This window comes from Gadus macrocephalus, chromosome 9 (assembly GCF_031168955.1).
Source record: "Gadus macrocephalus chromosome 9, ASM3116895v1".
NCBI lineage: Eukaryota > Metazoa > Chordata > Actinopteri > Gadiformes > Gadidae > Gadus > Gadus macrocephalus.
Genome location: NC_082390.1, coordinates 22,256,120 through 22,322,032, shown reverse-complemented (window position 1 = coordinate 22,322,032; position 65,913 = coordinate 22,256,120). Strand labels below are relative to the sequence as shown.

Here is a 65,913-nt window from a genome sequence, read left to right as displayed (position 1 = left end):
TTTTGTTAATAAATAACACCTTTTGGAAGTGTATAATGCGTCCACTCTCACTGATTGATTTTAACTCATTGCATGGCTTAAGGTATGTGGAAAATAGTTGCACAGTTGGAGTCAGGCTTTTAGCTAGGATTTTTTGTACAGCACTTGATAGTTTTTAGGTAATATTACAATTACACTGATTTATTTATATGTTTAGTAATTTAATACATAATAACAGTGAGTGTAACTGAAACTAGGCAACAAGGTACAAAATTCAAGTAACAACTTTAACAAAAAGAAACAACTTTCTACACAACTTTAAAGTGTATGATGTATATTGTATTGTATTGAATTTAGATTAACTAAGACCACCACCTTAACACACAAACTCTTGTTGAACTCATAAAGTAGTAGGTTCAGTGACGTGCGGTGAGACAGCTGTCTTCTGTAGCTTCTGCGAGCCCGTGAATCAATGTTTCGTTGGAATCATGATATAACGTTGTTGTAGCGGGAATACAGCAATGCTATTTTCTAATTGGCAGGGCATATGTATGATTCTAGACTTCGCTAGGGCACTGAAGCGACTGAAACGGTGAACTTTGATCACATTCAGCCAAGTTAACAGGTAAAACGGGAGAAAAATAGGGCGTCTTTAGGCCGTCCTGCCTAAAAGTAGGGCGTCCCATTTCTTCTTATTTTTTAGTAGACTATAGGGCAGACGCCCTGCTAGCTAAAAGCCTGGTTGGTGTAGACATTCAAGAGACCAAAAAGACTGAAAAGGTGTGTTATCGAATTTAGTGGGCCGGACTGGTTCAAAATGCCCGGGCCGATTTTTTGTCCCAGTCCGCCCCTGTCATCCTCCTTGACCTCAGTGCTGCCTTTGACACGATCAATCACTCCATTCTCCTCTCCCGTCTCCAATCCACCCTTGGCATCACTGGCACCGCCCTCTCCTGGCTCGGATCCTATCTCTCCGACAGACATCAATTCATAGCCATCAACAACTGTCAATCAGCCACTACTCCTCTCATCCACGGTGTCCCCCAGGGTTCTGTGCTTGGTCCACTCCTCTTCATTCTGTACATGCTTCCTCTTGGTCAGATCCATGGACTCCGGTTCCACTGTTACGCCGATGACACACAGCTTTACCTTCCCTCCAAAACCATCAGTCCTTCCACCCTCTCAACCCTCTCCAACTGTTTGACTGACATCAAGACCTGGATGCAAAACAGCTTTCTCAAACTGAACTCCAACAAATCCGAAATCCTCATCATTGGTCCTGACACCCTCACTCACTCCACTCAGAACTTCACCCTTAACATTGACGGCTCCACCATCACCCCCTCCACCAAAATCCGTAACCTTGGAGTTATGCTGGACCCCACTCTCTCCTTCCTCCCCCATGTTAACCATATTACCAAAACTGCCTTTTTCCACCTCCGAAAAATCGCCCGCCTCTGCCCCAACCTGTCAACTACCGCTGCTGCGACACTCATCCACGCTTTCATTTCATCCAGGCTTGACTACTGCAATGGTCTTCTCTACGGCACCTCCAACAAAGTCCTCAAAAAACGTCAATATGTCCAGAACTCAGCTGCACGCCTCCTCGCTGGTACCTGCTCCAGAGAACACATCACACCTGTCCTCCGTGAACTCCTTTGGCTTCCAATTAAACACCGAATCAACTTCAAAATCTTACTCATCACCTACAAGGCCCTCAACAGCCAACCCCCCCCCCCAGTGTTGCCAACTTAGCGATTTTGTCGCTATATTTAGCGACTTTTCAGCTCCCTTTGGCAATTTTTTTTTTTAAAGCGACAAATCTAGCTTGTTTTTCTGGTTTTAGTGACTTTTGGCGACTTTTTGAGGTGAAAGCACGTATCGCTATTATCTCTTCACAACGAGCAGCGGTTGCCTGCACGGCCCCTCCCCCTCTCAAAGCACTTACAGGCGGCCCAGTCCTCGTGCAGCAGTCCCTCCCAGCTGCTCTGTTAGCAGGAGCTAACAGGAGACGTTCACGCCTCGGCCTACGGGCTGCATATGAATCCGCGTCCCGGCCAGCAAGCCGCCGCCGACTGATCCCGCCCCCTGACGTACAGTCAGGGCAGGATAATGGCATATTTTCTTTGTTTAAATAAAATAATAAATCACTGCACTAAATAAATCACTGTGTTACAGTTTGACTCACACTGGCTCAGTCACTTACTCACCTCACCTCGTCCACTGTGTGTGTGTGCAATTCTGTGACAAATAGGCTACACAAACTGTCTTTACCATGTCGCAGTCAAAACTGTACCAACACAAATATAGAAAAGAGTGGGAAGCAAGCTTTTAAGGGCTGGTTAAAGCCGTTTATTGGAGACGATACACAAGCATACTGTCACTATTGCAAGGTAGATTTCTGTGCCATAAACTATGTTTTGCAAACTGTGTCATGTACAGGGCCTTATATCAAGTCTTATAAGTCTCCCTTAGATGGTGATGAAATTAGGGCTAATAATGTTTTATAATGGCTATGCTATGGAGAAAATGAATGGGATTTTTACTTCCAGTTATGCAAATTATGCGATGACGTCATCTAGCGACTTCTAGCGACTTTTAGGAGAGCCAAAAGCTACTTTTCTTACTGAAGAGTTGGCAACACTGCCCCCCCCCTACCTTGCCGACCTCCTCCATCACCACGCCCCCTCCCGATTCCTCAGGTCCATCTCTGCCAACCTGCTACAAGTTCCACGGACTGAGCGACGGACTTGGGGTGATCGGGTCTTCTCAGTTGCTGCCCCCACCCTTTGGAATTCACTCCCCTCCCACATCAAAGTCCCTCCAACCCTCTCTTCTTTCAAATCTGCACTCAAAACATACCTTTTTACACTAGCCTTCCCCACCTAACTCCCACCTTATTCTTCATGTTTAACCTCTGTTTTTATTTTATTCCTAGTCTGTTTTACATAGTTTTGATAGGGCAATATGTAAAGCGTCTTAGAGTACCATATTAAGCGCTATATAAATTCCATTTATTATTATTTATTAACAAAGAATGGGAGAAGCTCAAAGAGACACTTACCAGAGAACCAGTGCTTACCTTCTTTGATCCCTCTTGAAAAACAAAAGTCTCCACAGATGCATCCAAAGACGGATTGGGCGCAGTGCTGCTCCAAGCTGACAACGATGGCCACTGGAGACTGGTGGCGTATGCATCAAGATCAATGACGGAGTCGGAAACGAGGTATGCCCAAATTGAAAAAGAGACTCTAGGTTTAGTGTTTGGATGCGAGAAGTTTCATGGATACATATATGGGCTGCTTACTTTCACACAGAAACAGATCACCAACCACTCATCTCTATTTACAAAAAGAACCTGACTGACATGTCTCTCAGGATTCAACGTATAATGATGAGGTTACAAAGATATGATATGTATCTAATCTACACGCCAGGGAAATACATAGTCCTGGCTGATGCACTGTCTCGAGCACCCGCGCCGCCCCAAGCAGCTGTGCAATCAAGAGAGGCACAAACAAAATCGTCAAAAGAGATTGAACGGCATGTAAACTTAATTGTCTCTTCTCTCCCAGTGTCAGACACGGTGCTCAAGAAGATTGCACAGGAAACTGAACAAGATGAGACACTGCAGGCAGTGGCAGCGAAACTCCAAAAAGGGTGGACAAAATGCACACTCCCACAATACTATTCCATCAGGGCAGAACTGAGTGTGGCAAACGGCCTACTGCTGAGACAAAATAGGATCATCATCCCAGCATCTATACGGAAAGATATGCTCAGCAGAATCCACGAGGGGCACCTTGGCGTAGAAAAATGCAGAGCAAGGGCATGGGAAGCGGTCTACTGGCCAGGTATAAACAGAGACATTGAGACACTGATTAGTTAGTGTGATACATGCCAAAGACAGATACAAGCAAGCCAATGAGCCAATGTTGATCCCAGAAATGCCGACTGAGCCATGGCAAAAAGTTGGAACAGATCTCTTTCATGTAAATGGAAAGGACTTTCTCTTAGTGATTGATATCACTCAAACTATCCTGAAGTAGCACAACTGAACCGCACATCTGCCAGTGCTGTTATAACTCACATGAAAAGCATCTTTGGCAGACTTGGCATTCCCCAGATAGTCCAAAGTGACAATAGTCTGCAGTACAGCAGCCAAGAGTTTCAAATGTTTGCAGAGGAGTATGGGTTCCAACACACTACATCGAGCCCTCTCTATCCAAAGGCAAATGGTAAGGCAGAGAAAGGAGTGGAAATCGTCAAAAGACTTCTAAAAAAGGCTGCAGAGACAAAATCAGACCCTTACCTTGCACTGTTGACCTATCGGTCCTCTCCTCTGGGATCTGGAGCATCACCCTCAGAGCTCCTCATGAACCGAAAACTGCGCAACACATTACCACACATGCCAAGAAAGAAGAAAAAACAGAGTACTCACACAAAAGCACATGCAGCTGAAGTGGGCACAGAAAAAGCATCATGACAAGACGGCCAGGAGTCTCACACCTCTCTCAGAACACGACGTGGTCAGAATCGAAGAGCCCCACACATGGAACAGAAAAGCAGTGCTGCTCAAAGAGGTCGGTCCGAGGTCGTACACAGTCAGAACGGAGGATGGACATGTATTCCGGAGGAACCGCAGATGCCTGCTCAGGACTCGAGAGACATTTAGAAAGCAGTCACACGCAGAAGTGAAACCCTCCTGACGCACACCAGGATGTGCAGCCCACAGAGCATCAGACACCAACATCAGAGACAGGGGCACCTGTCTGCCGTAAGTCTAGCAGAGTTAGAAGATCAAGAGTGATGATGGGCTTGTGAGAGTATTTGTGTTTTACATATGTGAGTGTTGCTTAACCTGAGAATAGTCTTAAATTAAAGGGTTATGGTAACATTGAAAAAAAAAAAAAAAAAGAATACTGTTTATTGCCTTGGTTTCCTGAAATAAGAGGATATCCTGTTTATTGCTACTGTTGCATATCTGTTACTTACTTTATTACCTACCGTTACTTACTGGTGTTACCTGAAAGAAGTGGTTTTACTGTTCATTACCACTGTTACCTGTAAGAAAAATAGTACAGTTAATTTACACAGTACAGTCAATTAAGGTTACTTTCTAAAACCTCTTATCTGAAAGAAGGGATTAATTGTTTACCTTGTTTACCTGTAAGAAAAGCTTTAGGTGTGGTAGCCCTTACTGTGTTTAATGTGTTTAGGTGTAGCTTCCAGGTCTAGTCTTGATATAGTCTTGGGCCTACTATTATTTGACTTTTAAACTCAGAGAAAGGAGGATGTAATGATATGTATGTTCTGTATATATGTTATATGTTATGACCACTAGGTGGCAGTGTTGATTACTAGATCAGATGGAGCTAGACTTGAGAACGACAGAACAAGTGTAACGAGAGAACCATGAAGGCTGGTAAAATAAAGACACCTAGGGTGTGTTCGACCTACTTGCTTACTGCTTACTACCTACTCAATACTTGGCTTACTTCTCGAATCCTTAAATAATGATTGAGTAATCCATTTTGAGTAATCGACGTTCGGAAGACCGTTCTTACTTAACCACCTCAGATGACGTGAATCAAATGACGTGTCAATAACCTACCGGCCGGGCGCCGTTAATAAATATTATAAATAAATATATAATCGTCACATTTAATGTCACAGTACATCTTCAACCTAAGGATTTGCGGTGATATGTTAAAAACAATTATTAAACAATTATTAAAAGCACTGCTGCTGCGGCTCCCCGTTTAGCGCCATTGCTTCCATTGTTCTTTTGAATAGACGCAGTGCATTCTGGGGCAGTTGAGTACGTCTAGTAAGCTAGCGATGCTAAAGGCTTGATTCCACCGGAGGCGTACGCGCCGCGGGACGGCTGCGCCGCGGTCACCGCTGCTGATCGATTCCACTCTAATCAATGAGACCATTTCCACCGGGCGCGCCGCGGAACGTTTCAGCAGCGTCCCAGGAGCGGCGTGCTGCGCCGCGGCGCAATCTTTCCGTCCAATTCTATTTTTGCCGCGAGCCGCTGCTAAACCGCGTCAATTTCGACAGAGCAGGTCGAGCCGGGCAGGAAGTGAAAAGTAAAAGCCATAGAGCATCCGGTCAATTTTCAAAATAAAACACAATACATTATTACGTCATGACCGGTGGCACCAGAGCCCTGTACCACGAAGCTCGCTTAGAGGGTTAGCGAGGTATGTTGAGCTCCAAGCCTGGGTTAGTTGTACCACGAAAGTCGATCTCTTTTAGCGTCGCTGTATCACCATGGTGACTTATGCTCGCAACCAAACCTGGTCGGGAGCAGTTTTTCGGCTTAGTCTAGCCGGAGATCGGCTACTTAAATCGGCGTGCGCAGCTTCCTAGCCCCTCCTCTGACAATGGCGTCACCATTTGTGGGTGTTCCCGTGGACCCCGGCGCACTTCTCGTACAGGCGTCTCTCCGGAGACAGAGGTTTTACGGGACAGAACCGATCCCTTGGCATTGTCTGACGATATTCAGATTTCAGACTTTATTGTCATTGTGCAAACAACGAAATTGGGGTTCTTCATGAGAGATACAGATTCTCATCAGAGGGTGTTCGTTATTTGATCGTCCTTTTGGACCTTATGTAGACAATGATTACTGTTGCGCATTGTATCTCCGTGACAGTGTGCTAGAGTGGAGGTAGCGCGTCAGTCTTGAATTTCTGCGCGGGGGGTTCGACTCCCAAGTGATGCAAATTTATGTGAAGCATAAAAAGTCCTAATTCTCATGCATATGGAATACTTATTCACTAAAGCTTATGGAATTATATTTTTGTGCTTATTTCGAACTTGAACCCATATTTTCAAGGCCGTGCTGGCACCACATGGGGGTAAAATGCATGATGATAGACCGGCGAATTTGAACCCCGGTCGCTGGCGTTCGGGTCTTATACTAATCCACTACGCTACCTCTCAGCGGTCGAAAACATGCTATACATTTCTTAAATAGGGTGTATTTAAAGTGAATTCCCTAAATGATAGAATAAGGCAGGATGGACGTTGCTTATGCATTTAAATCATCATCATTCTATTTGGATTAATGGCGAACAATTCTGCATTTGGCATAGTTATTTTACAGACAATATGCAGAATCTTTTCACTTAAACTCATATAGACTGCTTGATCTATCGTAAAGGTGAGAAAAATGACGCAAAAAACGCCCCTTTCACGTGAACGCGCACTGAACCTAAAGCGGAAAACCTGGTTCTACTAATTGAATCTAAAGTAAGCTTCGTGGTACCATTTAACTCTGATTGCGAGTTGCGGGTCTGTCGAGCCAGGTTTTCCCAAGAAAGCCTGGGTATGTTCAGCGAGCTTCGTGGTATAGGGCACTGGTCAGCAGTCAATCAATCAAAGGGTCTCAGAGGGTCGGCAACATGGACGACGAGAGATTCATTGTCGAAGTTCAGCAACATGAAGTCATTTATGTACCAAATCCTCCTTTTTATAAGGAAAATGTCAGAAAGGACAAAGCGTGGCATTTAATTGCAATAGTTTTGGGAGTGGAAGGTGAGTACATTAGGTTTAGGATTATCGCGTGATCTCGTGATCTCGCGTGAATGCGGCTGTCTCGCAAGGCAGCGCTACGCTGCCGTTACGCGCCCGGTAGGAATGGACGCAGGGCAGAGGACGCAGCCGTTCCGCGGCGCGTACGCGTCCGGTGGGATCCCGGTGTTACACAAAATCTTTCCGGAAGTAGAAGACATTCGGATACTACTCGCTTACCTAAAACTCGCTTACTACGTTCTGCTTACTCAATTTGACGTCATAGTTAGTAAGAGTAGTAATGGTGCGTTTGAATATCCATCCGTCTCGGAGGTCCGAGGACGTTGCCTAGCGACACGCACAAACACGCCCCTTTTCCTCGGACGGCGATCTCGCCATCTCGGTTGAACTCAGTGGTGACCGAGCGAAATTCCGAGACAGAATTCAAGATGGCTGCGCCCATTGTGACTTGAAGTATGAACTGTTTTCATTGTGCTTGGACCACTTTGGTGGTTTAAATGGTAATTTCAATCACTCGTATTGCTGCAATACCTTACTGCGTCCGTATCTCTGCCTATGTACACAAATATATTGTATTTGTGTACAGCACTTTGGTCAACCACTGTTGTTTTAAATGTGCTATATAAATAAACTTGACTTGACTTGACTATGGCCTATAGCCTACTTATATTGGATCGCCTGGTCCTCTGCCGATGCTACCGCGACAACAGCTTTCCGGGTGGCGTCCATGTTTTCCTCCAACGACCGAGCGAAATAATAAAACGCTTGAAGTGTGGGCGTGGCATCAGATCCGAGATCCGAGTCGGTTCGCAGAGAATACTCGAACGCACCATAAGCAAGTAGGTGGTTTCGAACACACCCCTACTTAGAAATATCCAAAGTTGTTTATTTATAATAACATAACTTTACAACAACCAATCTGATAATCTTGGCCAAACATAGAAACTGATCGGGAAGCATTAATTCGGCTGCATAAAAGTAACATCACGGCCAATAATTTTTAGATTTTCAAGCAAAGTGCAATGTTCTTCAAGAGAACCAATCATAACTGAAGAGCTGTCGGACACTGTCAATTCATCGGTCAAAGGACTACCCATTTTCCAGTTGAACATTTGTTGCATTTGGTGTTTATTATAAGGTTTTGGAAATATTCACAAAATTGAAAAATATTTAGTCATCTTATAGTTGGTATTTATTCCTTCAAACATATTCCTCCCCGTTTCAAATTCCCCCATCAGACTTTGGACAGTCATGTCATTAGAAGGTAGTGTTAGAAGGTATTGTGACACTTAAGTAAAGATACAGTTTTCTCTTGCAACCTATCCAGTGCCCTGCTGAGTAGCTCTTTAGTGCATGTAATATTTCTTTGCACATCAATGAGGGTGGAATTAGAAGATGAATATATTTTTGCAGCAAATTCTGCCGCGCATTGTTGATAGTTTTAAGTGCTGTCTAGTGAAAGGTCCTCATCAGTCTCATGAGTCTCATCAACTGAATTAGAGCACAGTGGTGAAAAGTCCAGTGATATGTCAATAAAATTTGTATTTGTGTTTACAGAATTAGGTACACCCTGGGGATGGTTTCTCTTGAGGTGCCTAACGTAGGAGTTGAAGTTTTGGTATGTTCGTTGGCAAAAGTTCTGACTGCAAACAGTTGTATACTCTTGTCCATCAGAGAGCGCATGACAGGTTTTAAAAAGTCTTAAAAGCATTGAATTTATGAATTTGGAAATAATACCTTAAAAAGACTTGAAAAAGTCTTGAATTTTGATATCTGTGTCTTAAAAAATCTGCAGTATAACTTCTCCGTATCGCATTCTCCTCAAAAGTTTCATTTCGTCTGTTACGGGGCAAGACGGGGTGAACCCAAACGCACGGCACAAATGACGACAGGAAGAGGTTGGTAGCAATTAACCAGTTTATTGCTACACAGAGCAGAGGAGAATGTCTGTGGCGATCCGGAGATGGTTGGTCGGGTGGATTGCCGGACAGGTAGTCACCCTCGACGGTTCGGAGGAACTGGTATTCCTGCAGGAGAGGAGAGTCGAGTGGTGAACGAGAATACTAGGAAAAGGCTAGAGAGGTCGGAGGATAACTTAACTAGGTAAGTGTAGTTGACGATCTGGCGACGAAAGGTTGAATGACTGGGGAAGATATACAGGTGGGCGTGATTGGTGATGATGGTCAGGTGCGGGTGATCACCGTGGCTGGGTTGGGGAGTTCAGCAGGCCACGCCCCCGTACATGAAACAGAACATGACAGACAGACAAGACAAACAGAGAAAACTAGCGGCAGCTAGGATCCGGTGGGAGAGACCGTGACAGAACCCCCCCCTCTACGAACGCCTCCTGGCGGACGTCTGGCAGTAGGATGCGCTTTATGGAAATCCGAAATCAATGTATCATCCATGATCATATTCCGTGACAGCCATTGCCGGTGTTCTGGTCCGTAACCCTCCCAATCCACCAGGTACTGGAAACCACGCCCCCTAGGACGTATGTCCAGCAACTGCCGGACCGTCCACGCCGGGTGATTGTCAATGATGCGCGGTGGAGGTGGCGCAGGCGTAGCGACCGCCAGAGGGCTGGAGGAGACAGGCTTGATCAATGACACATGAAACGTGGGGTGAACCCGAAGAGAGGGAGGAAGCCGGAGACGTACAGCACAAGGGTTTATGATGGCCTCGATTTCAAAAGGTCCAATGAACCGGGGCGCGAGTTTCCGAGAGGCTACCTTCAAATGGAGATCCTTAGTTGAGAGCCAGACCTTCTGGCCGGGGACGTAACGAGGTGCCGGTGTCCGGTGGCGATTGGCCTGCCGCTGGGAGCGGGTGGAAGCCCGAAGCAGCGCAGCCCGAGCTTTGTTCCATGTTCGTTGGCAGCGTAGGATGTGGGACCGAACTGAAGGAACAGCAATCTCTGCCTCCTGCGAGGGAAACAGCGGGGGCTGGTAGCCCAGGGAGCAGAGAAAGGGAGACATTCCGGTAGTGTCATTTCTGTGTGTGTTGTGTGCGTACTCAACCCAAGGAAGATGAAGGCTCCATGAAGCGGGATTGGCGGCTGTGACGCAGCGTAGCATGCCCTCCAGTTCCTGGTTTGCCCGCTCCGCCTGGCCGTTGGTCTGAGGGTGATATCCAGAGGAGAGACTGGCTGTGGTTCCCAGGGCCAAACAAAAGGCTTGCCACACCTGGGAGATAAATTGGGGGCCCCGGTCCGACACGATGTCCGCAGGGATGCCGTGTATTCGGAAAACCTGAGAAACCATCAGCTCTGCAGTCTCTCTCGCAGAGGGAAGTCCGGGTAGAGCGATGAAGTGGGCTGCCTTCGAAAAACGATCAATTATGGTGAGTATGGTGTTGTTACCTCTGGATGGAGGGAGACCGGTAACGAAATCCAGGGCGATGTTGGACCACGGACGACTGGGGATGGGGAGCGGGCGAAGCAGTCCCGACCGGGGTTTGTTGGTTGTCTTGTTGCGCGCACAGGTGGTACATGCGGCGATGAAAGACCGGGTGTCTCGGTCCATGGTAGGCCACCAGAACCGGCGTTGCAGGAAAGCCAGAGTCCGGTTGATCCCGGGATGACAAGCCAGCCTCGACGAGTGACCCCACTGTAACACGTCTGAACGGACTGCATCCGGAACAAACAACCGACCGGGAGGGCCCGTGCCCGGATCGGCCTGATGAGCCTGGGCCTGGGTAACCAAGGACTCAATCCTCCAGACCACTGAGCCCACCACACAAGTGGGTGGTAGAATGGAGTCCAAAACAGAACACTCCCCGTCCACGGAGTGCAAACGGGACAATGCGTCCGGCTTGGTGTTGCGGTAACCCGGGCGAAAGGAAAGGGAGAATTTAAAGCGACCAAAAAATAGCGCCCACCTTGCCTGGCGGGAGTTGAGACGTTTTGCAGACTGGATACAACTCAGATTCTTGTGGTCCGTCCACACGACGAACGGCAGTTCCGCCCCCTCCAGCCAGTGACGCCACTCCTCGAGCGCGAGCTTGACGGACATGCAGCTTGTGTTCTGCGAGGGACCGGGAGAAAATCAGGATATCATCAATGTACACGAACACAAACTGATGGAGCATGTCTCTCAATACGTCATTGACCAGGGCCTGAAATACTGCAGGGGCATTTGTAAGACCAAAAGGCATCATCAGGTACTCGAAATGACCTAATTGGGTAGTGAAGCCTGTCTTCCACTCGTCCCCTTCTCGGATGCGGACCAAGTGGTAGGCGTTACGGAGGTCCAGCTTGGTAAAAACTGTAGCACCCCGCAGGGGAACAAAGGCAGAGTCTATGAGGGGCAACGAGTACTTGTTCTTAATCGTAATGTCGTTGAGTCCCCAATAATCAATGCAGGGGCGAAGGGACTTATCCTTCTTGGAAACCAAAAAAAACCCTGCTCCTACCGGTGAAGATGAGGGCCGAATAATCCCTGCGGCAAGAGAGTCCCGGATATACCCCTCCATGGCCTCTCGTTCTGGAAGTGAGAGGTTAAACAGGCGGCTGCTAGGGAGAGGGGAACCAGGAAGTAAATCAATGGCACAATCATAAGGGCGATGTGGTGGCAGAGATAGTGCGTGTTGTTTACTGAATACAGATCCTAAATCATGATAGTCCAGGGGCACCAACGTAAGGTCCGGGGACTCCGGAACCGTCGGTGGGGAGACTGCCGTAGGTGCTGAGGCGGAGCGTAAACAGTTCAATAGGCAATGGGTACTCCAAGCAGTGATCCTACCAGAAACCCACTCCAAACTGGGGTTATGGAGACGAAGCCAGGGATGGCCCAGGACCACAGGAGTCTGGGGTGAGTCAATGAGGTGAAAGGAAATCTTTTCCTGATGGTTACCGGAGAGCAGCAAGGACATGGGAGCGGTCTTGTGCTCAATTCTGTCCAGGTGCAATCCGTTGAGCGCACTCACCTCCATAAGCACGTCGAGTGGGATGAGGTCTACTCCCAGCTGTCGAGCCACCCTTCGGTCCAAAAAACTCTCGTCTGCTCCGGAATCAACGAGGGCGGAGAGGGGCAAGGAGCGGTTCTGCCAAGACAGAGTGGCCTTCAGCAGAGTACGGGAGTTAGAATAGTTAGGGACACAACTCGATCGATAAACTCCCATTACGACCGAGCCGGACCGTTTCCCGGGCGCCGGGGACAGTGAAGGAGGATATGGCCCGTCCTCCCACAATACATGCAAGCGCCCGTCCGTCGGCACTGGTCGCGTTCCTCCATGGTTAGGTGGACGCGCCCCAGCTGCATGGGCTCTGGCTCGGGAAGGCTCGGAGGCTCACGAAAGGCCTCGGTAATCCGCGGCGGAGGTCTCACTGTCGTGTGCTGGGAAGGAAACGATGACGGGGTCCGGACGACACTCTCCCTCCTTCGCTCCCGAATGCGGTTGTCCAATTGCATGGCGAGAGTAATGAGTGCCTCCAAGTCGGACGGCTCGTCCCGCAACGCGATCTCATCCCGTTGATGATCAGCCAGGGAGCGCTGAAAAACGTCTCTCAGAGCGTCGTCACGCCAGCCGCTCTCTGCTGCGTAGATACGGAAGTCAATCACCAGCTCCGCCACGCTGCGACTGCCCTGGCGTAAATCCAAAAGTCTCTGGGCAGCCTCTCGGCCCCGAACTGGATGATCGAACGTCCGTCGCAGCTCCGTAGTAAAGGCTAAATAGTTCGAGGCCTCGGGACCCCCGCGGTCCATCTCAGCCGAAGCCCAGGTAAGCGCCACCCCTCGAAGGCAGGCGACGAGGTAGGCGATGCGGGAGGTCTCGGTGGCGTAAGTGAGTGGCTGCTGCTGGAAAACTCCTCCCACCTGGAGAAGGAACCCATGACAGGCTCCAGGATCGCCCCCATATGGTGCCGGGGTTGGGACGTAGGGCTCCCGACGAACGATAGGGACCGTAGCGGGGGGATCCGCGGACGAACCAGAGGGAGGGGTCGAGAGTGTCAGCCGGGACTCGAGGGACGACAATGCCGTAGCAAATCGGGCTAGGCTTGCGGAAGCCTCCCTCAGGTTCCGGGAATGTTCTACCCCGAGGCCGCCTTGGCGGCGTACCTCCTGGGTTAAATTCGCTAAGCGAGCGGACAAGGAATCGGCTGCGTCATTTGTGTCGGCTGGGTCCATCTTTTGGCCAGATGGTACTGTTACGGGGCAAGACGGGGTGAACCCAAACGCACGGCACAAATGACGACAGGAAGAGGTTGGTAGCAATTAACCAGTTTATTGCTACACAGAGCAGAGGAGAATGTCTGTGGCGATCCGGAGATGGTTGGTCGGGTGGATTGCCGGACAGGTAGTCACCCTCGACGGTTCGGAGGAACTGGTATTCCTGCAGGAGAGGAGAGTCGAGTGGTGAACGAGAACAACGAGAATACTAGGAAAAGGCTAGAGAGGTCGGAGGATAACTTAACTAGGTAAGTGTAGTTGACGATCTGGCGACGAAAGGTTGAATGACTGGGGAAGATATACAGGTGGGCGTGATTGGTGATGATGGTCAGGTGCGGGTGATCACCGTGGCTGGGTTGGGGAGTTCAGCAGGCCACGCCCCCGTACATGAAACAGAACATGACAGACAGACAAGACAAACAGAGAAAACTAGCGGCAGCTAGGATCCGGTGGGAGAGACCGTGACATCGTCAACCACTATTATTCTGATTAAATAACGTAGCCTAAAGGCTCGATTCCACCGGAGGCGTACGCGCCGCGGGACGGCTGCGCCGCGGTCACCGCGGCTGATCGCTTCCACTATAATCAATGAGACCATTTCCACCGGGCGCGCCGCGGAACGTTTCAGCAGCGTCCCAGGAGCGGCGTGCCGCGCCGTGGCGCTATCTTTCCGTCCAATTCTATTTTTGCCGCGAGCCGCTGCTAAACCGCGTCAATTTCGACAGAGCAGGTCGAGCCGGGCAGGAAGTGAAAAGTAAAAGCCATAGAGCATCCGGTCAATTTTCAAAATAAAACACAATACTCAGCTCATGTAACTTCACATCAACATTATTATGTCATGACCGGTGGGTCTCAGAGGGTCGGCAACATGGACGACGAGAGACTCATTGTCGAAGTTCAGCAACATGAAGTCATTTATGTACCAAATCATCCTTTTTATAAGGAAAATGTCAGAAAGGACAAAGCGTGGCATTTAATTGCAATAGTTTTGGGAGTGGAAGGTGAGTACATTAGGTTTAGGATTATCGCGTGATCTCGTGATCTCGCGTGAATACGGCTGGCTCGCAAGGCAGCGCTACGCTGCCGTTACACGCCCGGTAGGAATAGACGCAGGGCAGAGGACGCGGCCGTTCCGCGGCGCGTACGCGTCCGGTGGGATCCCGGTGTTAATGAGTTGCGCGGCGTGGGTGTCGGATTGACTCGGCTGCCAGATGATTGACCCGGGCCGTGTTCCAATACCCGTACTGTCCGTACTGCGTACTCAAAATTTGAGTACGCAGTACGTTCCAATTCAGATCCGGATGCCGTACTCAAAATGGGCTAATCGTGAAGTGTGGATCGAAGGACACTCTCCGTACTCAACGGCAGCCATCTTAGCTACGTAGCGGAAGAGGCGGAGCCAGGCTGAGCCAAAGTCGGCGCATTTTCCACATAGCCTGCATTAATAGAGTAATTTTGTAGTTTTTATAGTTTCTATAGCTTTTTATAGCTGCTAGGCGTAAAGAGTTCACCGTTCAAAGCGGGATGTTTATTGCGGGGGAGGAGCCGCGGCGGCAGTCGTGATCGTAATTTCCGGTAAGTGCACCACGGAGTACTCGATTTGGAACAGCACTCACATCTGAAAAATTACCGTACTCAAGTGAGTACGGATAGTGCAGATAGTGTACTTCCTTTAAGTATACTCATGGAAGTATGGTGCCGTGTTCCAATGCCCGGATACTCAGCTCATGTAATTTCACATCAACATTATTACGTCATGACCGGTGGGTCTCAGAGGGTCGGCAACATGGACGACGAGAGACTCATTGTCGAAGTTCAGCAACATGAAGTCATTTATGTACCAAATCATCCTTTTTATAAGGAAAATGTCAGAAAGGACAAAGCGTGGCATTTAATTGCAATAGTTTTGGGAGTGGAAGGTGAGTACATTAGGTTTAGGATTATCGCGTGATCTCGCGTGAATACGGCTGGCTCGCAAGGCAGCGCTACGCTGCCGTTACGCGCCCGGTAGGAATGGACGCAGGGCAGAGGACGCGGCCGTTCCGCTGTTGAGTACGGAGAGTGTCCTTCGATCCACACTTCACGATTAGCCCATTTTGAGTACGGCATCCGGGTCCTTGAAGTATACTTCTTTTCGCCGGATCTGAATTGGAACGTACTGCATACTCAAATTTTGAGTACGCAGTACGGACAGTACGGGTATTGGAACACGGCCCGGGTGCGAGTTTATTTTTTGCAGGGTGGTAGTGGGAAGCTCGTGAATATTCATGAGGGAACTCATCCCTCATTGGCTGGGACTTGGCTCGCTGGGACTTTGTCAGAGGGCTTGTGAAAACAGAGGGCTTGTGAAAATCACGAACGCAAATAAATGAAACGTTGTTATAAATCAACACAAATCATTGTATCAATAGTGTGACATGTTATACAGTAGTTGTTTTTAGACGAGTTAGTGTGGTAGAAATTAACCTTACATTCTATGTTAAACTATGATTATTATTAGGCCTACATATCATATATATACTTTAATGGTGGAGAAGAGCTGATCACCTTTAACCTAGATGTTGTGTGCCATGTGACACCAGTGAGTAAGTCCAGTTCATTCCCATCTGATGGGCCATGTGGCACATCAGTCAGAGAGTCCAGTCTACTCCCATTTTGATGTACTCTCTGAAGACAATGCTTATGTAAGGTTGTTAATTAGACAGGCCACCATGTGGCGCTGTTTACCGCGATTTGAATATTGTGTCTCTTGCGGGCCAACGTAGTTCGTGTGTGCACCATCTTGTTTCATGTTTGACCCTAATGGTTCCAAGGTGAGCAAGTTCCAAGACGACAAATGAGGAATTTCCACTGTTGGGGAATAAATTGCCAAGCGTCTTCCACAATCCCGAACAACTGTGTCCCGTGGTCCTTCTCTACCCATCATACAAACAATCCAACACAACGCAGAGTCCAAGGGTCATAGAGAGGCAGCGGGACATTTGGGTTACATCTTTGGTGCCGTGACCCGGATTGTGGTGCTCCGAGACCGCAAAGAAACTGACCACCGGCAACATCCCTCACTTTACTAAGGTATTGAACTGTTTTGCCATTTCTGAGTGGACACGGTGTTGGACCAAGCGACTATCGCCTGTGAAGCTGTGTTGGCAGGATACCAGCCTTCTGCAATATATCCTTCAAAGGCTGTTACGAACCTTGGTTTACTGTGTTCATTTGAGTATTTTTCTGTTTTTCCTTTTTCTTTTACCAAGACACGTAAATTGTGATTCTGTGTGAACGTTCTGTGACTGATATTAAGCTGTTGTTGTTGGTTTATTTCATTGTTATTGGGATAGAGCTGTGTTCTTGAGTTAATTGACTTGAGGTTTATTCCGGGTTGATAATTGTGTCACGCAGTGTATATATACATATATATATTATTATTTATTTTTTTTCCTTTCCTTTACAACATACTACAAACGGGATTTTGACTAACGATAACACATTAATACACAAGAATGTGGAGTGTTAATGTAGATTCCGCATCAGAGCTCGAGGGCCCCTCTGCTGTGGCAACAGGTCTCCAACATTCCCCAGTGCCTGAAACAAGCCACGACTATGGTCCTCCAACCCCCCTTTTGAGTCAGGGTGCGACAGCCTTCGGGAACACAGTAAACCATCACCAATCAGTGAGGCCGGAGACAACTAACCGATCCATCAGGTTTGCAAATGCTCCTCTACAGTCTGACACTCAAGACCATCAGACCAGCTGGAACCCCACAGATGCAGGCGCAGGCTCACAGCCTACCCCACAACCTCCAATTCTATCACCTTATACCGATCCCCGTAGTACTCCCGCTCATAGGTACACATCACCAGGCTCTGGAGCCTCAATGCAGGTACCCCCACTCTGCCTTGACAACAGCCCTGGTGCGAGACCAAGTTACCAGACCAACAGGTCAGAATACAGCCTGTCCAGTGTAACCTCTCTAGTGCCCCAGGCCGCGGTCCAGTCACCGATGGTCTCTGCCCCCCTGCCTCAAGCCAGCGTGCTTGATTCCACAACCATGCTGCCACCTCAAAGCTTCTCACGCCCCCGCTTCCCGGAGATGCAAGCTGTACTGCAGCCCACTAATCATCCAATTACCCCCCCTTATCCAATCCATACTGTTCAGCCTAACACCCTGGCCTACACCAGTTATGCATATCCCACCCCAGCACCCCAAGTACCCGTGCCAAGCTTTCAACCACCCCAAGTAATGAACATTACGAGTAATCCCCATGTTGCTGGGCATACCCTCCAACAGACAGATTATGGACCTAACCCCCAAATGCATATGTCACAATCTACAGTTCAAATTCCACTGGATGTAACTTATGCAGCTTTTGACCACACAGCTCCTACCCATGCCCCTGCCCCAGCCTATCTACCAACATATGCATCATACCCTCAAGCCGGCATGTATCCCAATGCCTTCCCCCAGCCCACGCCCTTTCATCCATCATCCATCCCACATATGCACCCCAGTCTTTCTGAGCCACTACAAAGACCACCTAGCAGAGCTCTCACCAACCCGGGCCTTCCACCGGCTGCCTATGGTGGTTTCATGCAAACTCACCAGGTGAAAAATGTCCAAGTCTTCACTGGTAATGCAGACAGCAAGATTCTGGTAGAGGACTGGGTCCGTGACATGCAGTATCTCCTGGAGGCAGTTGAGCTCCCCATGCACCTTCGCATCTCTACTGTTGTGCGGCACCTGAGTGGTGAGGCCAGGAAGCTGGTTTTGAATCTACATCCCAACGACCAAACCCCTGAGAAAGCATTTAGGGAAATGAAGGCGGAGTATGGGGACTCACACAGCTCCATAGATCCACTAGCTGACTTCTACGAGCGTAGCCAGAGGACAGGAGAGTCGCCCTGCTCTTATGCTATTGCACTGGAGGCAAAGCTGCGGGCTGTGGAAGAAAGTCAAATAGGGGTGAGACCTTTCCCAGACCGCGATAGTAAACTCACCCGACAGTTTTTAAGAGGGCTTAATGATGAGGAGGTCTATCTAAGGATCGCACCGATGAAGCCCAGGCTTTGGAGTTTCCGAGAGCTACGAGATGAGCTCAGAAACCTAGCAAAAGAGACAAAAAAGTTCCAGTCACAACAAAAGCCAAAGAAAACATATGCACAGGTGCATGTTACACCAGAGGGTGGCACAAATGTGAGGACAGAAAGGACAAAACATAACACAGAGTGGTCAGAGTTGACAGAGATGGTCAAGAGATTGGCTGCTAACCAAGAGGAGCAGATGGCCAAGCTGTCTCGCCTGGAATCAAAAATTGAGGCCCCACCCACTGTTCCCCCATTAAGAGTCCAGGCACCTGCTGGCACTGCAAACCAGAACTCAAGTTTTGCATGCTACCGGTGTGGGAAGCAAGGTCATACAGCCCGTGTCTGCAGAGCGGTGCTCCCTGATCCAAATCTATCCTGGACTCACCAACCACAGCCTACGACACTTGCAGAGGAGAACACACCCAATTCAGCTCAGCATTTAAATGCCTAGAGCCTGTGGTCGCAGGGGAAACCATGGGCGAGCAGCAAGACCCCCAACAGCAGAGTAAGGAAACTGTCGGTGAGGACACCCCATTGGTGGGTCCTAGGAACGAGGGGGAGGTAGAGGTCAATGGGATGAAGTGCAAAGCCCTCATTGACTCTGGCTCTCAGATAACCAGTATTACTCATGGATATTGGTGCAACCACCCAATCCTTAAGAACCAAAAGCTGCAGCCTTCTAAAATACCCATAGAGGGTGCAGCAGGTCAGAGTGTGCCCTACTATGGTGTCCTGCACATTAATTTGAAAGCACTGGGGAAAGAGTTCAAGACTGTGCCTGCCTTTGTTGTCCCTGATTCTGAGTACCGCTCCACTGTTCCTTTGCTCATGGGAACAAATGTCATCCGTGCCTCCAGGAGGCACCTCAGAGCAGCCTACGGCCAGCAGTTTCTTCATAGGGCAAAGGAAATCCACCCAGAGTGGTACACCGCTCTACTGGAGATTGACAGCACTGACTGTGGTGCAACGGATGACATGGTGGGCCCTGCTGTGTATACTGGCCGTAAGATACGGATTCCTGCAGGGAAAGAAAGAGACTTAAGGTGTGAGATAAAAGCTGGTCCACGGCGAAAGACATATACTGCCCTGATTGAAAGCAACTCCTCCCTACAGCTTCCCCCGAATCTCCTGGTTGCTAAAGTCTGTGCTGATGTAAAGAGAGGCTGTGCCCCTGTCAGGCTGATGAACCTGTCCCAGCATGCTATTGTGATAAGGCCATACACACATCTGGCCAATGCATTCCTGGTGGACCATGTTGTGGAATTTTCAGACGACAAGCAGAGTAGCTGTCATAGCAATGGTAGTAAGGAGGCATGCCTGAGTCTGGACCAAGTAGTGGCAAATTGTAAGGTGGATGTAAGTGAAGCAGCGGTCGAAAATGAACACCAGCGCTCCCTCCTTAACCAGCTAGTGGAGAGGAATGTAGGTGTTTTCTCTCAGCATCCCCTGGACTATGGCCACACAAAAACAGTGCAACATGACATACCCTTGGTTGACCCTAAGCCTTTTCGACTGCCGTACCGCAAGATTCCGCCTGCACAGTGGCAAGACGTGAGGAAACTGTTGACAGAGATGGAGGCAACAGGAGTCATCAGGCCTAGTAAGAGTCCATATGCTTCCCCTGTAGTGATTGTCACTAAGAAAGATGGCTCACTAAGGTTGTGCGTAGACTACAGGAAGCTAAACTCCTACAGCACGAGAGATGCATTCCCCTTGCCCAGAATAGAGGAGGCTCTGGAAGCTCTGGGCCAAGCAAAGTACTTCTCCACACTTGACCTCACATCTGGTTACTGGCGGAGGTGGAGGTGGCAGAGCATGACAAGCACAAGACAGCATTCAGCACTCCCATGGGGCTGTTTGAGGCCAACAGAATGCCCTTTGGGCTGCAGAATGCTCCGTCCACCTTCCAGAGACTCATGACCTGCTGCTTTGGGGATTTGAACTTCACCCACCTTCTGATCTATCTCGACGACCTCATAATTTTCTCCAAAACGTTTGAAGAACACCTGGAGAGATTGCAGCTAGTTTTCGACAGGCTTCAGGAACATGGCTTGAAGTTGAAGCCCTCCAAGTGCCATCTTGTGAGGAAAGAGGTGCAGTACTTGGGTCACTTGGTGTCTGCAGAGGGGATCAAGACAGACCCAGAGAAGATCAGCAGGGTAAAGGACTGGGAGAGGCCAACTAATCGGAAGGAAGTACTGCAGTTCTTGGGGTTCGCTGGATATTACAGGCGGTACGTTGAAGGCTACTCAAGTATAGCTGCTCCTTTATACCGCCTCACATCCGGTGATCCCAGAAAGAAAATAAGGGGAAAGAAGAGATTGGGTCCCGAACCACCCTTTCTGTGGACTACAGAGTGTGAAAAGGCCTTTCAGTCCCTAAGACAAAAGTTGACCACTGCTCCAGTGCTGGCCTATCCAGATTACAGCCAGCCTTTTGTGCTTCAGACTGATGCATCGGGAGAGGGGCTTGGTGCGGTCTTGGCTCAATTCCAGGGTGGAACCGAGAGGGTCGTAGCCTATGCGAGCAGAGGCTTGAGCCCAGCTGAGTCAAGGTATCCTGCGCATAAACTAGAGTTTCTTGCTCTGAAGTGGGCCGTGACAGACAAGTTTTATGACCATCTATATGGGCGTCCATTCTCTGTCCAAACGGACAACAACCCACTTAAATATGTGATGTCCTCTGCAAAGCTGGATGCAACAGGCCAGCGGTGGGTGTCTCGGCTTTCTGCGTTCGACTTTGACGTTCAGTATCGAAGGGGACGGAGTAATGCAAATGCTGACGCCCTCTCCCGTATGTCCAGCCAGGAGGTCACGCAGGTCCTACGAACCTGTCCTCAGCGGGTAACTACCGGTGAGAATGAGCGCATAGAGGCACAGCCCACCCAAGAACCAGGCGGCTCCCCTGGAAAGACCACTGAAGACCCTCAACCACCAAACCCTCAACGGCCAACGTCTAGTGAGCCCTATAAAGAAGTGGGGACAGAATCACTGCCTGCCATGACAAAACAGGAGATCCGTGTGGGGCAGAAGGAGGACCCTGTCATTGGCCCTGTCTTGCACTTTAAATCTTTAAACCACAAACCAAACCGCAGCGAGAGATTAAGTGGTGGTGGGCAAGTGTGCCTTCTCTTAAAAGAGTGGAGGAGAGTGGTAGTAAGGGACGGTATCATGTACCGCCGCATCCAATACGGCCAAAGGGGAGTAGTGGAGCAGTTGGTGTTGCCAGAGAAGCTACGTGCAATGGTCAAGACTGCTCTCCACGATGACTCAGGCCATCTAGGATTTGAGAGGACGTTGCAGATGATAAGAGAGAGATTTTACTGGCCAAGAATGTTCCAGGACATCAAGGCTTGGTGTGAGCAGTGTGAAAGGTGCTGTCTCAGGAAGACTCCAACTGCAGGCCTCAGGGCTCCCCTGGTCAGTATCCACAGCAGTGCCCCCATGGAGCTTGTGTGTGTGGACTTTTTGTGCCTGGAGAAGTCGAAGGGTGGCATTGAAAATGTTCTTGTGGTTACAGACCACTTTTCCCGCTATGCACAGGCCTACCCGACAAAAGATCAAAAGGCCTGCACAGTGGCTAAAGTTCTGTGGAGAAACTTCTTCTGCCGGTTTGGTTTCCCCCAAAAGCTTCATGCAGACCAAGGGCGCAACTTTGAAAGTGCTATTGTTAAGGAGCTGTGCAAGTGTACTGGCATCACTAAGACCCATACAACCCCCTACCACCCCCAGGGCAATGGGACCACTGAAAGGTTCAATCGTACCCTCATGAACATGCTGGGGACGTTGGAGCCTCACTTAAAGCCCCGCTGGCATGAGCATGTCGACGCAATGACACATGCCTATAACTGCACACAACACGATTCCACTGGGTACACACCATACTACCTGATGTTCGGTAGACATCCCAGGCTCCCAGTCGACCTGGTCTTCGGGCTTTCTACATCCAATGAGCCATGCGAATACAGTGAGTATGTGCAAACTCTGCATGACAGTCTCTCACAGGCCTACGCCCAGGCTAATCAGACTTCTCGGAATGCTAAGGCACAACAGAAAATGCACTATGACAAAAAGACAAAGGGTCAAGACTTCAGACCAGGGGATAGAGTCCTCATCAAAGTGTGTCATGTGGAGGGCCGGCAGAAACTCGGAGACAAATGGGAGTCACGTCCATACATCGTGGTGAAGAAACAGCCCAGCACGCCTGTGTATGTGGTGCGATCAGAAGATGGTGAAAGGGAGAGAGTGCTACACCGCAATCTCCTTACACAGTGTATGTTCCTTCCAGTGGAACAGGCTGGTGAAGTGACAGGAGAGGAGGTTGAGTCGGATACAGCAGAGGATGAGGAGATGTACAATACAGAGGAAGTTGTGGAGACCGTTCTACCTTGGACAACAGACAGTCAGGTGGATGGACACACAGTAATGTAGGAAGAGGATTTGGATGATGGACAAATGGATCAAGGAGAGGAGGAAAAGACAAGTGCTAGGAGAAACCCACAGAGGACCCGACGTCCCCCGAAAAAGTTATCTTGCGAGTCACAAGTCTTGATGTCAGAGGACGGCCGGAGAAAGAGAGAAAGGGGATGGGAGTTATGGCAAAGGGCCAAGGCAAGAAGAGCAGCAGGGCTTACGTAAAACAATGAAGCCATATCCCCCAAGGGCGCTTGGTGCACACACATTCTCAATGCAGGACACATAGTCATCACGGGTTTTGTTTGTTTTCAGTGACTGCTGTTTAACTGACTGTTCTGTGCATAGCAATCAGTGTTCTGTTTTGCTTATCCTGATGACTGGGACGCCATCAAGTAAAGAAGGGGTAGATGTAAGGTTGTTAATTAGACAGGCCACCATGTGGCGCTGTTTACCGCGATTTGAATATTGTGTCTCTTGCGGGCCAACGTAGTTCGTGTGTGCACCATCTTGTTTCATGTTTGACCCTAATGGTTCCAAGGTGAGCAAGTTCCAAGACGACAGATGAGGAATTTCCACTGTTGGGGAATAAATTGCCAAGCGTCTTCCACAATCCCGAACAACTGTGTCCCGTGGTCCTTCTCTACCCATCATACAAACAATCCAACACAACGCAGAGTCCAAGGGTCATAGAGAGGCAGCGGGACATTTGGGTTACACTTACATTCACACGTGTGCATCATCTCTGTTTGTATAAGGATAATATATGTTCTAAGGTCACATTGGGATTCAGAAGACATAGGAGTATGCTGACATCCACACAGTATGACACTGATGGGAAATTCTATATTTGATGAAAGTCCAACTTTGTATGGTGTAAGAATCGGGGATATAAGGAGCTGTCCGGGATTCATTCAGTAGTGTGTATTCGAGGATACCATTCGGCTTTGTTGTCTCTCGTTTGCGGGTGGCAATAAACTCTCCATCTATACTTGACCTGGACTCCCCGATTTCTCTTGCTTATAGCTAGTTGAAGTGAATTAGATAAATTGTTATTATTAATGCTACAACATTTGGCGTCACGAACAAGACTGAGGAACAGAGACAGCCCGGCTGCTGGACTGACGGACGGGGCACGAGCGGATCACACAACCCGAGAGCTCGTCAAATTATTGGTAAGTTGACTTACCACAAATTAATACGGTTGTTTGATCTGTTCCTGTCCCGTCTGGAAGCTCTGCTGCAGGTAAAGCGTCTCTTCAGTCCAACGAATCAAATCATTAAAGAGAGATTGGGGAGCTCCGGTGTATGGAAGCATATACAGGTCCTTCTCAAAAAATTAGCATATTGTGATAAAGTTCATTATTTTCCATAATGTAATGATAAAAATTTAACTTTCAGATATTTTAGATTCATTGCACACCAACTGAAATATTTCAGGTCTTTTATTGTTTTAATTCTGATGATTTTGGCATACAGCTCATGAAAACCCAAAATTCCTATCTCAAAAAATTAGCATATCATGAAAAGGTTCTCTAAACGAGCTATTAACCTAATCATCTGAATCAACGAATTAACTCTAAACACCTGCAAAAGATTCCTGAGGCTTTTAAAAACTCCCAGCCTGGTTCATTACTCAAAACCGCAATCATGGGTAAGACTGCCAACCTGACTGCTGTCCAGAAGGCCATCATTGACACCCTCAAGCAAGAGGGTAAGACACAGAAAGAAATTTCTGAACGAATAGGCTGTTCCCAGAGTGCCGTATCAAGGCACCTCAGTGGGAAGTCTGTGGGAAGGAAAAAGTGTGGCAGAAAACGCTGCACGACGAGAAGAGGTGACCGGACCCTGAGGAAGATTGTGGAGAAGGGCCGATTCCAGACCTTGGGGGACCTGCGGAAGCAGTGGACTGAGTCTGGAGTAGAAACATCCAGAGCCACCGTGCACAGGCGTGTGCAGGAAATGGGCTACAGGTGCCGCATTCCCCAGGTCAAGCCACTTTTGAACCAGAAACAGCGGCAGAAGCGCCTGACCTGGGCTACAGAGAAGCAGCACTGGACTGTTGCTCAGTGGTCCAAAGTACTTTTTTCGGATGAAAGCAAATTTTGCATGTCATTCGGAAATCAAGGTGCCAGAGTCTGGAGGAAGACTGGGGAGAAGGAAATGCCAAAATGCCTGAAGTCCAGTGTCAAATACCCACAGTCAGTGATGGTCTGGGGTGCCATGTCAGCTGCTGGTGTTGGTCCACTGTGTTTTATCAAGGGCAGGGTCAATGCAGCTAGCTACCAGGAGATTTTGGAGCACTTCATGCTTCCATCTGCTGAAAAGCTTTATGGAGATGAAGATTTCATTTTTCAGCACGACCTGGCACCTGCTCACAGTGCCAAAACCACTGGTAAATGGTTTACTGACCATGGTATTACTGTGCTCAATTGGCCTGCCAACTCTCCTGACCTGAACCCCGTAGAGAATCTGTGGGATATTGTGAAGAGAAAGTTGAGAGACGCAAGACCCAACACTCTGGATGAGCTTAAGGCCGCTATCGAAGCATCCTAGGCCTCCATAAGACCTCAGCAGTGCCACAGGCTGATTGCCTCCATGCCACGCCGCATTGAAGCAGTCATTTCTGCAAAAGGATTCCCGACTAAGTATTGAGTGCATAACTGAACATAATTATTTGAAGGTTGACTTTTTTTGTATTAAAAACACTTTTCTTTTATTGGTCGGATGAAATATGCCAATTTTTTGAGACAGGAATTTTGGGTTTTCATGGGCTGTATGCCAAAATCATCAGTATTAAAACAATAAAAGACCTGAAATATTTCAGTTGGTGTGCAATGAATCTAAAATATATGAAAGTTAAATTTTTATCATTACATTATGGAAAAGAATGAACTTTATCACAATATGCTAATTTTTTGAGAAGGACCTGTATGTAGCAAAATTCAAATGGCAATGCAATTTGGAATTACATTATGCATTTGACAATGCATTATGCAATTTTATAATGTAATTTGTAAATACGTTATTCAAAGTGTATTTTAAAATGCAAAGTGACAATGCAATCCTCAATTAAATTTGCAAAAGTTCTAACAATACAAATAGAATAACATTTTGTCAAATTCTTTGAGTTCCTTTATACAAATTGAAAAGCTATAGCGTCCCCGTGATTGCAATCCACTTCGCCACGCTCCGTGTGTTGCGATATTCAAATGACATTTCAATCCGCAAAACGGAATCCAAAACGGAATCCAAAGAGGAATCCAAAAAGTCAATATGCAAAGTGGCAAACGTATCAGCCAATCAGCGTCTGGGCGGGAACTACGTCACTTGCTCGTAATTTCCTTGTTCACTTCTAGTTCGTATGTGTCAGGTCCATGGTCACCAATGGAGATTATTGATACGCTCCGAAGTTTGGCCGATGATGTGGAGAACAATCGTGTTGAAGACACAGATGCAGTAGATAGAGTGCGTGTTCTGGGAGATAGGATAGACGACTTATCCTCACGGGTACGTTTTGACGCCAGTGTGGTAAACACAAAGATTTCCAAAGTGCTACAGGCACTGGGTGCGAAACATAGGGTCGGGAGACCCACCGTCTCCACCCACTCCTCACCTACAAAGCTCTCCAGAACCTAGCCCCCAGTTACCTCTGGGACCTCCTCCAAGAATACACTCCCTCCCGCTCCCTCCGGTCAACCTCTGCTGGACAACTGTATCCCCACATTACGACTCATTACGAATGGGTGCCCGGTCATTCAGCTGTTCTGCACCCAGGCTCTGGAACTCCCTCCCCCCACACATAAAACAGTCTGACACAATAGAAAGTGACGTAGTTCCCGCTGGTGGCTGATACGTTTGCCACTTTGCATATTGACTTTTTGGATTCCTCTTTGGATTTCCTCTTTGGATTCCGTTTTGGATTCCGTTTTGCGGATTGAAATGTCATTTGAATATCGCAACACACGGAGCGTGGCGAAGTGGATTGCAATCACGGGGACGCTATAGCCTTTCAATTTGAATAAAGGAACTCAAAGAATTTGACAAAATGTTATTGTATTTTTATTGTTATAACTTTTGCAAATGTAATTGAGGATTGCATTGTCACTTTGCATATTAAAATACACTTTGAATAACGTATTTACAAATTACATTATGAAATTGCATAATGCATTGTCAATTGCATAACGTAATTACTTATTGAATTGCAAATTGCAAATTGCATTGCCATTTGAATTTTGCTACATATGCTTCCATACCGGTGAGAGATAGAGTGTGCGCGCGCACAGCCATAGACGCTCTGTTGTTATGGTTAACTAACAGGCGGTTTGTGGTTCTAAATTTATACAAAATTGTTATTATTATTTTTTGATAAGTGGGCCTACGATAAAGTCCTGTGGCTGTGTTCTAGGGCAGTGGTTTTCAAACTGTGGGGCGCGTGAGAAAATAAACCCGAAAAAAAACCTGAAAGTCGATGATTCAAATCATCGGCCGTACTTCAACTGTAGAAGTAACATAACTAAATCAATTTTCAACCGTTTATCTTCGTGCAAACCATTTAACAAATCTACACACTTGTATCTTCAATAATATCGAAACAGAATTTCGATATCATTTAAAATTTCTTCAGAATCACAGTTTTAGTTTAATCCCTCTTCGTTTTCAGCTGTTTTCATTGAGGACGTCAGCCCATTCTGATACACCTACTTCTAGACATCGTAACTCATTCCTTTTTCAACCGTTTACCGTCGTTCAAACCATTAAGCAAATCTACACACTTGTATCTTCAATTCTATCGAAACGGAATTTTGATAGCATTTATACTTTTTTCAGAATCACAGTTTTAGTTTCAAACCGGCATCGTTTTCAGTTGCTTATAATAATTTAGGTCACCATAGCAACGCCGGTAAACAAACCCCGCCGATAGTAGAATCTCTGGACTGAAAAGGCAGATCTGATTCGACTGGCAGTTTACACAGATTCAGGGCCTGTGTCCACCAAAAGCGTTTTTAAAAGACGGAGCGCTCCGTGCACTGCTTTCAACGCGTTTGTGCGCGCCGCTCAAAAAAGACGCACGAAGCGTTTTTCGTTTACGTCATTAAATACATCATCGCTTGTATCCATAGATACACAGCTTTTATCTATTGGCTCCATCATATGGCATCTGACACCTGAACGTCCTGGTTACTCCTACAATTTGCGAAATGAATCCGAGAGTGATAGCGCTTCTTGCCGTGGCAGCGGAGGTTGCGGACGATCCCCCTGCGCCTGTCGTGGTTGCCCGGAGGAGAGTGTGGGTCCACAGTATTAATCGTGGCAGGGGGCAGTACGGGGAATATCACCGGCTGTGCCAAGAGCTCCGCCTGGACGAGGATCGCTTCAAGGTCTATTTTAGACTCAACCGGCAGCAGTTTGAAGGAGTGTTAACGTTTATTGGGCCGACCATCGCCAAGATGAAGACCAATTATAGGGAGAGCATCAGTCCCGCCCAACGGCTTTGCATTTGCTATTTTTCATCTCTGCCTGGTCGAGTGACTTGGCAGGATGGAATTTAGTTTATAATTTTTGTATATATTTAAATCAAAAAAGGCAAAAAACCAAAACTAATAATAAAATTTCTTAAATCAATCTAACATTCATGTTGTATGCTGGATTACTTCTGAAGACAAAAACACACCTTTAACACCTTCATCATCATCAGAGCATTCATTATGTATCTACTACCTAATGTAATGAAAACAAAACAACATTGTCTTAGCATTAAAATGTTTAATTAACTGATTCATTAGAAAATGATTCCAAGATATTATGTACACATTTGAAACATTTCTTATAGCTTGTACTAAATCTAAATAGAAAATGATTCCAAGATATTATGTACACATTTGAAACATTTCTTATAGCTTGTACTAAATCTAAATAGAAAATGATTCCAAGATATTATGTACACATTTGAAACATTTCTTATAGCTTGTACTAAATCTAAATAGAAAATGATTCCAAGATATTATGTACACATTTGAAACATTTCTTATAGCTTGTACTAAATCTAAATAGAAAATGATTCCAAGATATTATGTACACATTTGAAACATTTCTTATAGCTTGTACTAAATCTAAATAGAAACTGATTACAAATGTTATTTACACATTTAAAAAAATCTTAAAGCTTAAACTAAATCTAAATAGAAACTGATTACAAATTTTATTTACACATTTAAAAAAATCTTAAAGCTTAAACTAAATCTAAATAGAAACTGATTACAAATTTTATTTACACATTTAAAAAAATCTTAAATCTTAAAACTAAATCTAAATAGAAAAGGATTACAAATGAATTACTCTCCAAACTCCACATCGTAAAGGACCTGCTGCATCCTCATGCGCGCCTGGGCCCTTTTTTGGTTCGACAGCCTCCTCAATGATGGGACGAGGCTGAGCATAAAATGCTCATCCTCGTCCAGAGCCAGTGTATTCTCCTTTTCTTTTTGGAGGGAGGACAGGATAGATTGCTGGAACACAGACAGCGGCTGCTCCAGCTGTCTCCTGCGTGGTGGTGGAGGTACAGGACGCGAGGTAGTGGGAGGAGATGGAGGAGAGGTGTCCACAGCGGACTCTGATAGGCTGGGAGAGGGAGGAGATATCTCCTCTTCACTTTGAGCCACCACCTGTGAAAGAAAGCATACATTTGTTTGTTTAAAATGTGCAAATTAAAATGGTGAATTCTTAAAAAAAATAAAATAATATCTCTGCATCTGGCTTCACCCAACAAAAACCTTAAGAACACTAGTATGTTAGGGTATGTTTTTAGCATATGTTTTAGGCTACTAGCTTTTGTTATAGGCCTACCTCTCGTTGGGGAGACATACTGGGCGCTAGCAGGGCCAAGATCTCCGGTGCTATTTCCTGGCTATAATCTCCCTGCTCCATATTGCTTGACGATACCCTCTCCTTCACATGGCGCTCCAGAAAGCCCATGATCGCCATGTACTTCCACCTCTTGAAAGAGGTGGCACCGGCCCCACTTTTCTTCCTGTCCCTCTCTGCCTTCCTCTCCCTCAAATATTTATCCCGCAAGTACTTCCATTTCTTCCGGGACACTTCAGCTGTTGATACAAGATTATGTCTCTACAATTAGCAATTCACACAACCTACAAGGTTAATATCAAGCCTACCTATCAGTAATGTTAATACTAACTGCCAAGTTAACGTTAATACTAACTGCCATGTAAACGTTAATACTAACTGCCAAGTACGGATGGCAGTTTGTACCTAACGGCTAATCGTTAAATGCGATAATATCATTAATAAACATGATAATAATATAAATAATTAATTAATAATTCTCACCTGTAACGCCCAGCATAGCTGAAATGTCTCGCCAGGCCTGGTTGCGTTTTGTTAAGTCGTGATACGCCTTCAACGTGAGGTCGTACAGGACCGGACACTCGCTCACAGCTGTTATCAAGCTTTCGTCCGACATGTTTCAGTTTGTTTCAGTTTGAGTTCCGTTTATACTTTAAGCCTTGCCTCATCCTCGATTTTGATTGGTCGTTCAAAAAAAGCGCCGATGACGTGAAGCGCTTTTCTTCAAAAGTTCAACTTTTTTCAACGGGGGCGCGCGTCTAAAAGCGTGAGGCGCCCGGAGCGTTTAAACGCTCCGGGCGGCTTTTTAAAAGGCGCGCTGCTTGCGCGTCCTGCCATAGAGAATGCATTGCAGACCGACGCTCCGTCTTTTAAAAACGCTTTTGGTGGACACGGGCCCTAAGATGTTCAAATGTATTTAAAAAAGGTTAAGCTAAAACATGCTTAGATAAAGTTGTTAAATTGTGTTAAGAAATGTGTTTAAAAACGCACAAAGATGTAATGTTTCAGAATAACGTTTAAAAATATGTTTCAAATGTTTCAAAAATATGTTTCAAATGTTTTAAAATTATGATCAGAGATGTTTTAAATGTGTAAATGTGTGTGTGGGGGGGGGGGCTCAGCTGAATTTTTTTCTCTGAGGGGGGGCTCACTCTCTCACACTTTGAAAACCCCTGTTCTAGGGGAACAAATTAGTGTCAAAAGTTCCAATAGAACAGCGCAGGTCCGCGGGTCGAATGAGGACTTGTTGGACCTTTTGAAATCCCATCTGGAGTTGGGTTATGAGTTAGAATTCATTACTGTGGATTAACTCGGTTTTTATTTAGAGAAGAGCTTCCTTGGAGTGCCGACTAGTGAATTTTCAATTCAAGTCTTGGAGCCGTTGAGCTGCAGATCCCGCACCAGTTGATAATAATAATAAATAATAATACATTTAATTTAGAGGCGCCTTTCAAGACACCCAAGGTCACCTTACAGAGCATATAGTCATCATTCAAAACTATGTAAAACAGACTAGGAATAAAAGGAAAACAGAGGTTAAACATGAAGAATAATAATAATTAATAACACTCAAAGACGCCTAAAGTGAAGGGGGGACCTCACTAACCACCACCAATATGTAGCACCCACTTGGGTGATGCACGGCAGCCAATCGGTGCCAGAACGCTCACTACACACCAGCTTGAGGTGGAGAGTTAGGGATGAGGTGGAGAGTGAGGGAAAAGAACATAATTAAACACTATCGATCACATGTAAACACTATCGACCACACTTAAACACTATCGACCATATTCAAACACTATGGACCACATGTAAACCCTATCGACCACATGTAAACACTATCGCCCACATTTAAACACTATCACCCACATTTAAACACTATGGACCACACGTAAACCCTATCGACCACATTTAAACACTATCGCCCACATTTAAACACTATCGCCCACATTTAAACACTATGGACCACATTTAAACACTATGGACCACATGTAAACCCTATCGCCCACATGTAAACCCTATCGACCATATATAAACACTATCGACCACATTTAAACATGTAAACCCTATCGACCACAATTAAACACTATCGACCACAATTAAACACTATCGACCACATTTAAACATGTAAACACTATCGACCACATCCAAACACCATCGACCACATTTAAACACTCTCGCCCACACCTACACACTATCGACCACATTTAAACACTATCGACCACATGTAAACACTAGCGACCACACTCAAACACTATCGACCACATTTAAACATGTGAACCCTATCAACCACATTTAAACATGTAAACCCCTCTCGACCACATTTAAACCCTATCGACCACATTTAAACCCTATCGACCAATTGATGGTGAATTTCTAATTCCGATCTTGGCATTTTGAGGAAACAGGCTTCTCGCACTTTTGAATAGATAAGTCTTTTGGTTGGGGTACCGTTTGAGTTGGTATTCTGAGAAATTTCTTGTTTGTTCGTGATCTGGTCGAGTGTTTGTGTGTTCAACCATTATTTTGAAAGAATAGGCTTGTTGTTCGGGGTACCGTTTGAATAAATTTTAAGCACTAACCTTGAGCCAAATGAGCTGCAGAACTTGTACCTGGAGAGGGTGCCAATCTTTTATTCCGTTCTTGGTGTTGTTAGACAATAGGTTCTTGTTCAGAATTCTGGTTGAATGATTATATATCCGACAGTTCATGTTTTAAAAGGCCAGCTTCAGCGTTTGGCCAATCTTTTATTTTGCATTTAAAGACGAGTGAGTGAGTTCCAGTCAGTATCTTGTGCAAACAAATTCGGCCGTTTTTTTCGATACACTATTGAACGTGGTATAAACAGTTTTCTTCTGTATTTAAGTTGTGTAGGATTAAGTTACCTCGGAGGCTTTTACAATCCGTTTTGTTTTTAGTTTATCCTGTCATTAAGACAGTCAGATAAATAAATAACTTGTCTGGAACAAGTGGGCGAAACTTTATCTAGGGGTGTGTTCTCTTAGCCTGTGGCCAGAAAGGGTGGGGGCCTAGGAGCAGAGTACATCTAGAAACAGCTGGGACGCAGATCCCAATCGAGAGAGAGAGAGAGAGAGCAACGCACGGGGGAAGTGCACATTTGTGGTTTTAGAGATAATAAAATAAATTGTCTAACGAGTTGAATAAACTCAAATAAATTGTATTAAAAATAGTGTTTACACACCTAGAGAGAATATGAATATAGTACAGACGGCTGCGGAGATTTTGAGTAGAGACCGTCTATTGCTCAAAGGTGAGATGAAAAAGATCTCTGAGAAATGGAGGAAAGAAAAGGGAACAGCTGGAAAAATAACAAATAAAGATGTGAAAACTGAGCCATTATCCCGAAGGCTCAGTCTCCACCGTATAACACAGGATTGTATCCACTGGTAACAGGCACGGTAGATATTAAAGGGGAGGTCGAAGTGAATGCAGAAAATAAGGGGGAGAGTTTCTGGGACAGACACAAGGGGGGGGGGGGCAAAGTCCAGCAGCATTAAATCATTACAGAGCCCCCTAAACGCTCGAGTTACATGAGAAGCATGGTAGATCGCATGAGGAGAGAAGAGCACCCAACACGTCATCGGGAAATTATCTTATTCTAGTTAAACAACAACGGGCATTCTCTCCTCCAGTACAATGGCCTTAGAGCCAATGGTCACCTACTCCACCTGTCATAAATATACATATACATCATTGTGGGAACCTAACGAATGGAAATAGGCAGAATCAGTATAAGGGACCCAAGGATAGTAGAAAAACAATCAACAGCAGGACAACCTAGAGGTCCTTTAATATGTTTTGGGTGCAGGCAGGAAGGACATATTAGAAAAATTGTATGTGGTTGCTAGTGTGTCCTAAAAATGAATCCTGACGGGACAGGTCATTCGATTTGGATGAATTTGTCATGCGTTTCAACTCCAAGGGTGACAATCTGAGAATTCTTATTTTCAGAGTGAGTGAGTGAGTGAGTGAGTGAGTGAGAAAGAGGGAGAGAGAGAGAGAGAGAGAGAGAGAGAGAGAGAGAGAGAGAGAGAGAGAGAGAGAGAGAGAGAGAGAGAGAGAGAGAGAGAGAGAGAGAGAGAGAGAGAGAGAGAGAGAGAGAGAGAGAGAATGGATTTGCATTGTGCTGAATAGATTACATTTGTGATTGGATGTACTCTGTACTACTTGGTCCTTCGATATAACTTGTGGCCCCTTAATGGCCCCTGTTTTAGGAAAATCATAAAACCACCACTGGGATCGGTGACTCTGTGGTTCTGTGTGTCGCGACAACCTTTGAGACTCTCCATAGCGTCGTGGTACCTTGTGATATGAATCAATAGATCTTGGTACACAGAACAATTGGTGAAACACTGTGTTGGTTCAGAGGGATACAGCATGTTGGGTAAGGGAGAGGATTGAGAGGATTCTGGATGTGATGAGTTTAATGTAAAGGACACAGAGAGAGATGGTAGGGCCCAACCCAGAGGTGATAAATCAATGGAGAGCCCAGTATCGAAGTATTAGAGCTATATGGTAATCGCAGGTTTTAATGGTAATTATCTAGACTCCATAAAATGAACAATTAGCGTTTAATGTTGTCAATAAAATGCACACCGCTCGTCCACAGGAGTCCAGGGGGCTACCAGCGCTGGGGATTCTTATTAAAAGAATTCAGGGTAAACACAGTTGCACTCCTCAAAAGAGGAGCTCAGCTTACCCAAACCTTGGACTCCGCAGTGGTAGGTGGATAGGTGGATGTTGTTTTGGTGTTTGGACCTGACGAGGTCTAGGCGCCAAGATAACAACACAAATAAAATGTTTCCTAAGGAATTACGATAATATCAGACATTTATTAAAAGTGGTCGTACAATCTAGAAATAATAATTGGCAATACTTGAAAATTAGAATAGATGAGTACGATAAAATATTAATCAAATTTATGAATTCATTTTATCCACAATGACAAATGTCATTTAAAATTAAATAAGTAAAATACAATAAAAAAGGGTGTGTGTTTGAGCCTGCTCTCGTGTGTGTGTTAGGGCCACAGAGGCAGGGGAGAATGCTCTCCTACTTAGTGTGATGGAATATACGAAGGGGTACCAAAAGCTTACTTCAGACAAAACAACAGGTAGAATAAAATAAGATTAGATCGCCCAATTTAAATAGTGAGTATAGGACAATCGGGTGGAATAATAAAGGGAATTATGATTATGAGTAACGGTTAACACAGAAGTGAATCGCCTAATATTGAAAATGCAAGTTTTAATATTGTGATTTTTTGTTTTATTTCACATCTCCTTAGTTAAGGACAATAGGTGGATTAACGCTACATCTGCTGGGAAGGGATCCTACATGCTAGGTCTCAATTTACATTCAGAAGTGGTGGGTTTACCTTTCAAATGCCACGACTGCTGCTGCAACACTTTTATAGGATATTAACATTTGATAATATGATATTTTTAACTCTGATAAAATACCCTTAGATTCACCCCATCATATACCCCCCGCACACACAGGGTCAAATTTTAGTTGTTGTTGTAGCTGCTCTGGTGTGTCCATTACAGCCTTGGCTGCATGGGCAATTGTGATTGAAGACTCTGTCTCCATCCCTCCACTTTGCGGTCAAAACCACCTTATGGGTGGGGATTGATTGTATCCCAGGCACGGCATCCTGCACTAAGCCAGTATGGAAGGCTGGTTAGCCAACGACGGGTAAGATCCCACCTTGAAGCCCGGGACAACCTAAAACAGGCACAGTCACGATTACTTGGCAGTCACTGTGAGCACTGGCTCACTTGATCATGAAGTGACAAACTGCAACCATCATAGGAAGAGCCGGAGGGTCAAAGGTGGAGGGGGAACAGGGGTCAGATATGGCAGCCCCAGCAGCAGAGGTGGTGGTATTGGGACAGGCATGTTACGTTTTATTTGCCCGTTGAGGTGTGAAGGCCTATTGCTGCATGAAATCTTTTCGGTTTAGTGCATGACTTGGTAACGGCGTGGTTTCAAGGCGGCTGATGGTAAACCCACCAATATCAACCTTTGGTTTTGGATATGCTGGCTTCGATTTCCCTTCCCAATAGATTGGTTTTAGTTTATGGATGGTTAGGGTTAGGCGTTCCAACGTTGGTTCCACCGACGGCATTGTTAGGTTCGCCTATCATTTAAATGCGCATGGTTTTGACCATTGCGCAAGGGGGGAGGTGTTGAGGAGTGTTGAGAATTAGAAAACAAGGTTTTTTCTTCACCATAATTGCAATCAATAATTGATAAACCAACTAAATGAGTATAAATGATGTGCAAAAAACAATGTAAGAAAAACAATCACTGCTACATTGGGACACATTCCCACACCTGAAGGACCATTTTGACATTTGGTCATGAACTATGTTGACATGTTGTGCATGTTAGTTATCCTTGACAGGTTCAGCAGATGGGTAGAAGCAGTCCCATCAAAAGACCAAAGTACGGCTACAATAATCAAGTTTCTGACTAGAGAAGTCATGCCAAGGTTTGAAATTCAATCAGAGATAAGTTCAGACAATGGGCCAGCATATATTCAGCAAACACTGTTTCAAGCACTAAATAGAACTGGTTAGATGCAATTATTATCTTTACACACACACACACACACACAACTATATACACACACACACACACACACACACACACACACACACACACACACACACACATATACACACACACACACACATCTATATACACATATACACACATACACACACACACACACACACACAACTACACACCCACACACATACACACACACACACACACATCTATATACACATATACACATATCCACACACACACATATCCACACACACACACACACACACACACACACACACACACACACACACACACACACACACACACACACACACAAAACATTAAATAAGGAATGCAAATGAGGTATTATCAATTATAAATACAAACATATTTAAAACACATACAAATTTCGGGTCCAATGTTTCCAGAAACAAGGTGAGTACCTTGTATCTCTCTGAGAGATTTAAATTAGACATCAATCAATATCTATAGCAATACTGAGTTATCACATACAAATCTAATAGAATGACACAGCTAACTTTGCACGTAAGGCTTACGGTTAGATTCATGCTTTCACTTACATTTCAAGGTCCCCATAAGGGACTTCCATTCGAACAATTAAAAATAGAATCAAAGGAAATATGTTTTTGAACATCTAACTGCTGTACATGAGTTTGTATTTCTACAAATAGAAACGCAAAGTCCCAGAGCCAGATGCAAACACACCCGGAGCCTACAAAACTACGTCCGCCAAGCAAGGAGTAACAGCCACATGATGCAATCAAATAGTGGCAGGGGTTTGAATGAATTCTGTTTTTGTGTTCAACCATTCACAAAAATATTGATTGTATAATTTATATAAAATCAGCAATGTTTTGTCAAATTTACCATGGATACAGCAGAAGGACTATCAGACTGTCTTGGTTATGCATTGGCAGAACCAAGAGGGGTGTGTGGGATGATAGGGGCGACATGTTGTGCTTTTATCAACAGAGCAACAGAGCTCCGGATGGGTCGGTGGCCAGGGCGCTGGAAGGATTATAGTGCCTCAGATTAGAGTTGGCAGAGAACTCTGGAATTAATAACCCCTTCTCAGGACGGATGGAGAGCCTGTGAGCAGTGAGCGCTCAAGGAGCACCAGGTGTCATCCAAGAGTACATGGAGATCGAGTTGAACCCGTGAGCACAAATGAGGATCCAAAGGAGGCCCGACCCGATCCTACTGGACGGTTGGGAAAATATGCCCTTGCCAAGGAGGGACGAACATTGGACTGTGATATCTCAAACACCAGGTGGAGGCTCACGAAATGTGCTAGTAACCTCTTCATGTGAGCCGGCCTCCTGATCTACAAGGCTTGATTTCAGCCAACAGGAGCAACATCTATGACCTTGTCCAAAACTCCCCACCTGTATCCTGCGCACCAATACATGAAGATCACCTGAGCCATTCAGTTCCGTGCAAACCTACAGACAATTTCAAGATTTCAAATGCTGAAATGTCCATGTTTGGGTACATTATCATGACGCATATTTTTAAAAATTTATAATTTTTAGTTTATTATTATGTCACATATTTTTGAGAATGATGATTTTCAATGCATGCTGAAAACATATTGTTATGATTTTTATGATTTTTATGAGGGTATTTTAGGTACACATTTGATTTGGTTGTATTCTAAGTGTGGAAACATTGTGGTGTTATGTTTAGAAAGGTTTTTTGATCTTTTTATGAATACTTTGGGGGAGTCAAAAGTATTGGACATAATACACCACATTTGGCAATCTTTTTCATCACCAGGTTGCGATCCCTGGATGCAGGTTGAGATTCCTGCTTTAGATTAGTGGTGTTTTTTCTAGATAGCCAGATGTGGTGCTATTCTGATCCAATCGCCGGCACATAATCTCATAGACTAATTTATAGATTGAGGCTTGGGCAAGCCTCAAAGGGGGGATATGTGGTAGAAATTAACCTTACATTCTATGTTAAACTATGATTATTATTAGGCCAACATACTTTAATGGTGGAGAAGAGCTGATCACCTTTAACCTAGATGTTGTGTGCGATGTGACACCAGTGAGTAAATCCAGTTCATTCCCATCTGATGGGCCATGTGGCACATCAGTCAGAGAGTCCAGTCTACTCCCATTTTGATGTACTCTCTGAAGACAATGCTTACATTCACACGTGTGCATCATCTCTGTTTGTATAAGGATAATATATGTTCTAAGGTCACATTGGGATTCAGAAGACATAGGAGTATGCTGACATCCACACAGTATGACACTGATGGGAAATTCTATATTTGATGAAAGTCCAACTTTGTATGGTGTAAGAATCGGGGATATAAGGAGCTGTCCGGGATTCATTCAGTAGTGTGTATTCGAGGATACCATTCGGCTTTGTTGTCTCTCGTTTGCGGGTGGCAATAAACTCTCCATCTATACTTGACATGGACTCCCCGATTTCTCTTGCTTATAGCTAGTTGAAGTGAATTAGATAAATTGTTATTATTAATGCTACAACATTCAGGCAGATAGGTGTAACAATTGTGGGTTTATACGTACAAGCATGAAATTTGGCACAGTCATATATAATAGTCTAATGAATAATTCCAGATATGGAGCCACCGCGAAAAAGTCCTATGGTAGCCATGGTGGCCATTTTACAAAATGGCCGTTTTGACCGCAAATATGTTTTACCAGACGACACAAATGCTTCATTATGTTCCAATGAAATTACTCTAGATACACATATATGCCATAATTGTATTCTCCAAATGACCACAATTTGCATTTGTGTTGCAAGCAATGTCAATTAACCCACCAAGGAGCGTAATAAGTGCTGACTCAAACATTTTTTGAGCCTCTGTTCAGGACTAAAATTCAGGACTAAATGTTTCCAGTGAAATTACAGAACAATATTAACTAGTTGACAGCTAAGTATATATTTATTTTAGGTAAACCACTATGAAATGACAACAATTGGTTCTGAACATTTAATATTAGTGATAGTGAAATTATTAAACAATAAAGCACTGTTAAAGGCATACTGTACGATTTCCAGTGATGTGCACTTTTTAATATGTTGTTGAAATTGGTTTTTACATCCTGACAGCAATAAATAACTTATGGGCAATGAAAAAGAAGCGAAAAAAAAACCGAATTCTGTATCGGCTATAAACCTGTTAAAATGCTTACCAATCGGAGACATTGTACCCTAATCTAAAGAACCAATCACAAGCCTGCGCGTTCTCTCCCCTCTGTGTACGAGCCTGAGCCGGCCTGAGCGCGTTCACGGAGGGCAAAGAAAGCGTTGTTGTCATAGTAGTTCATGACAGTGGACTAGACCTAGTGAGCCTACAACGTCAACACGATGGAAGAAAAAAAACAGAAGTTACCACTGCTGCCGTTACTTGCCCCGGTTCATCCTTTTAAAAAGGCAAGAAAAAGAAAGACAGAAACAGAAAAGGCAGCAACAAAAAATAAGTTGGAGACTGCTCGAGGAAAAACGAGAATAAATATTGGATTAGCTTTACAGCGATGGCGACAGCTGAGGGAGTTGAATGGCCTGAAAGTGACGCAATGGTTGCCGTTAAAGTAAGCCGTAAGCAGCAGCAGCGCTCGTGCACGGCTCTGTGTCGAAGGGTGGGGGCAGGGAGTCCTGAAGGGTGGGGGAGGAGTTAAACGGAACTCCGAAGAGAAGCTAATTTCAAATCATGCTAGCTCTCTCACATCGTACAGTATAGCTTTCAGGTAAGTTACAAGTTAGTTCCAGTTTGATCTTGTTTATACGTCACAATTTTCTCCACCACACTGGCACAAAGCAGTACATTTCAAACCAGCTTGTTGGCACTTGCATCGTCCCTTGCAACCCTTTTTGCAGTTACAACAAATCAGTTGCCTTGATGAAGTGCTGGCTTCAGGAAGCGTGGACCACAGGGGTTTCCAGTTTTGGGGATCGATCCATCCCCAATCCCCAGGTGAGGGCAGATCCATAACAACCTTGAGCATGTTTCCCCAGCAGTGCCCACCCGTGTACACAGCCCTCTTGATTTGTTGGACCAGGATTCCTCTGGTAGGGGGAATAGCTTCCATGGCTCGTCCTTTCTTCGTGAAGAGTGCCTGTCGAGCTTCGTCTATGTTGAGGAGATTGCTGGTGCGATCGTAGAGAAGAATGGTGAACCGCTCAAGTACTGCCACAATGTCATCAGAGATGTCTGTTGTCCCCGTGGACAGATCAACTAAGGCTGGCGTCAATTCGTCAAATACTTTCCAGGTATCCCAGGCTATCTTCTTTCCCCGTGTATTAAATGATGACACTGTGTCACACCCTGTGTATGCATGGAACATCGGGAGGGCCTGTGACTTATCTGGTCCAAGGAATGCTGCAATTTCATGCGCTGGTATATACCTGAAGTGCTTCCCTGTCCCAAAGGCCACCCAAAGCTCCTTGATTTTGAGTTTGGTTGTTGCTGCCATAGCCAATACCACAACATCTGTGTCCACCGTACGCAGAAGAATTGTCTGAAATCCATCACGGACTGCATCCGCGAGATGTAGCATCATTCGTGTATCAGCCTCCTCATGGTCACATGGGGCAAGATGACTGGTGTCCCATACGGGAATGCACGTCACATCTGAACCATTCGTGGTGACTATCTGCTTATCTGATACAAGATGTGTGATGTGTTTTGTCAAGAAGGCAAACAGTTCTGTTTTGTTAGCATCAATTCTCAGGAACTGCTGCCAATTACCTGGTAGAACAGTGGATCCGTCAACTCTCCTTCGAATGCCTTTCCCACGTTTGTCCCTGGCTTGAGATTTCAGGCTGTTATTACAGTACTGGTCCCAGACTATATCCACACGACAGGCTCTTTGCAAGTGTCCTTGTATGCATGGCAAGAATACTTTCAGTGCATAATCAAAGGTTTTGGCAGCAACTGGTTTCAGAAAGTTGACCAACACTGCCCCGTCAAGGATAGTGACGTCAGTATCTGGTTTTGGACCATCACCTCTGACCTCTGCGCAACTCTCTAGATCAGTGATCCTCACTATTTTTTTGACAAGAGCCACATTGGCATTGCAAAATCAAAAGGAGAGCCACTTTTATGACAACATGCTAAGTCACCTTTGCAAATGTGCATTTCTTCATATAAATTGGTGTTACGTCCCAGACTTAAGGGGATGAGGGGAGTAATACAATTATGTTATTCCCAGGACTGGTCAGCGAAAGAGAGGACAAAGAGACATGTGCCGGGATGCGCCGTTTTGAAATGGCGCTCCAGATTGCTTCGTTTGAAACCGGCACGGGTTTGTTTGCAAATCAAACATAGAGGGTTCATACCGTGCAAAACAAACAGGAATTAGTCCGTCCACTTCTCTTGAAATTTTCTGTGCTCATCTTGTATGCTTCTTATTTTTCGTTTTTTAATTACACCTGCCGTTTCTCTGCCCGTCCCCTCTCCGATGTCTTCCTGCTGATTTTTGTCCTCAGACTTATTTCCCTCATCCACTCCACTAGCAACACTGTCTGTTCGTCTGGTTTTTGAGTTCTTTTCTGTCCCTTTTTTATTAAAAACCGGTCCATTTCGTATTTCAGCTGGCAAGCGGAGCGTGCGGAGCTAGCGGAGCTTACGTAGCCCGCCTTTAAATTTTGAGCGGTCACGTGTTGTAAACAATGCCACACGCTTGCGGGCTGCGTTGCCAGGTTTGACAGGTTGACAATTCCCCCTTTAGGGATCACCATTAAGGCTTAATACTTTTAATTTCTCCTTCATTATTTGGGTGAAGGGACAAGTATAATTCAGATGTTTGCGTTTTTGTAGTGCAATGTTGTACGTTTATGAAGCACATTTGAAAAAATGTATTGGCTGTGTTACCACATAGGAAGCTACCATGCGAGCCACCAATTATAGCTTGACGAGCCGCATGTGACTCGTGAGCCGCGCAATGAGTAACGCTGCTCTAGATAGACACACCAATAGATCTGATTTGGTTCCCAGTCGTAACTTCCCAAGCTGAGATATTGACGGGGGACATGCTTGGTTTTCATGGCGGAAAAATTCTTCCAGATCACCATCTCGTGTTTGAGATGCAATGTAGAGTCTTGAGAATAAAGAGCAGTCACTCTTTAGCAAAGTAACTTGCAAACTTGTCTTGGATTTCTCTCTTGGAGACGATCGACTAAACAGTTTATTCTTCTTTATTGGCTCAGTAAGAGGTAACGTTCGCTCCAGTAAACGGTCGGCTACGAAGGTCTTGTACTGTTTCTTACCTATCTCCTCAGCCTGTTGAACAGTAGAAACAACATTTGGGTCAGCAATGTCTCTTGCGTCCAGTCGCACTAAGTCTGTACTCTCTTCTAGGAAGGGGTTTCCCATTTCTTCTATTACTTCAACCAGTCGTTTGACTTGTTGAGTAAAGATAACCTGTGAACTCTTTGTTTGTTCACGGTGGCGTGTGTCTTGATCCATCCGTATTTTCCTTCCCTCCATGGATGCTTCAAACTCGGTAGTCATTCTGACCAGTTCCGGCCCAGCCACCATCCATCTTCTAAGAGCATTTGGAGTTTGAGTGAGTCCAACTGCACCACCGTCACTCTTCACAGCAGCATTATTTTGCTCATGAGCCTGGTCAATGGCCATGGATGAGAACACTCGTTTTGTCTTGTGAACTGTGAATTTGCCATTGGTGAATTCAGTAGCAATTTCTGGGTGTGACTTGCTAAGACTCATCATGTCTCGTACGTGGACCGGCACCCATCGTGCATAGTTGGTGTGGTCCATGCTGAAAAACCATGGTGCAAGCTGTGTGAGCCCTTGCAAGACATATGGCTTCGTCATCGTAGTCTTCTTTGCAGACTTTACGGAGGGCAGGTCCTACATCTTTATCAAATGCAAGTAGTATATCACGCCCTTCCTTATGAGCCGTAAGGTCTGGGAATTGGGCCAGGATGCGATTTTTTAACTCTGTGCTATGTGGTCTGACATGCTGCTCCACTCCAAGTTGGTCTAGACGATTAGAATAAAGTTTGACGAGATCTGCAAGTTTAAAGACAGGGGCATGCTCTTCATCCATTCTTGTTTCATCTATAAATGACAGCAACTCGGCTAGTGCAATCCCATGGTTGACTTTATCAGTTGTGTCTATCTTCTGTTTATCTTGTAATGATGTAGCTTTGTTGTAAAGTGAAACAAGACACCTTGGATGATATTTAGCATCTTGTGCGACCATGTCCCCAGCACTCAATTTTGCAAGTAGCCTCTCATCCTGCAGCTCTAATGCACATCTTCGTACGCGGGAGTCTAGACGAAAAGTTGATGCCTCACGGATTGGTTCGGAAGTCGACGCATCTTCGCATAAAAAACAGACATCCGATGCCGGCACTTCATGATGAGCGACTTAATGAGTGTATTTCTTGGATGTAGTAGCATCAGGGTCGCAATCCTGTGTGCATTTCCTTTTTTCTGCTTGTTGTAATTTTGTATTATTGAATTTTGTATGGCAGGATTTGTGCCACCTGGCATTGTTCTCATGAAACGTAGCTTCAATGCCATTTCCGTCATCAAGGCGTCCTAATTCTAGTGGCATCGGTAATTCGTGAAGATCATTGAAACGTCTGATTCTGGAGGCAATGGTAGAATAACCAACTCCAACATCGTGCCGTTTTGATTCTGTTGGTCACTGCAAACGTTCTGGTGTGATTGTTTGGCACAAAACACACTTGTTCCAATCCGTCTGCACCGGCGCCTTTGATGGTCCAGGTTGCCATGGCAAAGCGTCCCCCACGCCCATCCCACACACAGCTGCGCGAGCTTGACAGTGCGCGTATGTCAAAACACCAAGGAAAGCTGAGGAACAGACACTTCTACCTGAAGCCTTATTTGGAAAATATTTGTTGTTAAGTAACTGATCAGGGCTTACATTTCAGCGCGGGATGGCGGATATTATATATACCGGTATATATAATATATTATTTTCATATCCCGCAACTCAGGCCAGCATATGGTCGATAGTGTTTAAATTTTCTTTTCCCTCACTCTCCACCTCATCCCTAACTCTCCACCTCAAGCTGGTGTGTAGTGAGCGTTCTGGCACCGATTGGCTGCCGTGCATCACCCAAGTGGGTGCTACATATTGGTGGTGGTTAGTGAGGTCCCCCCTTCACTTTAGGCGTCTTTGAGTGTTATTAATTATTATTATTCTTCATGTTTAACCTCTGTTTTCCTTTTATTCCTAGTCTGTTTTACATAGTTTTGAATGATGACTATATGCTCTGTAAGGTGACCTTGGGTGTCTTGAAAGGCGCCTCTAAATTAAATGTATTATTATTATTATTATTATATCAATCCCGCACAAATTTCACCTTGTTGTCTGATAAATGTATAAGAACGTGACGGCGTGTATGAATTCGGGTCTATTGACTTCACTTGACAAACCATCTTCCAATTTCGGTGGTGCATCTGTCCTTTGTACAATCTTTGATCTAGTGGCGACAAACACAAAGGCGCACGTGTGCGCGCGCCTTTGCGCATGCGTAGGCACACAGAACCCCTTCACGCTTGTTCCTTCTCGCTCTCTCCCTCTCAAAAGTTGTACACGACCCATGTGCTGTTCTTGGCAATTATTTCCATGAGCTTTCAGTAGGCTAATGCAAAAATGTAAAAGGATTAAAAGTTTATGACTTCATTGAAAACAAAGTGTTTGACTTCTTCTGTTCTTCATTTTTCAACTGAGTAAAGATAAAGCAGAAGACCGAGTGCAGTACACGACTGTTAAAATAATAGCACATGAGGACATTTGTATAAGGAATTTAATGAAGAGAATCCCTTAAATGAGTGTTGGGGGCCAAATGTAAGACTCGCAAGCTCCCAAGTAGTATCCCCCCTAAACTTTAAAAATTCCCCCTATGTGGAACTCTTAAGGGGGGAATCCCCCCATTTTGAAAAATTAAACTTAAGCCCTGAAGTTGTGATCATTTGGTGATTGAAATGATGGCACTATATGTGTATCTAGAGTAATTTCATAAGAACATAATGAAGCATTTGTGTCGTCTGGTAAAACATATTTGCGGTCAAAACGGCCATTTTGTAAAATGGCCGCCATGGCTACCATAGGACGTTTTCGCGGTGGCTTCATATCTGGAATTATTCATTAGACTATTATATATGACTGTGCCAAATTTCATGCTTGTACGTATAAACCCACAATTCTTATGTATGGATGCACCTATCTGCCTGACTAATTAGCATTACGAGCTAACGTTTGTTTTGGCACTTACAGAAAGGTAGCTATAGAGTTGCCGTGTAGTAGGTGGATTGATAGGTGAAAATCAATATTAAAATTCATTTAGCCCTACGCGAAAATATTCTATGGATAGGCCTACAGATTTTATGGCCCTTCTTTCTATAATGTAATTGGTTGTGGGGTGTGGCAGAACCACTATAAACAAATATCAGAAATCATACGGTTTATTCTTATCCATCTACACCTAACCTCCAGCAGCTCCATCTCCTCAAAGTTGACATGGGTCTGGCAAATGTTGCAAGCTTTAATAAATCCTGCCATTATGCTCACTACTTCTAGAAACAGAACAGAATGGAATCTTAATGGAAATATCAAGACATGGATGGACAACAATTAGAAAAACTTGGAAACAATCACCAGCTGCCGTAAGCACTGCGATGCGCTATACATAACGTTATAAAATATAATAAATAAAAAAAGGATTTACTACAGTAGCCCAGGCTGTGACACATAACAGTTTCACAGGGGCTTTTAGACGAGTGAGCTAACGTTTGTACTTACAGAAAGGTAGCTATAGAGTTGCCGTATAGTAGGTGGGTATCATGTGTCACATTATTGCTAAAATGATTTGTGTTAATTTATAACAACGTTTAATTCATTTGCCGATGCGCTATACATAACGTTATAAAATATAATAAATACAAAAAGGATTTACTACAGTAGCCCCCGTGACACATAACAGTTTCACAGGGGCTTTTAGACGAGTGAGCTAACGTTTGTACTTACAGAAAGGTAGCTATAGAGTTGCCGTATAGTAGGTGGGTATCATGTGTCACATTATTGCTAAAATGATTTGTGTTAATTTATAACAACGTTTAATTCATTTGCCGATGCGCTATACATAACGTTATAAAATATAATAAATACAAAAAGGATTTACTACAGTAGCCCCCGTGACACATAACAGTTTCACAGGGGCTTTTAGACGAGTGAGCTAACGTTTGTACTTACAGAAAGGTAGCTATAGAGTTGCCGTGTAGTAGGTGGGTATCATGTGTCACATTATTCGTGTTAATTTATAACAACGTTTAATTCATTTGCGTTCGTGATTTTCACACAAGCCCTCTGACAAAGTCCCAGCGAGCCAAGTCCCAGCCAACAAGTCCCAGCCAATCAGGGATCAGTTCCCTCATGAATATTCACGAGCTTCCCGCTACCACCCTGCAAAAAAAAAATTCCCGGCCCGGGTATTGGAACACGGCATCGGGGTCGGGTCCTAGATGCACAATAATGACGCACTTCCTGTAAACGCTGTCTTGTAAATACGCATGCGCGTTTCATTCATTCTCATGTTATTCCCAAATATTAACGATCTCCTTTTGTTTTCTAATCTATGAATAATAATCGAATGTACAAATTATTGTTGCCTATACTTGGGTTATATATAAAAGAAGAATCGGTTAACTCCATTCACTGAACGGGGCGATCCACTTTATTTCCAGTGCTCCCAACACAGAGGCCCCGTTTACACGAAGGGAAACCGCAGATATTTCCACGCGGTTTGGCCTCTCATTCACACGAAAACGGGGAGAAACAGGGTTTTAGGTTCTGAAGCGTCACATTATGCGCCAGGAAATGCTTAACGTCATATGAGCCATAGATATATATATTAACGAGATGCCTCGTCCGCGGTGCTGGCCAATGGAGTCGAACGTCACCACTGGCGGCCATCTTACCACAGTAAGCTGCTCACCTCATAACATTGTGTTGGTAGAGGTACATGAACTTTTTAAATAACCATAACTTAGTCAATTTTCAACCGATTTTCAAACGGTTTGGTTTGTTATAAACGTCAGAGATGTAGGTATATACTTATGAATAATTGTTACGTTCTAAGAAAAATAGAATAATGTTCTAAAATAGGTACAAGATTTCCCTTTACAAATATACGTCAAGAAAGGCTGCATGTTGAAATCCCCACCCTGGTCAGAGATGTATTTATTTAATTATAACCATGTGTTTTCATATGAAAGGAACATTAAACAGAACAGATCATCATCATCGCCTTTTACCCCTACTGGGGCTTAGGCCGTCAACAAGGGTTCTCCAAGCATCCCGGTCCTGCGATAACTTCTCCAGCTGTCCCCACGTGTAGCCCATCCGCTTGGTGTCTGCCTCCACCTCTCTGCGCCAGGAACTTCTTGGTCGTCCTCTCTTCCTTTTTCCTTGGGGGTTCCACTTCAAAGATTGCCTTGTTACATTTGAGGCGGGTTTGCGGAGAGTATGTCCTATCCATCTCCAACGTCTTTTGATGATCTCTTCCTCAGCAGGTCGCTGGTTGGATCTTTGCCACAGATCTTTGTTACTGATGGTGTCGGGCCAGTGGATACAGAGTATTTGTCTAAGGCAGTTATTGATGAAGGTTTGGATTTTGTTTATGGTGCGCACAGTGGTTCTCCATGTTTCGGCTCCGTACAGCAGAACTGACTTTACATTGGTGTTGAAGATCCGGATCTTTGTTGTGATGGCCAGGTCCCTTGAACTCCAGATGTTCTTAAGTTGGATGAATGCTCCTCTGGCCTTGCCAGTCCTAACGCGTACATCGGCATCAGTTCCGCCCTGTTTGTCAACAATGCTGCCTAGGTAGGTGAACTCTTCTACCTCCTCAACTGTTTCACCTTCCAGATTGATGGGCGAAGTATCGGCAGCATTCACCCTTAAAATCTTGCTCTTCCCCCTGTGGATGCTTAAACCGAGGCGAGCTGAGTTGGTTGCGATGGTGTTGGTCTTATCCTGCATCTGCTGTTGGGTATGGGAGAGAAGGGCCAGGTCATCTGCAAAATCAAGGTCGTCTAGCTGTGTCCACATCATCCACTGTATGCCATTTCTCTTATCTTCTGTGGATTGCTTCATTACCCAATCTATCGCCAGAAGGAAGAGAAATGGTGACATCAGGCATCCCTGCCTTACTCCTGTGTGTACTTGGAAGGCGTCCGTGAGTTGCCCTCTGTGGATCACCCTGCAGACCATCCCTCCGTAGGACTTTTGGATGATGTTGGTGAGCTTCTCTGGAACTCCATGATGTCTGAGCAGCTTCCAGAGTGTTTTTGAGAGACGCCGAGATCGTTTAATGGCCTGTGGCATGTGCCACCGCGACCACTGACATACCATGGCATATGCCGTTCTGGAACGGTAACTGCCGTTCTGAAACGGTAACTACCGTTCTGAAACGGTAACTGCCGTCGCGACCACTGACATACCATGGCATATGCCGTTCTGGAACGGTAACTGCCGTTCTGAAACGGTAACTACCGTTCTGAAACGGTAACTGCCGTCGCGACCACTGACATACCATGGCATATGCCGTTCTGGAACGGTAACTGCCGTTCTGAAACGGTAACTACCGTTCTGAAACGGTAACTGCCGTCGCGACCACTGACATACCATGGCATATGCCGTTCTGGAACGGTAACTGCCGTTCTGAAACGGTAACTACCGTTCTGAAACGGTAACTGCCGTTCAGGTGGAACGGTAACTGCAGTTCCCAACAATGGTATGTGACACCAGCATAACTCCTCCGTATAATTTCAAGACAGGTATTGCCATAAATGTAAAGGTATATATATTTGGTATTTATTGACACAATATCACAACATAACGCCGTAAATAAAGGGATTTACACGTTTCTCTCGTCCGTGCTGTTGTTATGATATTTCCGATCTGTTTGTTGTTGCTTTTGTAATGACAGATGCTTTTGAAAACAGCCGGACTTGCTCCGGTGACGGTAGTTATAGCCTAGCCTTCTAGGTGGCCATAGAGCTATAGTCTATTGCTTTGTTCCAATATCCATACTATCCGCAGTCATTATACTTTATTTTAGTATGACTTCTTTTAGTAGGCCTACGTAGTGCGTTGCAATTAAGATCAGGGCGAAAGGAAGTGTAGTGAAAGGACCCGGATGGTATACTCAAACGGTCAAACCGATGAGTGTGGATTGATGTACACCTTTCGTGCTCCACGGCAGCGATCTAATAGCTACGTAGCTGAAGAGGCGGAGCCAGGCTGAGCCAACGTCGGCGCATTTTCTTTAATAGGTCCATGCATTTTCCACGTATCCTGCATTAATGGAGTCATTTTGTTGTTTTAATAGCTTTATAACTACTATGTGTAAAGAGTTCACCGTTCAAAGCGAGATGTTTATTGCGGTTGCGATCGTAGTTTCCGGTTAGTGCACCAGAGCCAGGTCCCTATAGGGGTGGCACTGTAGGCTATGGCTAGACAGTCATCCATTTTTCCACTCGTGTTTTATCAAGATGTTCTAGTAGCGTAGCCTATAATAAAGCCTATACTGTATGACTGCTTCAGCTCATAACTATTCAATAGGCCAAATATTAAGTTTTGCATTTGTTGTTATTGGTGTTTAACCAAATAATTTAAGCAGGCCTATAGGTTCCTATCATTTAACCCTGATCCAGTGTCATAAACCTTTCTATATCGACATGATCCAGTGGTATCATGGCATACAGGCCAAAAGTTTTTCCGCTGGCAAGCCAATTATGTTAATCGGAAGTTCCATTTCCTACTGGAACCACCGTTTTTCCGCTGGCATGCCACTCATGTAAAATGGTATTACCAGTTTCTACTGGCACCTACCGTTTTTCCGCTGGCATGCCACTCATGGAAAATGGTAATTACCAGTTTCTACTGGCACCTACCGTTTTTCCGATGGCATGCCACTCATGGAAAATGGTAATTACCAGTTTCTACTGGCACCTACCGTTTTTCCGATGGCATGCCACTCATGGAAAATGGTAATTACCAGTTTCTACTGGCACCTACCGTTTTTCCGATGGCATGCCACTCATGGAAAATGGTAATTACCAGTTTCTACTGGCACCTACCGTTTTTATAAGAATGATTGTGTAGCTGTGAATCATGAGTGGTATGTGTGTATGAACGGGCAAATACCACAGGAAAGGAATATCTACTGGCAAACGGTAGGTGCCAGTAGAAACTGGTAATTACCATTTTCCATGAGTGGCATGCCATCGGAAAAACGGTAGGTGCCAGTAGAAACTGGTAATTACCATTTTCCATGAGTGGCATGCCATCGGAAAAACGGTAGGTGCCAGTAGAAACTGGTAATTACCATTTTCCATGAGTGGCATGCCATCGGAAAAACGGTAGGTGCCAGTAGAAACTGGTAATTACCATTTTCCATGAGTGGCATGCCAGCGGAAAAACGGTAGGTGCCAGTAGAAACTGGTAATACCATTTTACATGAGTGGCATGCCAGCGGAAAAACGGTGGTTCCAGTAGGAAATGGAACTTCCGATTAACATAATTGGCTTGCCAGCGGAAAAACTTTTGGCCTGTATGCCATGATACCACTGGATCATGTCGATATAGAAAGGTTTATGACACTGGATCAGGGTTAAATGATAGGAACCTATAGGCCTGCTTAAATTATTTGGTTAAACACCAATAACAACAAATGCAAAACTTAATATTTGGCCTATTGAATAGTTATGAGCTGAAGCAGTCATACAGTATAGGCTTTATTATAGGCTACGCTACTAGAACATCTTGATAAAACACGAGTGGAAAAATGGATGACTGTCTAGCCATAGCCTACAGTGCCACCCCTATAGGGACCTGGCTCTGGTGCACTAACCGGAAACTACGATCGCAACCGCAATAAACATCTCGCTTTGAACGGTGAACTCTTTACACATAGTAGTTATAAAGCTATTAAAACAACAAAATGACTCCATTAATGCAGGATACGTGGAAAATGCATGGACCTATTAAAGAAAATGCGCCGACGTTGGCTCAGCCTGGCTCCGCCTCTTCAGCTACGTAGCTATTAGATCGCTGCCGTGGAGCACGAAAGGTGTACATCAATCCACACTCATCGGTTTGACCGTTTGAGTATACCATCCGGGTCCTTTCACTACACTTCCTTTCGCCCTGATCTTAATTGCAACGCACTACGTAGGCCTACTAAAAGAAGTCATACTAAAATAAAGTATAATGACTGCGGATAGTATGGATATTGGAACAAAGCAATAGACTAGCTCTATGGCCACCTAGAAGGCTAGGCTATAACTACCGTCACCGGAGCAAGTCCGGCTGTTTTCAAAAGCATCTGTCATTACAAAAGCAACAACAAAACAGATCGGAAATATCCTAACAACAGCACGGACGAGAGAAACGTGTAAATCCCTTTATTTACGGCGTTATGTTGTGATATTGTGTCAATAAATACCAAATATATATACCTTTACATTTATGGCAATACCTGTCTTGAAATTATACGGAGGAGTTATGCTGGTGTCACATACCATTGTTGGGAACTGCAGTTACCGTTCCACCTGAACGGCAGTTACCGTTTCAGAACGGTAGTTACCGTTCCAGAAAGGCATATGCCATGGCATTACCGTTTCAGAACGGTAGTTACCGTTTCAGAACGGTAGTTACCGTTTCAGAACGGCAGTTACCGTTCCAGAACGGCATATGCCATGGTATGTCAGTGGTCGCGGTGGCACATGCCACAGGCCAATAAACGATCTCGGCCCTACTGGTGTTTTTCTATCTAAGCTGTCAAAGGCCTTCTCATAATCAATAAAGTTCACATACAGAGGTGAGTTCCAATCCAGTGACTGCTCTAGGATGATGCGCAGGGTTGCAATCTGATCTATACATGATCTATCCTTGCGGAAGCCAGCCTGTTGGTCTCTGAGCTGGAGATCAACAGCATCTATCATCCTGTCCAATATGATTCTGTAGATTTTACTTGGGATGGATAGCAGTGTAACACCTCTGGAGTTTGCACATTTACTTAAGTCACCTTTCTTCGGTATCTTGGTGAGGTGTCCCTCCTTCCATTCCGTTGGGATGTACTCCTCCTCCCAGATCTTCTTGAAGAGAGGTTGTAGGATCTCTTCCATGGTCTGCGAGTCGGCTTTCATTGCCTCTGCTGGGATACCATCGGGACCTGGGGTCTTGTTGTTCCTAAGCTTCTTCATGGCCTCGCGGATCTCTTCCTTTGTGGGTGCATTACAGTTTATTGGTAGATCTTTGTCTGCTTGTTGGATGTCTGGTGGGTCCTTTGGGGTTGGTCTGTTGAGCAGCTCCTCAAAATATTCCTTCCATCTTCTTTTCTGTCCTTCCTCTCCAGGGATAGGCTTCCCCTCCTTATCTTTTACAGGTCTTTCTGATTTACTAAACTTTCCTGCAAGCTTTTTGGTGGTGGCATACAGGTCTCTCCAGTTTCTGTGCTTGACTGCCTCTTCTGCCTCTCTAGCTAGGGTGTCTAAACAGAACAGATAGGTGCAATAAATACACACATGTAGGGCTGGGCGATATATCGAATATATGCGATGTATCGCGAGATGTTCTCCAGGGGATGTATAAAATGCCCCTGTCGCGAACATCGAATACAAATTGGCACGTAATCTGTTTCTTTTTGCCGCCGCCGGCATACTCATTGTGCATTCGGACCAAACGCGACGGGGCGACAAAATCCCATATAAAGTGAACGTAGACGCGTATCGGGCGAATTCTTCGCGAGAGAAAACCGGCAACAAGTTTTGATTTGTCGCGCCACACTTTCGCCGTGCACAGGCGAGCGCGTTCACGAGGATTTGTGGCGCGACAAATTCGCTCGAGTTGAAATGTATTTTAATTTCTCGTGATGACAGCCAATCAGCGTTCAACAGCGTGGCCACTGAGTGACATGTGTAACGTAAACAGCCAATCAGCGTTCAACCGTCAAACTCAGTGCAGTGCAGTCCGGGGTGAACTGCAGCATGGAGGAGAAAGTGATTGTTGCCGTTTGCGACTCCCGGAGCTCTATATATAATAGTATATAATATAATATAATTGTATAATATCACGGCCAAAAGCTCTGTGCACCTCCGACGTCTCTCCCTCTTCCACAAAAGGTAAAGACATGCAATGGCACAAACACACTCACTCACTCTCCCCGCCCGTTGCGAGTCCGCGAGATTCTCATGGACGCGCGTGTGTGACGTAGACTGGACGGCGCGCTGCTGTAGGTGTGTGTACCTCCGACCGGTGAGTGAGAACAGCGAGAGAGAGAAAAAAGGATGGAAACTGAGGATTTGGTTTTGAAAAAGAATAGCATTGGATCCGTCGTCTGGCAGTGTATATATAATAATTATTATGCAAACAGTAAATAATTAAAATAATTGAATAAATGCTGTGTTGGTAAATCGAACTTGCTGTGATTTTCCTTTTCTTATGTGCAAGTTCTAAATTGTTCCAATACAAAGCACTAATGAGTTTAAACAATATGTTGTTTCATGTCATCTACATGCAGACTTATATTTCAGGAATACTAGAATTATTACTGACGTAACATTATACCAGACATGGTTGAATCGAGCATTTATGATGTGCTCTAGAGGAGATTCAAAATATATCGAGATATATATCGTGTATCGAGATATAGTAAAAAAATATCGAGATATTCATTTTGGCCCATATCGCCCAGCCCCTACACACATGCACAAGGTATTCATGTTATTTATGTCAAATCAATATATCGGCTACTAAAACTCAGCAATCTATTGTGTTGGTAACTTCACTCAAATCTATCTACAGTCAAGTATGCATTTAGACAAATACGATAAAATATGAATATAATATGTGCAACCTTTGTGGCTGTCCAAGACACACTGAAGGCATGATGCCAACATAGGTTTGCAGAGAACTATATACAATATGCACACTGAAAGCATGATGCCACCACAGGTTTGCAGAGAACTATTTACAATATGCACACTGAAGGCATGATGCTACCATAGGTTTGCAGAGAACTACATAAAATATGCACAGTGAAGGCATGATGCTGTAAAAAGTGTAAATGCCCCCACATCCTGTCAAAGTCCTCACTCCTGAAGTGGTCACTGCAGAGCAGTGTCTTGTCAGAGGCAGCAAAACCGTCCCTTCTTTGGGCAATTCGATGTAAAATTACTGGGTAGCTAGCTAGCTATAGTAGCCTACCCGTGATACACAACTAAGCTGCACGATTAAGTCGTTTTTCGAAGAGAAAAGCTGCAATTTAAACATGTTTAAGCATCCAGAATTATAAACACGTTAATAACGTTTGTAAGAAACCAAACCGTTTGTAAATCCGTCAAGATTTCAGCGAGATAACAGTATTAGCGTTTGTGCAGATCAATGATTTACAGGGTTAGGGTTGTTACCATTCCACCAGAAAGCTCTACTGTGGTAAGATGGCAGCCTATGGTGACGTTCTAGACGCCGTCGTAGGGCATCTAGTTAATATATATCTATGATATGAGCGCCCTATGTTTACAGTTTGTTTGTTACAGGAAGACGCTTGTGTTATTCGTTGTTGTTGATTCTGAGGATTCTGATTGGCTTGCATGGCTTTATCCTTCTCCCTACACTGCCGCCCATAGGTTTGGCATAGTTATAATGGTGCTCGACGGCGCATTTATGCATTTTGATGTAGACGACAAGGGGGGGAAATATTAGTTTCTTAAATACCCTGCTACTTATAAACGTGGCCTCTCGAGTCAAAACACCGGAACCAATAATTGAGAATGCAACGCTTCCCCAGGGTCCCATAAATGTCCCTGGGTCCCACACGTCACTTTGCTACAGCACTAGTTGCTACAACACGCACACACAGACCGCAAACAACAAGCCAAGCAGAAGCGCGAAAAATCTAAAGAAAATCTTAGCAGAAGACAAGAAAGTTTGACTTTCTTTTTATTTTTTAACGTTTGTTTACGTTATCTAGCGACCCATTTTATTCAATGTTACGTCATCAAACTTTGTCGGTAGGTCTGTGAAATAGGCCGTGAAATAGGTATTAAGTTTTTATATAAGTGGTCTTAAAAGGGTCTTAAAAAGACTTGAATTTGACTTGAAGAAACCTGTAGGAACCCTGGCGCATGTACATTTCTAAGATGGCAGATGAGTTTTCTGACCTCTTTCACATCAGTTTTACACTTGGGACAAACATACATATTATTTATTTGTTAGGCTACTTAATAGCTTGGATCTTTGAAATAAGGTCCACAACCTTAGCTGTCTTCCCACTGGAGAGGGGCACTTCGTAAACATGCTCAAAGAAGTGAAACACAGATGTCAGTTGGGCAGGATATACTGCGTTGCACACCCAAATCATTTGAAAAAAATATCCACAAGACCTATCATAAATGTACACAAAGGAAACAAACCTACCGGCTTTATATCCAAGAGGTAGGCCAAAGCTGACTTTACACTGCATTTGCCGTAGCCTTTCCCTCTCCCTGATGAAGTTGGAGGCAGCAACTGGATGCTTTATAGCAAGACGCTGTAGAAACAGAACAATTTGGTTTGATCTTTAACTCAAGTCAGTTGTTTCGTAAGACACCAGAGGCCTGTTTCAGGTATCTGGTTTAACATAGGGGAGAGCCGGGTCGATTGAAACACTTTTCAGTTAAACGTCTTTTTCAAAGATGACGTTACGTATACAAATAATTTCAACATGTGATCAACAACTCACATGTGTGTTATCTTAGTTTCAAGTGTAATTTAATACATATGTTGGATGATCGAGCTGTTTTTTAACTTTGAAAGTAAGTTGACATCTGTTTCAAACGCCCCGCCTAGTCGGGACGTTTGAAACACGCATGCGGGACGAATGAAACAGCATATTTTAAAAAGAAACTATTGAACTTACTCTTGTTTTTATGCAATATACCGGACAACATAGTAGTGTATTCGTCATTGCTAAAATTTCACATAATTCCGCATAATATAAATAGGTTAAAATATATTTTTGGCCCGTGCGTAATTGTGCGTAATTGTCAATATGCACATTTCGATTAAAACTCACCTTTCTTCTTTTGGACGACTAAATTTGCATTAAATTCACTTATTACCCTGTCCTAAGTCATGTTTAAGGATACACAGTTGAACATCCTTTTATTTATTCAAACAAAATCTACCACGTCAACCGGATAACATGACTCCTGTTGCGTTTGAAACAAGTGTTTCAATCGTCCCGACAGCGACTACTGACACTTAAACCTTTTTTACCTCTAAACTTCAAAACTCTGACATCGCACACTTTAACACAGGTTTAAGTACTAATTCATCTGTTGTATAGTCATATTATTATGGCATGAGACAAAAAACACAACTATTTATTACAAAAAAACTACCGCAGGAAGGATTTTAGTTAGCGGTCTCTAAAACAGGTTTGGGGGATAACATTTGAACGGTGGGACGTCATTACATGAAATTTCGTGGGGTTGGTCAGTCTTGCGTGCTGAACGTAGTGACGAAATTTGACGTGAAAGCCTTGCGTGGTTCTCGAGGAAATCGCTTTGTTTCAATCGTCCCGTGTTTCAATCGACCCGGCTCTCCCCTACTCTGAGTTTAATCCTGCGCTCTGAGTTGGTTGACTCAGAGTTCAGGGTTGAAAAGCAACTCTGGGTTTTCGGTTTCAGAACAGGTGATCAGCGTTGGGTTAATAAACTCTGAGTATGTTCACTCTGGGTTGAGGGCGTGCCTGTTGACCATAGACATCTTATAGATAGACGGAGCATTGGCTGCTGGGACGCGAGAAATACGGCCGCCATCTTGGAGTGGTCAACCGGGAGCAGAAACAGCAGCAGAAACAGGATGCCGGGCTGTTGTTCAGCGTATTCCTGCTCAAATCGGCGGACAATCCATAATAGGAATCGGGGGATTACTTTTCACAAGCAAGATTTAACATTACCGTACTATTGGTATAATTAGTATCGAATAATAAAACACGCCAAACCATGTGGCCTTTATCATAGCTACACGTATGACAAAAAAACGCATGAAAATCAGTGGTATTCAGTGAGGTATGATTAATTAAATGCGCTGACAGTTCATTGCTCCAGCCAAACGGATTACACTGAGTGGAGCGGATGACCACTCCAAGATGGCGGCCCCGCGTCTCGTCAGCGCCAGTAGGCGGTAGCATTCGATGCTCCGTCTATCTATAAGATGTCTATGCCTGTTGACTATGAAGAGCCATCATCAATGGATCACTGATAACATGATCAAACATGGACCAAAAGCGTAGATCCACTTACTTTTCCCCCACGGAATTGGAAATTCTAATGAACGCGTATGCCGAGCAGTTACCCCCGCGGCAGCGAGAGCGTGAGAGAGAGCTCGGCAGGAAATAGCTGAACAAGTCAATGCGTGAGTAAAATAAATTAGTAAAATAAAATAAAAATAAGAGGAAAGTTTAATATCTTCCACTTATTCAATATGTAATTTGTGTGTGTGTGTGTGTGTGTGTGTGTGTGTGTGTGTGTGTGTGTGTGTGTGTGTGTGTGTGTGTGTGTGTGTGTGTGTGTGTGTGTGTGTGTGTGTGTGTGTGTGTGTGTGTGTGTGTGTGTCAATTTACGCAGGAACAACCCGAGATGCCCCAAGAGGACTTGGCAGCAAATTAAGATGATACTTTTCTATTCCGATTGAGCTGTTCTTCCACATCTATGCGAATCAGATGTGTCCGCATGTAAACGCGGAGTTACATGCACACTCACTGACGGCCGCGTCGCCGTGCTGCGCCCGTGCTGCGCCTGCGCTGCCACCCCCCCCGCACCACACATTGGTCCTTGGTCTGTGGGAAACACTGGATGAAGTACAAAAACATAGTTCAAACAGGTAAACTAATGTTTAATTGAAATCAAATCAATTGTGCTGTTTTGCCTGCTCTACCTAATTTAACAGCTATATTCAACATGTGATGGGCCTATATTTAAGCAGGAAATGTAAGTAGTACATTTCTCAGCCACCCCAACACTGCCAATATTTAATAGGATTTAGATATATTAGAAGGCTACTCCTAGGCAAAATGCATATATATATATATATATATATATATATGGGTAACCCATATATATATATTGTGGCAGACGCCAGGGAGGAGTGAGGGGAGTGGTAGGCCTGGCAACCTGCTGGCTCCACCCCCAAGCCATATATGGACTTCCTCACGTTAACGAGGCGAGCCTGGGGATCATTAAGCAGGGGTGCTGGGGCTTAAGAGGGCTAGCCAACAGACATGTGGGGAAGTTGAAGTTGGAAGAGGAGCTAGGGCTAGGTGAGGACAGGCAGGATCTGTGTGATCGCCTGGCAGTGTGGTACGCCTTAAGGGAGAGAGATAGGTGGAAGGGGTTGGACGGACATTGGAACTTTAGCACATAAGAGGTGGATGACCCTTTCCTACCCTGGTTTGCATTTACAAGGTAAATAAACCATTCTGTGCTTGGAACTGCTCTGTGTGTTGTGTCATTTGTCTACTCAACTTGGTGGCGTGGAAACCCCACACCCACTGGCCCGCTACTATATATATATATATATATATATATATATATATATATATATATCTCTTCAAAATAGCGCTTACTGAATATTAGGGTAACATTTTCCTCCATGTAAGCAAATCGAAAAAAAAGCAGAGCCCCGGCAGACTGGAGGGGGTCCACCTCTGCAGCCCTCACAGAGGCTGAGGAGATGGCCCTCAGCCAACAGAGTATGGGTCCTGTGGCTGAGGGCATCCCTGGGGGGAGCTCCCCCACCCCCCCGGATAGAAGTGCCTTTATAAGAGGTTTGTTATTCAAAATAATTAAATATGTACACGCAACCCAGCACGTTGCAAATTAGATGGGGCAATATTCTGGCTCAAGTAATTCACTGTCTAATCATCTTCCAGTTACTGATGGTGTCATCGCCCCACTTGAACCAGATGCCCTCACCAACCTCCATGCAATTGTAACAATTCTTCACCTTCCACAGATTATTAATAATGTCTTGGTAATTGCTGAACACAACCGTTAATGTCATTACAGGAAGATGATGGAGAAACATTGTCTGCGGCATTCGAAAGGGAAGAGGAAAGGCCTATTGAGGTTAACACCTTTTAAAAATAACCTCTAAAAGTTGATAGCGTTGTACAATTTAAAACTGACATCTTCTTTCTCTCAAACAGGATGAAATTGAATCCAATGAGAGGCCATCCACTTCTAAATCACAGCTTACCTCTGTAAGATTCTCCCTGGAATTATAATGAAACGCTCTACTTGGCACTGTGAAATCCAATCTCATCTTTTGCATTCCTATAGCTTCCAGTCAAAGACTTAAATAAAATCTAGCTAGAAAAGCAAATACACAAAGCAGACTTTGAAATGGACCACCTTAGGCAAAAGATGCAAAAGGATGCTTTGGAGATCCACATTTTGGAACATAAGTTAAAGGTGGGTGAGGTGCAAACTGGGATACTGTTCCCTGCTCTAAAAACATACCCAATATGAATGACTTTTTTTTGTGCTTTCAGGAAATAAAGAAATCCTCATAAAAAGTAGATTGTCTTTATTAGAACACGGGCTGTGGTGGGACAAGTTATTTTGTTGAACAGTTTACTCAAAGGGTTTTACTCCAGTGAACAATGCAGACGATTATGCTGAGCATGTGCATGTAGAGAAGAAGCATCTGGTTAAAAGCAGTACCAGGGTATTTTCTGCATTCTTAATATGCGTTTCTTGACTTGCAGCAGTTATAGGTCCGTGGTTAGTCAGCTACTCTGATCATTGGAAAGCCACAACGTTAAAGTGACTGTAGCACAGAGCGGGTGGGATGCACGGGGCGGATCATTCTGCAAATGCGTTAATTGCGTTAAAAAAAAATAATTAAACTTAAAGCATGCCCCCGCTGCGTTTGAGAGTTAACATGGGGGCTGAGAAGGTGGTCTAAATAAATGCTAGATTGCGCTGAAAAACGATAGCGCTCGTGAAGAATATTATCAGGAAAATAAAGTATATCCAGCCGGCGTCTTAATAATCGTTCCTCACGGAGATTCCCTCTGAGGATCGCAGCCTCTACGTCCGCAGGCTCTCGTAGAAAAGGACATGCCATTTCTAACTCTTCCTTCTGTCGGAGAGCTGCCTTCAGCCTTATAGACAACAAACTCAGAGTAGGTCTAACCACCTCCCGAGCAGGTTAGACCCACGGCGTATGTTGCCGCAGCAACTAACTCTCGGTTGCGCTGAACCTCTCTTCTTTCGTGTATCGTCTTCATATGTCCAACTTCGTGTCGTGTAGCCACTCCCTCGTCTCAGGTCCCACTTGGAAGAGGCCCTCCTCTGAGGGTGGTCTATGCCGGGGACAGGTGGTGATGATGTGGTCGGCAGTCTGCTCAGGCTCCCCGCACTCACACGCTGCACTGTCTGTTAGGCCCCACTTCTTCATGGACGCTTTGAAGCAGCCAACCCCTGTGCGAAGGCGGTTCAGGAGGGTCCATTGCCGGCGAGGTAGATCTTGTCCCTTAACGCCACCTCCAGGATCCTGGATGTAATGGTGTAGGCGTGTCTGTCCTGCTGACTCCCACTCCTGCTTCCATGCCGCTGCCAGCCAGGCTTTGGTTGTCAAATCCTCCGGGATGGAAATAAGCATCTCTTGTGCGGCCTGATTGTATGGGTGGCGGGACTTGAGTCTGCTTGGAGGTGTTGCCATGGTGGTGGTTTCATGGAGGAGGTGCCAGCTGTGTTCCTGGGCTTTCCTTGCCAGGGCGAGGGTAGCGGCCTCTCGCCGTAGGCCGGCTGGCGCTATTCCTGCTAGGACTGGCAGGTAGAACACGGGGGTGGGTTTCAGGCAGCCACTTATGATCCGGAGGGCATTGTTGATGGCCGTATCGACCTTCTTGGCATGTGGGCTTCTACTCCAGGTTGGGGCACAGTACTCAGCTGCAGAGAATACGAGGGCTTGTGTGGAGATACGTAGAACCTTGGCCGAGGCCCCCCAGGTTGTACCAGCTAGGCGCCGGATGAGTGAGACCCTTGCTGTTACTTTAGCCCTCACTTCATCCAAATGCTGTTTGTAGGACAGTGTCCTGTCCAAGCGTACGCCCAGGTACTTTGGGGCCTGCTGGAACTCCAGGGGTTTGTTGTCCACTGAGATCTCCAGCTCCCTTCTTGCTTCCCTGTTGCAGAGGTGGAATGCTGCTGATACAGTCTTTCCCTTACTGAGCTGCAGTCGCCAGCTTCGAAGGTAGGCAGCCAGGACGTCCATGTCCTGATTGAGACCCTCTTCAACCGCCTTCCATGTGGGCCGGTGTAGCATGATGGCTAGATCATCCGCGTATCCATACCTTCTAGATGTCGTCACCGGTAGGTCAAAGATGTAGATGTTGAAGAGCATCGGTGAGAGGACAGACCCTTGTGGGACCCCGTTTCTCAGCCTCCTGAGCCTGCTGCGCTGGCCGTCACTGGTCTGGAGAATGAAGCTGCGGTTTGACAGCGTCTCCATGATGAAGTTGACCATATGACGGTCCGGGATTGTTCTCAGCAGCTTCAGGTGGAGTCCGCGGTGCCAGACGGTGTCGTAAGCAGCAGTCAGATCCAGTAGTACCACCCCAGCTTTGGTTTTGGCCTGGAAGCTGTCCTCGAGATCTTGTGTGAGAAGGGTTACCTGGTCCACTGTAGACCTGCCCCGGCGGAAGCCAGCCTGTTCCCTCGGTAGCTGTGAGTCAACTACTGGCTCAATTCGGCTGTGTATCATCCTCTCCAGGATTTTAAAAGGGACGCACAGCAACGAGATTGGTCTGTAGGACTTGGGGTCATCCGCAGGTTTGTTGGGTTTCAAGAGGGCTATGACAGTGGCCCGTCGCCATGCCCTTGGGAGCTTGGACCTCCGGAGGCACGCAGAGAAGAAAGCACACAGCCAGGCGGATGTTATTTCGCTCTGGTGGATCACAAACTCTGGGTGGATGTTGTCGGAGCCTGGTGCCTTGCCTTGTTTGAGTTTGGCCATAGCGTCCTTGAGCTCAGCTGGTGTGAAATCTCCTGACAGGTTGGCATTGACACTGGCCGCCCTAGAGAGACTGGATACCTCGTGGGATGTTGAGCGGGCAAACTCTTTGTCTGCGTCTGGGAAGCGGCCATTTTTCAGGAGTTGGGCTGCGATGGCGTTTGCTGTCACAGGGCACTTGGGAGGCGGTGTACTTCTTCCTGAGAGCTGGTTTATGGTCTGCCACGCTTTACGGCTGGAGTGGGTAAAGTCAATCGACTCAACGACCTCTGTCCATCTAGCCCTGCGAGTGGCGTCCAGCTTCTCAAACAGTGCTGTTGCTGTCGCATCCACTTCAGCTCTTGAGCTAGCCTGCTGGTGGGCTCGCAGGAGGTGGTTGCACTCCTCGTTCCAACCCGGGATGTAGTTTGCATTGTAGCCTCGTGGTATGGTTTTCTTCGCTGCCCCTGTCAGCACTTCACAGTAGGCTGCATATGCAGCATCCACATTAGGAGTGTCTGGGTCCGGGAGGGTGACAGATCTTCTCTCTGTGTCAACAGAAAAAGCATGCCAGTTGGCCTTCCGGAAATTCCATCTTTTGACAGGCTTCCCTGCGACCGGCTGCACCAGTGATGGTATTCTGATGACAGACGGTCGGTGGTGTGATCGGGGGAACCTGTCAATGACCCTTCTCTCTGGCATCGGGTCCTTACTGTGGAACACGGCAAAGGCGAGGTCTGGGTTGGTGAAGGTGTTCCATCTGGAGGAGTAGAAGCTTGGTGGCTCTTTGGGGTCAAACAGGAGATGGGCGTTGGCATTGGAGGCCCACTCGCTCAGCGTCTCCCCATCCGGTGTTGTGTGGGAGTATCCCCAGTCGGTGTGCTGGCAGTTGAAATCTCCGGCGTAGATGGCGGGTGCCGGGGTAATTGGGAGGGCCGATGTGGACAGTACAGATGGTGGGGGCTTGTACACGTTCACAACCGTTGTTGTCTGTATCCTCGTGGACATCCACTCGAGACTAGCGCCTGGAGGGGATTGGCCTGTGGCTGTCCAGCTGAGGTCAGACCTGACAAAGGTGGCCATCCCGTGCTGCCTGCTGAGGATGGAGCCGGCGAGGTGGAACCCGGGCAACCTGAGAAAGTCTGCTTTTCCACAGTGCGTCTCCTGAAGGAGGACGGCCGCGACTTCATGGGAGTCGGCGAGGTGGCGTATGATGTCCAGTTTGGCGGTGGTGAGGCCCTCGACATTTAGCTGGAGCACTGCCAGGCCCTGTCGCTCGATGGTCGGGATGGCTGCCCGCCCTGACGTGAGCTTGCGTCCCCCCGGCCTCTTGCGCCCTGATCTGACAGCGTGACGATTGGGTGGCGACATTAGTTTCATGAGCTGGTCTTGCACCATATCTCATTACTTGCAGGGGAGGCCGCGTGGAGGCTGTCGTCTTCTTCCCTGCGCTGAACCTGCTACCTGAAACGGAAAACCCAGAGTTTCCATTAACTCAGAGCGAACAAACTCGGGGTTGCTAGCTATAGTAGCCTACCCGTGATACACAACTAAGCTGCACGATTAAGTCGTTTTTCGAAGAGAAAAGCTGCAATTTAAACATGTTGCATCCATAATTATAAACACGTTAATAACGTTTGTAAGAAACCAAACCGTTTGTAAATCCGTCAAGATTTCAGCGAGATAACAGTATTAGCGTTTGTGCAGATCAATGATTTACAGCAGGGGTAGGCAATTAAAATCCTAATGGGTCCAGTTTAAAAAAAAATCCTCAAGCTTGGGTCCGGGGGTCTATCACACATTTTTTATGACTGTTGTTTTCACTGATATAGGACTGCATGTGTTTTATGTACCAACAGTCAAGGTGTGCATTATGATTCAGAGGCATATTTAGCCAATATAAGTACTTTAGGCGCTAGTAGTATCAGTGTCTGTTTGGTCAACAACTGACTATCCGCCACCGTCTCGGAGCAGATCAGGCACACAGGCTTATAGCTGCATGCAGGCAGAATGAACACTCCTCTTTAAAAGCTCTGTTCTCACAATCTACCTTTCTCTTCTTAGAGCACGGCATCTTTCTCTTGAACTGCAATGAAGCTTTCTCTCTCACTGAAGGCACTCTTTTCTTCTGTCAATTTTGCCGCGCTTGCGTGCACCAGTCGCACAGCTCGTAGGGCAGGCTATCATCTGATTGGCTACTGGCATTATAAGGTTTAAACAAAAACATAGCCTACCATAAAGTTATAGTTAATTTAATGTATTTAACGGGTTTATAAAAGTCACCCAAACATTAGTTGTTAAAATCTCTTGGTCAAAATGATATATACCCGTATTGGTCCGAATATAAGACGACCCTGATTATAAGACGACCCCCCGTTTTTCAACACAAACATTTAGAAAAAAAGATTTGCAGACCAGATTTGCAGAACAAAGAACAGTGAATTAAACACTTGTTATATCAATGACAATAATAATAATGCCAGTAAAGGCCACGGCACTTTCAAGGCAAAATATGTACAGTATGATTCAAAATTAATATCAAGCAACATTGGGAACATTTTTAAATAACATAGAAAAATACAGGCCACATATTTAACTAAACTTAACCAAAATTCGCCAAACTTCTCCTCCGATCTCTGTCTAGCACACGTCCTCTGCCCCGCTGTGTTTGCTCTCGCTGTCATCGCTCCCCAGCTGCTCCGCTTCCACCGGCTCCGCCCAAAGCGCGTTTTCTCTGACGTTTTCAAAAACTCTCCGGTCAACCTCACTGAAACGGCCACTTTGAGGACCACGGTAGGATTTGCGCTGACTGTTGACGTCTTTGAGACGTTATTTTGGTGCTCGCCATCTTCTTACGTTACACTCCGTGACCCCAAACATCTTGGCAGCTTGGCAGTTGTTACTTGACTCTGCCTTATTGACGACCATTATTTTAAAATTGGCATCATAGCTCCTCCGCTGTTGTTGATTGACCTGACCCACTTTTGAGCCACTTGTCTCTAATGGTCAGCCTGTCTTTAAACACCGGTAACGGTCTGGTTGTTAAGGACGCTGGACTACTTCTTCCCGGAACCAATTTCTGGCGCAACCTGCGGCCGCGAATGTGTAGTGACATTTAAAGGGAGAGGCGAAGAAGAGAAACTGCGCTCTGAATACTAGACCCCGAATATAAGACGACCCGACTTTTTCGGACCTATTTCGATTGGAAAAAAGGCAGTCTTATATTC

General features: G+C 45.4%; 3 long non-coding RNA genes across 3 annotated transcripts; 2 read left to right on the top strand and 1 right to left on the bottom strand.

Annotated features, from left to right (window-relative positions):
* The first annotated feature begins 15,454 nt into the window (after nt 1-15,454).
* Nucleotides 15,455-39,846, top strand: LOC132464860 (uncharacterized). Its single transcript, XR_009527370.1, has 2 exons — nt 15,455-15,606; nt 39,696-39,846. It is a non-coding gene; the product is annotated as an uncharacterized LOC132464860 (long non-coding RNA).
* Nucleotides 32,418-36,774, top strand: LOC132464859 (uncharacterized). The gene is made up of 2 exons (XR_009527369.1): nt 32,418-36,465; nt 36,561-36,774. It is a non-coding gene; the product is annotated as an uncharacterized LOC132464859 (long non-coding RNA).
* Nucleotides 35,551-37,017, bottom strand: LOC132464858 (uncharacterized). The gene is made up of 2 exons (XR_009527368.1): nt 36,764-37,017; nt 35,551-36,697 (listed from the first exon to the last, which is right to left on the bottom strand). It is a non-coding gene; the product is annotated as an uncharacterized LOC132464858 (long non-coding RNA).
* Nucleotides 39,847-65,913: the final 26,067 nt, after the last annotated feature.